Source organism: Hibiscus syriacus, unplaced genomic scaffold (genome assembly GCF_006381635.1).
Source record: "Hibiscus syriacus cultivar Baekdansim isolate YM2019G1 unplaced genomic scaffold, ASM638163v2 tig00112921_pilon, whole genome shotgun sequence".
NCBI lineage: Eukaryota > Viridiplantae > Streptophyta > Magnoliopsida > Malvales > Malvaceae > Hibiscus > Hibiscus syriacus.
Window position 1 is genome coordinate 725,493 of NW_024063419.1, and position 72,089 is coordinate 797,581.

Genomic DNA, 72,089 nt, shown 5'->3' on the forward strand with positions numbered 1-72,089 from the left:
CAAGGGTGTTCACATGATCCATGAAGAAAGACATCTGATGAGTGAAGGAATTTGAGACTGGTTGAAGATTTCCTTTGGAAGCACCAAAGCTAAGATGTTTCCTCAAGAGATAGATGCAGTGAGATTAAGGACGAGAAGACCCTTCATAAATGTATGAAGACCATTTTACAAAATGGATCTTACGATTCAACCATAAAATATTTAAAGACCTAGGCGTTGTCAAATGTGATGAAGTACCCCGACAACTTTGGGTGCAATGCTAGATTCCATGAAGAGTACGACTCAAGAAAATAAAGAAGTAAAGAATCGTAATTTTATTTTGACTACCTGATGTAATGAAATCTTGTTTTCTAAATGAAGTTGTCCTATGGTGGTCGCTTTTGGGAATTAACATCTTGTGTATTTACATTTGCATTTGCGTTGGCATTCTCGTTTTGCTTTAGCTTATTAATTTATTTTGCTATTTTTTCTATAATAATTCTTTTTATTTTGTTATCTTATTTGTGCTAACTTGTTTATGTGTTGCTTTTCTTTTTTCTTGCATCGCATGATCATGACATGATCAAGGTGTTGATTTGTGAATGGTCATCAGAGTTAAAGGTTTTCATTATGGACAAAGGGTTTCATGGTCAAGTAAACTATAAACAACTAAGGAATGACATCTTGAGGAAACTCCAAGGGTAGTAGAGAGATATACGCCCAAGGATCGTATGTCCAACGAAGAGCAAGAGAATATAAGAGAGATGAGAGAGCAAATATTCAAGATGATGGATAAATAGCTACTTTGGCCAAGGAAAAGATACTTCTGAAAAAGAAAAGAAAGAGCTCGATGAGAATGATCCTACGATGTCAAATACACAAAGGACTACTTTAGAACAAGCTAATCCAAGCCAATCTGAAAATCACGCACAGTTACCATTCGTATTAACAAGTTGTCTAGAGACCCAAAGGAAATGGTGACAATTGTATGAGTCCAAAAAGATGAAAAGAAACCATTCAATCAGAACTCGTGGGCATTTGAGAGTATACTTACAACGTTAGGAGAAATAAACATGAAGACTCCAGTTCAATCCAAGCCAAGAGGCGGCTTTCATTTTGATTCTATCCCTATGTCATATAAGGAGTTGTATGATAAACTTTTAGAAGCCCATGAGGTGGCCCCGCATTATATGAAACCTTGGGAGCCTCTCTATCCAAATTGGTATGACGTCAATGTTCGATGTGAGTATCATGCTGGAGCTCAATGTCATTCCATTTAGAATTGCACCACTTTTAAGCATCGAGTCCAACATCTTTTGGATCATGAAGTTTTCAAGTTCGAAATGAAAGATCGACCTGGTTTGGTAAATGATTGTCTGTTAAGGAGGAGCCAAAAGTATTCAAATGAAGATATATCAATGGGGGCATCCAGGAGGAAGATATTTTCTAAAGAACGAAGCTCAAGTTCGTCATTTGAGGAATGAAAATGATAAAACTGAATAGATAGATGGAAGGCGTTATAGTTTTCAAAGGATCAATCTAGCCTTTAAAAATGCTGGTATGGGAAATACCCCAGAAGAGTGGACAACAGGGATCATTAAACTGAAGAAATAACGTTGAACACTGGATAAAGAATTACAAGACACATGAAAGTCGAGCCAAGAAGTTCTCTTATAATTTACATATTGCAGAAAAAGGCACGATATAGTTGTTAATGATTTGGGAAGATGTCAAGCCAAAAATCAGATGTTGAATTTGTCCATAGCCAACATGGAAGCTTCATATCAACGCCACAAGCGTGAGATTGATGCTGATCTATAAGCCACTAGAGCTAGGAACAAGAGATTGATGAGGATTATAGATAATTTTGAAAATATTGCCCAAGGATTTCATAACAACGAAGATTTTCTTACGAGGAAAAATGAACAACTTTGTTTACAGCCTCGATAATTGACATAAGATGGAGGAAAAAGACACCGTAATGAAAGAATCTATGACCAAAGCAAGCTATGTGGCTCACAAGTTGATTGATTTAGCTGGCTTTGCACGAGAATTAAGTAGATTGACAACTGAACACCCGAACATGAGTGAAAATTAACTTGGCTTTTGAGAGAGATGTAGAAGTTAGGAGTTAAAGTTATTCCTTATGTGTAAAGTTGTTTGATGTATCAAAACCTTTGTGTTCAATGAAAGTTATTTTAAGATGGTCGCTCTGGAATGACATCTTTTGAATACCTTCATTTGCATCACATTTGTTTATTTAAGCATTTTACATGCATTGGTTATGAAAACATGAAAATAATTTATGGAGGGTTATGTGACAGTAATACCAAGATCATTCATTCATACTAATTCCTAATCATCATGAACAAACAAATGGAATCAATTGAGAAATCTCATGAGTGATCACAAGATCGGTTACAAGAGCAGTTAGTCGTATTACAATAAGATACGAGGAATCAAGCATCGGGTTCTCTATAATATGTATCAAATCAGATGATCCAGGTGATGGCGACCAAGGTTGTTGATAAAGAGAAGATAGTTGATAAAGGATATAAGTGTTATCATACTAATACGTTGAGAATGATAGCCTACCCTGGATCTTCACGCTTACACCTAGGGAAGAGCCTCATTATTCATGAACAATTTGAAGATGAATTTAAGTAGTTGAAAGAATCAATTAGAGCTATGAAAAATGTTAATGCCTCCCATAAAGAACTAGAAGTGAGATAGCTCAGCTTGGTCTCGGATTTGATCATCCCACATCAATTTAGAATGCCTAATTTTGAGAAATATAATGGCACTAGTTGTCCCCTCATTCATCTGAGAATTCTCTGTAGAAATAGGGAAGGTTACTTAAATTATGATAATCTGTTGATTCATTTCTTCCATGATAGTCTTGTTGGGCCATCCATAGTATGTATAACCATTTAAACAAATAGTAGATCAAGAGATGGGTCGATCTAGCTGACGCTTTTTGGGGCAATATCGGTATGTTAAAGGCTTAGCTCCAAAACTTCAGGATCTTCAGGGAATAAGGATGAAAGCTACTGAAAGTTTTAAAGAATATGCCCTAAGATGGAGAGGAGTGGCAACAAAGTTCAGCCTCCCATGTTAAAAGAAAAAATATCATATATGTTTCATAATTCTCTCCCGGATCCTTTATTCGAGTTGATGCTGGAAAACTCAACAGGGGACTCCAATAATCTTGTGACAGCTTAGGAATTGATTGAAAATTCAATCAAAAAGGAAATTTAAAAGTCTCCAAAAGCCCAATTGATCAAAAAACGAAATTGATGATGCAAATGAATGTCACGTCCAGAGACCCCGCAGCCGCAAAAGAAAAGAAGTGTTAGTCGTTCGAACCGACCAAAGAAGGTCTCACGATCAATAAATACTTTGGAGGTGTTACAAACTCCTATCTAAGATCTATACTCCCATTTGATTAAAGGTCAATACCTCACACCGAGGCCAACAAAAGTGCCACCAAACCCTTCTACCCACAACTATGATCAAGATAGTGTATGTGATTTCCACTTGGGGGCATATGGGAATTCTACGGGGAATTGTAGGCCGATGTTAAAGGAGATTGAGATGCTTGTTGAAAATGGGACGTTGACACAAGAATTGGTGGAACAATGGATGACGAACTTGAGTGGGGCATCGAAACACAATATGTAGAATCTGATCGAGTCAAGTGCCACTGCATTAGATGAGTAATGGGGCATCCTTATTAGAAAGAGATCATTTCATCCATCATGAAGCTTTATTCCGTTTCCATTGTTTTGTTTGAGTTTATTTTTGTTCTTTCTTTACCTAAATATTTTGTAAAAATGTTTGGTGATTGAACTTTGCTACTTTTTAAGGTTATGAGCAATGAATCAAATTTTTAATTTGTTAATTCTCTGAGTATCAAATAAATTAAAGATTCTTTTAATTTTTCAGGAATTATAGATCTTTGCTAAGTAGCGAAATTAGACCTTTCATACCCTGTCCTAAGCCAAAAGCACAATTACTCGATTCTTTACCTTAAATAATTTATGGTCACTACCAAAACCAAATTTGACACTACATCTATCTGAGTCACCAAAATCATACCCTTACCTCTCTTTGAGGCAATAAAGTCACACCCACATCTTCTCAAACACAAAACCCTCATTTTTTATGCCAATAAAACCTGAAAGCCTTAAGTGCAAAACTTTCATTTGATAGTGAATCTTCCTGCAAGAAGAGACGAGATGGGGCATTCGAGATAAACTTTCTGAAGATTAGCTCAATTAAGCGGGGCATATTTGAAGCAAGAAGAAGAAGAAGAAGAAACAATAAAATGATTGAAATAATTTTATCATGCATTAATTATATTATTTTCCTGTAAATAAAAGTTAATCATGAATATTCATCCCCTGAGGATACCTCTTTTTGCAAGGAATCTATGTATGAAATGATGAATGAATTTCTTTCAATATACATTCACAAAAAGAGAAAACTTCTTGTCCCATTTGAGCCAGAATTATTTTTCTTCCGATTCAACCCTAACCATGGATCACCCTCCACATTGGGGGGCAAGATGAAGATATCTACTCGCAGGAGTAAAGATCGTTAATCCAGTTTTATTATATGGAAAGTCTCCATGAAATAAAGAGAAATAACAACGAACCACAAGATAGATCAAATACAAAGTGCTCGGAGATCAAATCCAATTGAGAATAATGAAAGAATTTCCAAATTCTAGAAAGAGGCCAATAAGGTGCTCAAAGCAATTAGAATCTTGTACTTATCCAATAAAGTCATAAAAGAGAGAAAAGATAGAAAAAGAATAAGAAAAAATAAAAAAAATAGAGAGAAAAGATAGAAGAAAAGAAGAAAAGAAGAAAAGGGAAAAATAGAAAAAATGAGAATAAAAAGAAAAAGAAAAAAAAAAGAAGAGAAAAGATAAAGAGAAAAGAGAAAGAAAATAAATCAAGTATTTCAAGATGAGTGACTCATTGAACCTCAGACTACAAGGTTGATCAAGTACAATCGTTTCAAAGATCCATATTCAACAAAAGAGCGAGAAATGTCGGAGATATAGGAAAATAGAGATGAACTCTAGGGTGAAAACCCAAAAAATAGGCAGTCTAGAGGGATCTAAGAAAAGAAAATAAAAGACAAGTTGCAAGCAGATTCAAATCGATTAAGAGAAGATTGTAGGCATCAAAATGAATTTGATCTTTGGTTCGATCACCCTTAAACACTTGTTTGAGCCTATTATCCATTTCTTTCGTAACCATAGCCTACATTACATGCCTAAAAAGTTTCTTCTAATCATAGATAGAGTTCTAAGTAGAAGAGACTATCTTCATATTTCATTCCGCCTCTCATGATTAATTTTTATTTGCAAAAGGTTTTCTAAAATCTTTAATTCATGATAGGAAAATAATAAAGGGGGTTCAAGACGTAAAATTTTGAATAACGTCTTGAAGCCAAAGGAGGATTCGAGTTGAAAATATGAAAAGGGGACTCAAATATGAATATTGTGTAGTTATTACAGAGTATGTGGTCTTATTCATCCCTTGACAAGGCATTGTATCAACTGAAAATCCTCACGAGAGTTTGGAACCCATGAACATCAGAAGATGAGCATAATAAGTACTTCATCAGATCAATGAACACCAAAATCAAGAATGATATACCTTAACTAAAAAGGCCAACCTGAAACACTTTACCTCCCCGTTTTCAATCTTGACACTTGCCAATGGGTTATGATTTTTGAAAAATTAAAATAGTAGTTGACTTGTTTGATACTCAATGAACTCCTGTTTTATAATTTGTTTCAATTGCGAGTCGTTGCATAGGGCACTAGTTTTCAAAAATTCTTCATCAAACATTTTCATATTTTGAAAAATTGAAAGAGGAAGAAAAACATTCTCTAACAGGATAATCTCTCAAAAATGAAGGAGATCCTTGAAAAAGTTGAGATTTGTGGTAAGAAGAATAAAAGGCATAGGAGAAATGAAGACATTATTCGTTTAGAAGACTCAAGAACAAAACTTCTCACACTTTGATGGGCTGGTGATTTTTGATAAATGATGTGAGAGTGATATCAATCAAGGATGAAATTTTGGCACCCAAACAGGGATGAGTTTCAGGAGTACCTATATTGGGGCATGACCAATGACCCAGTTCATTTGAGATAACAAGGTTCAGACTGAAAAGACATTAAGAATGAGCCTCACAACTTGGAGTGTCAGGGGCAGGCCATGAATTTGAGCAGACCTTACCTTGTGGAGCAAATCAATCGAGCATTAATTATATGTAGAGTCCCAGAAAAATATCTCTGATAGCACATTTGATCCAAGGACATAAAAGGTACATCAAGATCATATTACTGACCGCAGAAAGAAATGAAACATTTCTTCTGAGACTTTATTACTAATGAGAGGCAAAGAGGACACAACGACATAAGATGATCAGGTGGCTCTTCAAAGTTGCAAGATTGAAATTATAAGTTGCTACAATGATATACGAGTAAACCCTATAGAAAAGTAATCAAGTGGAAGAATACCTAGTTCCCCACATTGGAGTCAAAGGAAATTTGAATCAGCATTTATGCATGCATGAGAACATCATTTGCATAAAAGAAAATGCATTACATTGCATTCACATTTCACACATAAATGTATGGTTTTTAGAGATCTTTCAATGAAAAGAGAAGATTCATGATATCAAAATTCCAACAAGTGGAAGCTAGAATTCAAACCTCAAATATAGGAAATCATGTTTAAGGAGGCAAACCTGAAGAACGGGGTAGGCCCAATCCATAAAGGAAGCATTAGATTGAAGTGGGGCATGTTACCCGACCCTTAAGTCATTTTATAAGTTAAAAATAAGAAAGGTTTCTCATTTAAATCTAAAATTTGAAATTCTTGAAATGTGAGAAAAGTTTCTTGCCTAGTAAACTATTTCCAAAATTGTAAGTCCTTCGGGCCATCAGTAAGTGTTTCGAGCATGATGCTTAAATCCTTAGGTTCATCTGTAAGTCTTTCAAGCAAGATGATAAGTCCTTCGGGATATCTATAAGACCTTCGGGCATGATGTTTTCACGTGTCTTTCGAAAAATGAGAAAGGTTTATCATTTAAATCTAAAAATTGAAATTTTTTAAAAGTAAAAAAAGTTTCTTACCTAGTAAACTATCCCAAATTTGGTAAGTCCTTTGGGCCATCAGTAAGTCTTTCAAGCAATATAATAAGTCTTTTGGGCCATCCATAAGACCTTCGAGCTGGATGTTTTCACGTGTCTTTCGAAAAATAAGAAAGGTTTCTCATTTAAATATGAAAATTCAAGTTTTTAAAAAGAAAGAAAATTTTCTTACCTAGTAAACCATTCCCAAATTTGGTAAGTCCTTCGGGTCATCAGTAAGTCTTTCAAGCATGATGCTTAAATACTTCAGGTCATCTATAAGCCTTTCGAGCAAGATGATAAGTCATTCGGACCATCCATGAATCCTTCGGGCTGGATGTTTTCACATGATTTTACAAAAAATGAGAAAACAATTTCCAAAATTTCTCATTTATCTTTTCTGAAAAATGAAACTTTTGAAAAAAGTAACAGATTCAAAGTCCCAAAAAAGCAAGAGGTTCAACTAACACTCAAGTCGAGGCAGATTCCTATATTTGGTGGGTACGAGACAAGTGTCCACAAGAAAAAATTGATTTTCAAAGATTATCATGGAATCCCAAGACTTTTAGATTTAATAGTATTGAAGACAAGAGAAACAAATTGAACTCGATTCAATTTTCCCTGAAGAACAGTGTAATGAATCAACATTTCCATATCTGATTTTCCCTCAAGAAGCAGTGGACAAATCCATCTCTTTTAAGATTTGATTTCCCTGAGAAACAGTGGAACAACTCTGCCTCAATTTAATCTTCCATGAAGAAATAATGGAGCAGATCCCTTATTAGATTTCAAAGCGCAGAGTCGATCGGATGAAAACTCATTGTCTCTTCATCTTTGCCTATTATTGACACAAGAATGGGCAGAGAGGGGCAGTTCGACACCTATTTTCGTCCTAACCTTTTATTTAATTTTTATTATTATTAATAATATTATTATTATTTAAATTATATTTATATAATTATTTTTTTCATTTTGTAGGCCAAATTACAAGCCCAATTTAGGAACCCAAACCTTAAACCCCAAAATAATTATAGTTAAAATCATATATTTCCTAGTTTCAGCCGTCGCGTCAGCTACACAGCCATCACCAACCGCCTCCGCTAATCGCACCAATCACTTGTCATCGTTTCTGTTGTCCACTACTGATAACTCCATAAAAGGTCACATTATGGGACCTTTTAACTTAAGTTATTGAATGTCAAAGGCTCGTTTACGAACATATAGATGCATTTAGAAGTATTTAGTTGCATGTGGTGAATTTCGATTTGCCATGGCATTTTATTTTTACAGTGATGTGCTTTATGGGAAAGCTACTTGTCTGATGATGCACAAGTTTTGAAAGCAAGAAAAAGAGGAAAGAAAATGTCGTGACATAAGGAGATTGCTGAGCTAAAAAAAATCCAAGTTCAACTGGCATTTCGAAAGTACTTAAAGTGCGGGAAGATATTTTTGAAGCCAACTGTATCCAACTGTCTGAGAGCTCTGCCCGAGAAATCCACCTCGAAGATCCGCCTGGAGGGACCGGCACTGCAACCGCCGATCCTGCTGACCACGCCGCTTGACCCTACAGATCTTGTCTGTCCTTGGGCACCTACAAAGGGATTATACCGATCACTCATACCAGCTACCCAGGTTGTATCATCACCTGTCTTGCCCGACTCCCAAGCAAGTTAACCATAGTTTGGGAAAGTCAACTCTTAGTTCAAGGGTTAATTTTCCCTATAAATAGATGATGAAGCCACAATGAAGAAAACTTTGGTTCCACCCAGATTTGAGCTTAAAAAGTTAGAGAGAGAAGGTCTCATCTTTCTCTATCAATCTCACTTGCTGTGGCATTACTCCTTGACAAGTCTGAGGGAGTGGCGGTCTGAGCGTCTGAGAGGAGCCAGTCGTGGGAGCAGTTCTTGGTGGCCGAGGGAAGCACTGGGCAGTGCACGTCGAAGGCTTTCTCTCCTCCCCTTAGTTATTTTCTTTCATATTTTTTATTGGGTTGTAAGGAACGAATGAAACTTGCTTTGTGCTTGTTTATTTCAAACCCCACCATAAACTAATCATATTCGGTGGGAATTCGCTTGGATTTTTAAGTTTTTATTGCAATGAATGGTTGATTTTCTATGCTTTATTCTGTTTTGTTTGTGAAACTTAATGCCTTAAGGTTGTAGGAGTTACGAGAGTAGCCTTTCCTTAGGAGAGCTTGAGGGTTCGAGAGAATGCCTTGGCAATTTATCTTTAGTCTTCGAGAGAAGCTAGGGAGGAACTACATAAACAAGGGGTTCTAGGTAGTAACTAGGCCTAATCCACCTTAGAGATAAGGATAGGATTTCATTTGACTAAAAGGAGCTGTACAAAAATGATAGGTTAGATGTTAATGTTGTCGCAAAAAGGTATTACCGAGACATATCCTGTTATCTGAACCAATAGGATCACTGCAGGGGTTTACGCCAATAGGTTTTGCCAGGGCATCTTTAATCTATCGAGTCCCTTACTAGAGATAGCATAGGGCACCTCTGTAGACTCTGTCGGACAGGTTAAGCATATAAGAAATACCATTCAGAGAAATAGACTTAGATTTTCCTAGTGGCTCCTACTTCTCATTCCCATAGCAGTTTGTCGTGTGAGAAAGCTAAAGTCTTATATATATTAAATCTAGTATTTTCATTTTTATTTTGCTTTGACATTTTCATTTGTTTGCATGTGTCAATTTAATTTGCAACATGTCTACTTGCTACCATACCACTATTCCATTTCCACAACATCCATCTTATTTTGCCACAGCATTATCAGTTGTACATACCCTCACTAACTTTACTTAGGTGATAAAGTAAAGTGCCTTCACAAACCTATTTGATTTCTCCAATTCCCTGTGGAGACGATACTCTACTTATTACTTTATTACTTGTTCGATTATGTATACTTGCACACATATTCGTACCCATATTTAGTACTCATACCGAGTGGACAAGTTTTTGGCGCCGTTGCCGGGGAATTAGCAACTGGAAGTTAAATTGATTTGTCATAGCATTTTTATTTTTCTTGTTCATATTTTCTTTTTAGTTAACTTTATTTGCTACTTTCCTTAATTTTTTTCATTTAGTTTTCTAGGTACGTGACCCGACGCAACCCTGAAGAGCCATTAGAACCGATTGATCCTGAAATTGAGAGGCTTTTTAGACAAAGAAGATGTGCTCAACGTGTAAACATGTACCAAATCGGAAATCAAGGTATTGGTCATGAGGAGAATCAGAATGTCGGGGTAAATTTAAATGCTGAAAATGCAGCCAGACCTCGTGCCATTCGTGATCACTTAAACCCGATCTTAGAGGATTTAAATCCTGGAATTATGGCCCCAGATATTCACGCAGCCAACTTCGAACTCAAATCCGTCATGTTCAATATGTTGAACTCCATAGGATAGTTTGGGGGCATGCAAAATGAAGATGTCAGGCAGCATATTCATAACTTCTTGGAGGTGTGCGATTCTTTTCGCCAACAAGGGGTGCACAAAGATGTTCTCAAATTAAAGATATTTTTTACTCCCTACGTGAGCGAGCAAGGGCGTGGTTGAGTGGCGTTCCAGCGGGTTCAATGGAGTCGATGACTGATGTGTAAAAAAAATTGATGAGGTATAATCCTCCAAATATGAACACCCAACTGAGGAACGGCATTGCTTCCTTTCGTCAGGCTGATGACGAGTCGATGTATGAATGCTGGGATCGATACAAGGCATTACTTCGTAAGTGCTCAAACCATGGTTTTCAAGATTGGACGTAAGTGGTGATGTTCTACAATGGAGTAAACGTACCCACGAGAATGATGCTAGATGCCTTGGCAAATGGGATGTTACTTGACAAATCACCAGCAGAGGCATTTAACATTCTGGATAAGATTACCACTAATGATTATCAGTTTCCATCCACAAGGCTTGGAGTTGGGCGAAAATCTCATGGAACTTTTGAGCCATATTCTAAGGATAACGTGTCCGCCCAACTTGCTACTATCACCAACATGCTAAAAATTTTGCAAAGGCCAAGTGAGGTGAGAGAAGTGAAGGCAACCCATTCAGCGTGTCTATTATGCCACGACAATCACAATGAGAGTGACTACCCGACCAATCAAGAATCCATCAACTTTGTAGGCAACTTCAACTGAGGCAACAACAACCCCTATTCCAACACATATAATCCTGGATGGCGTCAACATCCAAACTTTTCATGGGGAAATCAAGGAACCAACAATGCTCATCAACCAGCTCGGCATCAAAATTTCAATGACTCCTAGAGTTATCAATCGAATATGCCATGGCATAATTCTAATAAGGGAGGGCCTTCTTCATCAAATACCAGTTCTTTAGAGGACACAATGCAAGAGTTTATTGCAACAACAAAAACAATGCTGCAAGACCATGTGACCTCCATCAAAAAACAAGGGGCCCTGCTTCAGAGCCATAGTTCGTCGCTGAGGGCGCTGGAGAGTCAAGTTGGTCAAATTGCTGTGACATTACAAGAACGCAAACCATGATAGTTACCGAGTGACACTGAAGTCACCAAACCTCATGGCAAAGAGAGCTGCAGCATGCTAACTCTCGAAGTGGTACATAAATTAATGTTGAAGACAAGTTTGGGGGAAGATCGAAGGATGAGACACCCCCTGTAACCAAGCAAGTTGATCAAGAAGTGTAAGAAGAATCACCATTAGAAAAGGAAAAGGCTGAGGATTCGTTAAGTAAAGAAACTGAAGGGGCAAATAAAAATGCCAAGGCAAATAAAAATGCCAAGGCAACTTCTGTTTGCACCCCGTCAGTACAGAAGCCAGACCCCCACCTCCTTTTCCGCAAAGACTGAAGAAGCATAATGAAGATATCCAGTTTAAGAAGTTCGTTGACATTCTGAGTCAACTTCAAATCAATGTTCCTTTTTTGGAGGCGATGGAACAAATGCCCACCTATGTCAAATTTCTTAAGGAAATTGTTACAAAGAAGAGAAAGGTTGAGCAGTACGAAACAATTACCACCGCAAAAGAATTTTGCTCTTCCTTAAGTAAGCTGCCACCAAAGAGACACGATTCGGGCAGCTTCATCATCCCATGTTCAATAGGAGACAAATTTGTTGAGAAGGCATTATGTGACCTTGGCTCAAGTGTGAATTTGATGCCTAAGTCAATATTCATCAAGCTCGGGATAGGAAATGCGAGACCCACCTCGGTCATCCTGTAATTTGCCGATCGTTCACATGTTCGACCAGATGGGCGAAATGAAGATATCATCGTGCGGGTTGACAAGTTCATTTTTCCTATCAATTTTTTGATTTTGGACTGTGAGGTCGATGCCACTGCACCCATCATATTGGGGAGACCCTTCCTAGCTACCGGTCGTATTCTCATCGACTGTGAGAGGGGAGAGCAGACCATGCGAGTGGCCGATCAACAAGTCACTGTGAATGTCTTCCGCTCACTTAAGTACATGGATGATTCTGAAGAATGCAGAGCATTTTAGAAGTGGATACAGTAATAACAAAAGAAGCAAAGAAATTTTGCCAGGATAATTTCATTCAGCTGGGATCTGATAAAGGGCTGCTGGAAGACTTAAAGGCCGGAGAGCCTAATGATTTTTCATCCGAGGAACAGCAAGCTAACTTCTTTAAAGCTAGCCCAGGTAAGCTTTTTGAACCTTTGAACTTTGAAGAGTTTGTTCCTCCCAAGCCCTCACTACAGTATGCTCCTACCCTAGAACTTAAGAATTTGCCACAGCATCTTAAATATGCTTATCTGGGTAGTGATGAAACTTTGCCTGTGATTATTTCCTCTGCCCTTACTCCTAACCAAGAAACGAGTTTGTTAAGTGTTTTGTCACAGCATAAGAAAGCGTTAGGGTTGACGATGGTAGATCTGAAGGGAATAAGTCCAATAATCTGCATGCACAAAATCCTACTGGAAGAATGCCACGACAAATCCATAGAGCACAGCGAAGATTGAACCCAATCATGAAGCAAGTTGTGATAAAAGAGATTCTTAAATGGCTTGATGCTGGAGTAATTTACCCCATTTTGGATAGTTCGCGGGTGAGTCCCATTCAATGCGTGCCCAAGAAGGAAGGCATGACCGTGGTGACGAGTGAAGACAACGAATTGATACATATTCACACGGTCACTGGGTGGCGAATTTGCATGGACTAATGTAAGCTTAACAAGGCCACCAAGAAGGATCACTTCCCTTTGCCGTTCATCGATCAAATGCTGGATCGACTTACTGGCAAGGCATTTTATTGCTTCTTGGACGGTTACTCTGGGTACAACCATATTGCCATCGCACCAGAGGACCAAGAGAATACCATGTTTACGTGCCCCCATGCCACTTATGTTTTTTCAGAATGCCTTTTGGACTCTGTAATGCCCCGGTAACTTTTCAGCGCTGCATGCAATCCATATTCTCTGACATTGATGAGGATTATCTTGAAATTTTCATGGATGATTTTTCTGTTTCTGGGGATGACTTTCAAAAATGCCTCGGTAATTTGGCAAAGGTATTGAAGCGATGTGAGGAGGCTGATCTCGTACTGAATTGGGAAAAATGCCACTTCATGGTAACAGAAGGCATTGTTCTAGGCCACAATATTTCTGCAAAGGGAATTGAGGTTGATAAGGCTAAGATCGAGGTGATCGAGAAACTTCCCCCACCAAACTCTGTCAAGGGAATTCGGAGTTTCCTTGGACATGCTGGATTTTATTGAAGATTCATCAAGGACTTCTCTGTAATATCCAAGCCCTTGTGTACCCTGCTGCAACAGAACCAACTGTTCGTATTCGATCAAAAATGCCATGGCATATCCAAAGAGCTGAAGCAAAGACTTATCTCTGCACCGATCGTAGTTCCCCCAGACTGGACGGCACCGTTCGAATTAATGTGCGACGCAAGTGATTTTACCGTGGGAGCTGTGCTTGGAGAACGTAGAGGTAAACTTTTTTCATGTAATTTACTATGCTAGTTGTACCTTAAATGATGCACAATTGAATTACACTACCACTGAGAAGGAATTACTTGTTGTGGTATTTGCATTTGACAAGTTTAGGACATACTTGATAGGCACAAAAGTTATAGTTCACACTGATCATTCAGCTATAAAATACTTAGTGAACAAGAAAGATGCCAAGCCCAGACTAATTAGATTGATATTACTCTTGCAAGAATTCTACTTAGAGGTGGTTGATAGGAAAGGTATTAAAATCAGGTTGCAGACCACTTATCTAGGCTAGAGAACATTTCATAATGCCATGACATTTTTGATATTAAAGAAGAATTCCCTGACGAGAAAATTTTATATGCCACGGTAATTCCGTGGTACGTTGACCTTGTTAATTTTCATGTTAGTGGTGTTTTTCCTTATGAACTAAATAGCCAGGGCAAAAAGAGGTTTATGCATGATGCCAAGTTCTATTTTTGGGACGAGCTGTACTTGTTCAAGCAATGTGCCGATCAAATGATTCGACAGTGCATCCCCGAAGAAGAGCAAAGTGATATTTTACACCATTGCAACAAAGCAACCTGTGGAGGTCATTTTGGAGGTTCGAGGACTGCTGCAAAGGTCCTCTAATCGGGCTTTTATTGGCCATCTCTATTTAAAGATGCCCACGAATTTTGCAAGGCATGCGACCGATGCCAGCGCACTGGAAACATTTCCAGACGACATGAAATGTCGCTGCAAAATATTCTGGAGATAGAACTTTTTGATGTTTGGAGCATTGATTTCATGGGACCATTCACATCTTTCTTCAGAGACTTATACATTTTGCTTGCGGTGGACTATGTTTAAAGTGGGTTGAAGCAATTGCTACGCCAAGGAACGACTCTAAGACGGTGCTCAAGTTCCTTCACAAGAACATATTCACTCAATTTGGAGTACTGAGAGCCATCATCAGTGATGAAGGCACCCACTTCAATAACAGATTAATTGCCAAGGCATTATAGAAATATAGAGTGCGATATAAGATTGCCACGGCATATCACCCGCAGACAAATGGGCAAGCTGAAGTGTCTAATCGAGAAGTCAAGCAAATCCTTGAGAATGTGGTGAACCCTCGAAGGAAAGACTGGTCCCCCAAGCTCGATGAAGCATTATGGACCTATAGGACGGCATTCAAAACGCCTCTGGGAATGTTGCCTTTTAAGATAGTATATGGAAAAGCCTGCCACCTCCCAGTTGAGTTAGAACACAAGCATACTGGGCAATCAATAAATTAAACTTCGACGAACAACTTGCTGGGGAGAAACGATTGCTCGACTTGAATGAAATGGAGGAGTTTCGAGCACAAGCATATGAAAATTCCAAGCTCTACAAGGAAAGAACCAAGAAGTGGCATGACAAAAATCTTTTGCCACGGCCTTTTCATGTGGGCTAGAAAGTGCTGTTTTTCAACTCAAGGCTCAAACTCTTCCCTGGCAAACTAAAGTCACGTTGGTCGGGACCGTTTAAAGTTCATCATGTTTACCCATTTGGCGCTGTTGATATCAAGAACATGGACGATGGATCCATTTTTAAAGTCAATGGCCAGTGCCTGAAGGCTTACCAAGGAATCCCACCTGCACGTGACAAGTCGGCATTGCTCTTGCACAATGTCGACACTGGTCTAAGGGTGCCTTGACATTCTAAATTTACTCCTGTGCATAAATAATTTTTATATTACTATTATTTTAGTCTTTACTATTTTTAATTAATTTTGTTTATTTTATTTTTGTTGCATGGGACTTCCACGCACAATGCACGTGAGGAGTGTAGAGGAAGTTGGGAAAAATTGGGGCGGCAAATGAAAACAGGAAAAGGAGGGAAGTTTTTGACTTATTGACTTTTGACTTGGCGGTTAATTTTTATTTACTTTCATTTTGTTTCATTCCCGCCTAGACCCCACCTTTTATTTAACCTTTCCCCCACAAAAATCTTCATTTTGTTTGTATCTTCATTTCACTTTTTACTTTAACTTTCTTTCATCTTCTTCCTCTCTTTCTTTTAACCGAACCTACACAGCCGTCCAACCCAATTTTTTCTTCTTAGTTCCTTTGTGTGTTCTCATCATGGTATGTTCCCGTCCCCCTGCGCCATCTTCGCCACCACAGTTTATGGATGATTCCGCCCGTGAAAGGTTCCAAACAATCAAGAACCGCCGCGTCTTCTTCGAGTTGGGATTTGTCTTCTCTGAGGAGGAAGATGTTGCCTAAGGGAGTGAGGTCCTCGATATTGTCACCAAGCATAAGTGGCAGAAATTTGCCAAGCATCATGCTGTTGTCAATGCCACTTTAGTGAAGGAGTTTAACTCCAACATCACCAAGCTAAACCAGCATGTCGTAACGGTTCGCGGCATTTCTATTCGTTTTACTCCTTCTGCCATTAATCATTATTTTAAAATGCAGGTTGTTGAAGACCACCATGCTCGTTTCGCTCAAGAAGCTGACAACGAAATTACCAAGGCATCCTGGAAGACCTATGTTTTCCGACACACAATGGAATGGTCAACAAATCAGTCGCAAGACAGTGGACCGGGAGAGGCTATTCCCGCAAGTGAAGTTGTGGAATCATTTCATGAAGCAAAAACTTTTACCCACATCCCACAATACAACAGTGTCCTACCAGTGAATACTCTTGCTGCATTCAATCATATTCGAAGGAGTCATCGATGTAGGGAAAATTATCGTGGAGCATGTTCATTTGTGCCTAAAGCGACCTGCAAGTGCCCTGGTATTTCCAAATCTCATCACCACCTTATGCCGTAAAAAGAATATCCCTGAAGAAATGTTTGATGAGATTTTATCGGGTATTGCTGGAATCACCAAAGCGAGAATCCCTCTGTTGTTGGGTCACAAGGAAGCCAAAGGGAAGGAAAAAGAGGCAACTACATCTCGCGCTACATCATTTCCACATGCCAGGGCAACTTCAAACTCCCTGGAGTAGGCAGTCCAGCGCACTCAAGAGCATATCGGGCAGCTGTCTGACAAACTGATGACATATTTCACCTATGCCAAACGACGAGATGAATTTCTCACCAGAGCCTTGATGGAATTCCTCCCACACACAAACTTCACCATTCCTGTCTTCCCTGACATACTCGTGCCACCAAATGAGGATGCCAAGGTATCTGCACAAATACCTCATCCTGTCCATACTGATGCCCCTCAATCGCATGGTGCAGAGAGTCCCCAGTCTGCTGAGGCCGAAGAGCCCGAGGACCGTGATCCCGTCTATGTTGTGCCGCCCGATGCTGATCAAGAAGTCAATCTCCAACTCGCTCATTGTCCAGAATCTCCCCATCATGTTGAACCCTTGGCGAAAGAACACCTTGAGGTTCCACAGCCCAAGGAGGCAACCGATGAGTCACAATTCGAGATTCCACGACAAGCTCCTTTGCGTAGGAGCTGACGTCACCTTAGAAGGTATCTCAGCATCAGGATCCCCCGCTCCCAGCCATTCTAGAAGGACCTAGCACTCCTCCAGCTGCACCTGCGTCTGACTCTGAGCACTCTAGCCCTGTTTAAAGCCAAGGTACCTTGCATTTGCATTGCATTCATAGCATGTAGTTTTATTTTCCTTAGTTTTTAGTAAGCATTGAGGACAATGTTTCTCTCAAGTTTGGGGGAAGTAGGGTTCTCGCATCATTGAATGATAGTACTAGTTAAATAAATATGCCATGACATTAGTAAGTGTCTGAATAGTTTTCTGGAATTAGTTTAGGATGCCCGATGATGATGAATTCTTGATTGCTAGGATATAATGTACATGACTGGTTGAGGATGATAGAACCAACTCTAGGACTTGCTTCTTTGAAACCCTTGATTACATGATTGTATGTTTTCCATGCTTGAGAAACTTGGAAATTTTTTATAAGAGAATTCTTAAAATGTCGTGGCATAAAACTTTGACTGTTGAACACCCCGCCACTATGTTAAAAAAAGAGTTCGAAGTTATGAATAAATGCCTTGGCATATCTGTAGAGGGACACTCCGTTATGCTATGGCATATGAGTGAATGAAAGATGTCACGGGATGACTCTACCTGACTAGCTCGGGGGTGGAAGGTATACTTCCTTTCACCAAGAGTGTGGGATGGTAAAGTGATGGGCTAACTCCCCTCGTAGCAGAATTAAAGAAAAGAAAGCAAGTGGGAGTAAATTTTGTGAATGCCATGGCAAATTAAGAAAGTATCCTTAGAAAATTTTTAAATTTGTTATGCATGGACTGGATACAAAAACGCACACACCCACACAAAGAATCTTTCCATAGGGGACAGTACTAGATTTCTCGACCCAGTCTAGCATGTTGAAGCTATATGTACTGAGGGCTGAAATTTTATCCCATAAGACTATTCTGCTTCTGAACTTTTCATGGAATTTTTGTTTTACTTATCACTATCCATTGCTTGAGGATAAGCAATAGCTTAAGTTTGGGGTGTGATAACTCCGTAAAAGGTCACATTTTGGGACCTTTTAACTTAAGTTATTGAATGTCTAAAGGCTCATTTAGGAACATATAGATGCATTTAGAAGCATTTAGTTGCATGTGGTGAATTTTGATTTGCAATGGCATTTTATTTTTAGCGGTGCTGCTTTATGGGAAATGTACTTGTCTAATGATGCACAGGTTTTGAAAAAAGGAAAAGAGGAAAGAAAATGTCGTGACATAAGGAGATTGTTGAGCTAAAGAAAATTGCCAAGTTCGACTGGCATTTCGAAAGTGTTAAAGTGCAGGAATATATTTTTGAAGCCAGCTGTATCCAACTGTCTGAGAGCTCTACCCGCGAAATCCACCTTGAAGATCTACCTTGAGGGACCGGCACTGCAACTGTCGATCCTTCTGACCACGCCGCCTGACCCTGCAGATCTTGTCTGTCCTTGGGCACCTGCAAAGGGATTATGTCGGTCACTTATACCAGCTACCCAGACTGTATCATCACCTGTCTTGCCCGACTCCCAATCAAGTTAACCATAGTTTGGGAAAGTCACTCTTAGTTCAAGGGTTAATCTTCCCCTATAAATAGAGGATGAAGCCACAATGAAGAAGACTTTGGTTCTACCCAGATTTGAGCTTAAAAAGTTAGAGAGAGAATGTCTCATCTTTCTCCGTCAATCTCACTTAACGTGGTATTTCTCCTTGACAAGTCTGAGGGAGTGGCGGTCTGAGCGTCCGAGAGGAGCCAGTCCGTTGGGAGCAGTTCTTGGTGGCCGAGGGAAGCACTGGGCAATGCACGTCGAAGGCTTTCTCTCCTCCCCTTAGTTCTTTGCTTTCATATTTTGTTATTGGGTTGTAAGGAACGAATGAAACTTGCTTTGTGCTTGTTTATTTCGAACCCCACCATGAACTAATCCTATTTGGTGGGAGTTCACTTGGATGTTTAAGTTTTTATTGCAATGAATGGTTGATTTTCTATGCTTTATTCTGTTTTGTTTGTGAAACTTAATGCCTTAAGGTTGTAGGAGCTACGAAAGTAGCCTTTCCTTAGGAGAGCTTGAGGGTTTGAGAGAATGCCTTGGCAATTTATCTTTAGTCTTAGAGAGAAGCTAGGGAGGAACTACATAAACAAGGGATTCTAGGTAGTAACTAGGCCTAATCCACCTTAGAGATAAGGCTAGGATTTTATTCGAATAAAAGGAGTTGTACAAAAACGATAAGTTAGATGTTAATGCTGCCGTAAAAAGGTATTACCGAGACATATCCTGTTATCTGAACCAATAAGATCACTGCAGGGGTTTACGCCAATCAATTTTGCCAGGGCATCTTTAATCTGTCGAGTCCCTTACTAGATATAGCATAGGGCACCTCTGTACACTCTGTCGGGCAGGTTAAGCATAGAGGAAATACCATTCAGAGAAATAGACTTAGATTTTCCTAGTGACTCCTACCTCTAATTCCTATAGCAGTTTGTCGTGTGAGAAAGCTAAAGTCTTATATATATTAAATCTAGTATTTGCATTTTTATTTTGCCTTGACATTTCCATTTGTTTGCATGATTTGCCGTAACATTTCCACTTGCTACCATACCACTATTCCATTTCCACAACATCCATCTCATTTTTCCACAGCATTATCATTTGTACATACCATCACTAAATTTACTTAGGTGACAAAGTAAAGTGCCTTGACAAACTTATTTGATCTCTCAAATTCCCTGTGGAGACGATACTCTACTTATCACTTTATTACTTGTTCGATTGTGTATACTTGCACACATATCTGCACCCATATTTAGTACTCATACCGAGCGGACAACTGCCAGTACTCCATGTCACTACCAACCAGTAGCCCCACGCCCGATCTCCACCAACTGAGTCACCATCTCTCTACCAAACTTCACTAAAACACGCAATAAGGAAAATAAGAGCATGCAGCAAATCGGACAGAAAAGAAATCATTGTACCTATGGTTCTAGACCTGCCAAATATGCAAAAGGGGGTTAAAGGCACGAAAGTATGAGATCTAAAGGGGAGAGCTTTTTGGGGGTTCGAAAAAACATAGAGAATGAGGGGGGATCTGAAAAGGAGCATTTGAGTTTTGAAGAAAAAAAAGAGAAAAGCATAAAAAAAAACATAATCGAAAAAGAAAGAAAAAGAAAAAGGAAAAAAGTTGGGGCTCGGGTTTTGTAAAAAAGATAAAGGAGAAAATCGAAAGGAAAATGAGAGTAAAGGGGCTTACCATCTAAAAAAGAGGTTTGCCAGAGTGAGAAAGCTGAGACTTCAACCCCAGATCTGCGTCGATCTAGCCCTTTTCAAGGTATTTGGACCCTAGATTCGTATAGAGGGAGTTGGGATAGTTTGTTTGGAGCATTTTTCTCTCGCCACTAACGTGACGGAAGATCACTGGATATGGGAATTTGGGAGAGATAAGAGGATTTTCTCTCATCATCTCTCTCTCATTTTGGTTGGTTGGTAAGAATGAGGCTAGGTTAGCCAAAAAGGTTTAAAATGATATATATATATATATAGGATTCGTGAAACTACGTCGTTTTGGGACTAGGGTTTCCCTGAATTTGGCGTATGGTCTATTCGCGCGGGGAGGGCTCTAGAGTTTGTTTCGTTTGATTTTAGTCATTGGAATTTTGGGTTTTAATGCTTCAAGGTTTAAATTAGTACAATTTAGTCCTCGATTTGAGACTTCTTATTATTTTGAATTTTGTCTTTATACTTTACGCATCTTACATTTTAGTCAGTGTGCATGAATTTCTTTAGGTAGAATTATTCTGTGTCCTTTCAAGTTTCTAAATTATTTTTTTTTACTTATGAACATTTTTTATGGTTTATTTTAATTTAGTTTTTAATATTGTTTGGTATTTTTTATTGTTACCTTTATTGTCGTTGATGTTGTAGTTTACTCTTTCAAGTTTTTGTTTTTATGATTTAATCTTTATTTAACAAGCATGATTAATTTATTTAAATTGTATCTTAGACTTTCATGTTTGTAGGCTTGCATTTTAGTCCTTGCTTAGATTTAGTTTAGTTTATTTGCATGTTTAGACCCTATTATCTTAATTTGGTTTATTTTAGACTACTTTTAAAGATTGTATGTATGCATGTATGCGTATGTGCGTGTGTGCGTGTGTGCGTGTGTGTTGTATATTTATTTGTTATGTTTTTTTATATATGAATATTGGAATTTTTAGAATTAATACCTTCATTTTATTAACTATTAACACTATAGTATATTACTATATATGTATTTAGTTTTTGTTTTGTCATAAAATATGCATATATACATATAAGATATTTGTGTGATTTATTGCATAAGTTTAGGTTGTGTGCGTGTGTGCGTGTGTGTTGTATATTTATTTGTTATGTTTTTTTATATATGAATATTGGAATTTTTAGAATTAATACCTTCATTTTCTTAACTATTAACACTATAGTATATTACTATATATGTATTTAGTTTTTGTTTTATGTCATAAAATATGCATATATACATATAAGATATTTGTGTGATTTATTGCATAAGTTTAGGTTGTTAGTTTTAAATAATTTGTATAACAGCCTCACAAACATCTCTTGACTCGAATCGAAATAAATTGACTAAGGGTAATATTCGTTCATCTTAATATTGTCATAAAGTGATTGTCTTAATGTATAAGAAAATTACTTTCGATAATTTTAAAACGAAAGTATATCCCATTTAGTGACGCGAAATAAATCGAATCAATTTTAAAATTCGGGAATTGGGAAAAATCATGTTCTTTTAATTAAATTCACCGAGAAAAGATTGTTAGATCAAATCTAAGGTTTTGTCCGAGTGTATTTAAATAATTTAACATCCTTATTCTCATTAAATATTGGTAAAATAATTAATTAATTATACTTTCTTGATATATGCTTTTAATTTGTTTTATTTTTGCATGGGTTTTCCAATGGATTTTCAAAATAATTACTTTCGAATCGATATTGAGAATATTATTATCTTTTCATTTCGGTTAATGCAATAAATGAATGCTTTAAGGCATGAGAGGTCATCTATTCTCGATTGGAAATAATTTGATATTATTGTTTTCTCTCGAATCATTATTTAAGAGGGAATAGTGATATCTCTTCATTTTGATTGGAGCAATAAATGACTGCTTTAAGGTATAAGAGGTCATTTATTATCGATTGAAAACTATTAGATATTATCGTTTTCACTCGGATCGATATTGAATTTTAAGACAGAATAATGATATCTTTTCATTTTGGTTGGTGTAATAATTATTGTTTTAAGGAATGAGAGGTAGTTTATTCTCAATTGGAAATAATTAGATATTATTATTTTCTCTCTTAAATTTATTTTGGGTGTTGTTATTTTGAACTAATAATGAGCTTTAAAATGGAATTTTAATATTTCTTTATTTCGATTGGAGTAAGAATATATTGCTTAAAGGTATGAAAGATTGGTTTTTCTCGATAGGAAATAATTAAATAGTATCATGTCTCATCCAAAAATTCAAAGAATATTATTTTTGAAGGGATCTTAAATCAAATTAGACTCGAAATCGTAAATTTCATTGCAAAGACAATTAATTAATCGACTGGGTACCGATTTAGGACGTTGTGGGGGTGATAATCCTTCTCCACACGTAACCGACTCCCAAACTCGAATTTTGGTAACGCATACCACAAGTTTGTTGTTTTAATTAAAATTAATATTTTATTAAAATGGAAAATACGTTTTTGGGTGCCCATTCACACCCTAATCAAAGATTGGTGACGACTCCTAGAACCACGTTTTATTGTTAATTCAGTCATCAAAATTTATTTCGAAACGAGACTCCCTCCCTTTTTTCCTTTCCGAAAAAAACCGTTTCGACAGAAAGAATGTACTCACATTTAATCTCAATTTAACCCAATACTAACATTTCATAAGTACAGGAAGGCAATCGAGGACATAAGCAAACTATTAAATTCATATAGGTGGAATTGATACTTAAGTACGAGTATCGGTACCTAGCCTATAGTATTGATACTCATCCGAAGTATCAGTACCAATATGAGGTTCTAAATGTATTTTAATTCCTAAGATATCAATATTCACATATAAGTATTGGTATTATCCCAAGTATCGGTACTCACCTAAAATATTGGTATCAAAATAAGTCTCGATGTTTGATATATTTACTAGGTATTGGTACTCCCACCCAAATATTGATACTATCCATATGTTATTGATACTCACCTTGAGTAATGATATTAAAATTGATTTCGAATTTGGAATAATTAACCCGATATCGATACCAAAAGGGTGGGTACCGATACTGGAGAAACAATATTGATACCTCAAAAACATAATAACGGTACCCTTCTCTAGGAAAACCCATATTTTCTCTAATTTCATACGATATCGATATTGAAAGAACAATATTCATACCAAAAAGATAAAAATGACCTACTTAAGCTTAAAATGCACTCTCACGTCACCCTTAAAGCATCCTAACTCGTCTGGAGTCACCTAGACATCCTTTTAGGACCTAGTCACATCTATTCTACCCTTAGTAATTTCTTAATCATTCTACGGCGCTAAGGATCAACATGCAATTTAAGTCTCTTGGAATTTGAAGTCAAACATCCCTGCCTACCTAAACTAATTGCAACACATAGCATACCAAAATATTAACTCAACATGAAATGAATAAATGAATGAGTAGCATGACACTTAGATTACAAAATGAGCGATTTAGATAAAAAGTTTTGGTCACTCATAAAAGTAAACTAAGCATGCCAATAAGAATTCTATCTAACCATCAAATCAACAAAAAAAAACCCTTACAGACCATACATGTAACACTCAAATCCGATCAGACCCAAAATTTTGTGGATTTGTATATTACATGGGCCACCAAAGTGACTAAGCCTTTTTTTTAAATCGTTGCTGTAACACCCCAAACCGATGCGGGTAGCCCGATCCGATTCGGGAAGTCACATTAGGGCCACCGGAGCGACCCACCGTAAAAATAGCGGAAATTTTAAAACTTTTTATCAGAACATGTAAACTTATAAAATCATTTATCACTATTTAAAAATAAAACAGATTTCCAAACTCGTATATAAATCAAAATACAATTACATGCCCCCTAATCACAAGTACCATACTCTGCAACCACGCCGGAAGAACTCCCTTACTGAAGTCGATAGATGCACTGGTACAATTGTTTTAACCTGAAAATGTGAGTAATAGAGTGAGCTTTGGAAAGCTCAGTAATTCAGAACTACCAGATGATACTACATGACATGTAGATAAATGGAAAGCCATATAATTTCCTTATTGAATCATACGTATACCAGCTTGCAGAATAATTTGGGGTTCCCTTAGAAGTTCATAGAGTAGAAGCCATGAATCTCAGTTCATAAGAAACCTTTCAAAGTATGAAATTTTCAGGAGATCGAATAGGATGTCTAGTGTGTTCCAACAGTGTAATAAAATCATAATAGGTACAAATCATAGTCCAGTAAATCTCACAATTTCGTAAAAGAGTTTAACTTTTGAAAATCATAGTTTAAACCCTTTTCTGGTACACCATCAGTAGTTCCCAAAAATTATTTTCCATATAGCTTACTTTATGCACATAGCAAAAAGAAAGCCTACTTAAGGATAGGCTATGAAGCTTGTATCCTTAAGCCCAAGTCAATAAGTCCATATAGCTTACCCTAAGCACACAGCAAGGAAAGCCGACCTAATGAAACATCTTGGGGCCCTCAAGAGTCACATTAGGCCCATTTAGCTTGATCAGAGCTATTCCATCGAAATTCAATTCCAAAATTGAATTGCACCGTGACATAAATTCCATAATTACAAAAAAAACATGGTAATCATATACCATTTCAAAACAAAAATTAGATAGCAGCAATATTCCATAAATTGTCACATTAAATTGGTGTATCCATAAAACAATAACCAATGAATTTTGGTGTACCACATATTAAAACCAATAAAATAGTTCAGTAATAAGTAGGGAACACACTAGAGAATCCAAGTATTTTCAGAGGCCATTGTAGTTATCATTTTGGATAACATGAAACTTATGAAATTTGATCGAATTCCAGGAATAAGGTCCTATTGAGGAGAATCGATTACTAACCGATCTAGCCAGACATTTAAGGTTGATACATTAGAATCCCACTATATTTTCGTGTGCTTTAGGAAAACGTTCAGGAACCTTTATACATAATAATTCTAAATTCATATTTACTGCGAGTGATTCTATTACCCAAACAATCAGGGGTATTCAGGAATATACTTTGAATTCATAGGATTTCAGCCCAATTGAACCAAATGAGATATTCAGAATATTTTCCATCTGCGTTACTTGTTTTTTTTTCAAACATGACCGAAGTGATTTTAGATGAAATATAGAATCGAAGATTCAAGTCATTTACAATCTACGACTATCGATCATATTATCAAACAACTCGAGTTACACAACTCTCAAACTGATGCATGTCAACAAGTCAATTCATTATCCTTCCAATGTATTCACTCTTTAATACCATAATGCAGATCCATAGATCATCCCCATAATCATCACTGAATAAATCTTCCAACGGTCTTTATTTCATTTCCACGTTTCAACAATGTCAGGAAATACTGACGTACTTGATCCATGGCTCATAACCCATAATGACAATTCATAATATAAGTTCAACAGTATTTCCAAACTCATCAAATCACCTATTTAATCCTTAGTCATTGATGTTACTTAGTTCATTTGGTAAGCAAGTTTATCCCGATTACTTTAAAGTTTTCCAAAATAATTCAGACGTTTCTGAATTTCAAATACACGTTGTACTTCATTTCATTTCAATTTATTCATATAATAAAGTCATTCTGGTATTCGTGGTTGATTTGACTAACGATTACCCACTTATTAGTATTGTATGCGCTCTAGAGTTGAGCTGTGCCAAGTACTTCCAGAATTATCATCGATCCAAATTTGAGAAGATGAACAAACATTCAAGTGATACTTATAATCCAAGACTAGGTCATAAGGGCATTTTGGTCATTTTGGTGCTTAACATTTTTTTTCTATTCATTTCAAAGCTTGAGTATATCCATTCATTCATGAGCTTGGTGACATTCTTGAGTCATTTCCATTTCAGGGGTAATTTGGTCATTTTATAATTCTAGAATATTTCAATCATTTCCTTACATCCGGTCTTATTATTTAATTCAATCTTATCATTTACTTCACTCCTTTCGAACAATTATGTCTGCAGAATACCTCCGATAAATTACTCTTCAAGTATTTACTCCTTATTCGAATATTTTCGGGTCAAGTGTCTTCTCAGATTTTACAAACGGAATATTATAAATTTTTCTGTACAAAGACAGGATCTTAACAATTAAATTCGTACTTAATCGAGTTAAGTACAAATCCTCAAAGTACTCTCTCATTCAGGGTCAATTCAGACTATTTTATCTCTCAAGGGAATTTTCGTAATTTCTTAACCAGATAATTTCAATATTAGATCTTAACGAAAATAATTATAATTTAGAGATCATATGATCAATTGCTTTCCCGAACATTCTTTGATTTTGAAATGATTCCTTCATAAACTCTCATAGGATTAAAACCGGTTATCCATAATTTCCAAATAAAACTAACATTTCTTATGCACATCAGTAGTTATATCGGATCAATATGTCTTTTCAGAGTTATTAACCAACTTCCAGTGGCAATTCTTATCATTTTCCAACATAAGGGTAATTTCGTAATTTTACCATATCGGAGTATTCTCATAATTTTTCATCCAAGTATCTTTAACATTTAACCCTTGATGATATAAAATATAAGTTACAAATCCAGAGTTGATTTCTTTATCACCAATCACAAACTTGTAATTTAATTCTAACAATTATCAATCTCTTATCTTAGTCATTTGATCCGTATTCAGTTACAGAATTTCTACCACATTCATATCGAGTGAATAAATTATTCAACTCCACAAAAGTGACCAACATTATCTTATTCATGCATTTACCAATATCAACATGTTCCATAAAGCATAAAGAGGTAGTAAAGTATTACCTCAATTTCCGTGCAATACCGATCGACCATAAAAATTCCATTCGAATGCCTTTGATCTTCAATTCAACTTCAAATAATTCCTCAGATACATATCAACATAAAGTATATCAAAAACGGAGCTTAATTGCGATAAACGGATCAAATCGGGTGATAAATCAGTGAAAGGCGGCTTACCGGGTTCGAATTTGGCGAAACGGACTTCGGATTCGGATTCAGGACGTCGAAAGCATAAAATGTGACTTTTCGAAAAATTGAAATTTTCGGTCAAAATCAAAGTCAACGGGTTTGACCGGCAATTTCGAGGCTTTCGGGTTCGAATTTCGAAAAACGGACAGCGGAATCAGATTTGGAACGTCGAAAAATGTCAGGATAGGTATACTCGGTCGAAGTCAAAGATCGTTTTCCCGAGTATCAAACAAGGTATAATTCTTATGAAGTCTTACTTTTATTGATCTTACTTTATCACAAAATGTTATTGTTTCCACTTGCAAGCTTTTAATAAGGTTTCATCACTAGTTTCAACCTAATCCGAGACCCCTTGGTCTGAAATGGTTTTATAACCCTTACTGTCTTTGTAGTACCGATACTCATCCGTACAACATCATTATTGGTCTCACTACGGTATCAATACTACCCCGAGTATCGATACCATTTTGAATCTCTGGAATTTGAGACAATTCTCTGATATCGATACTCTCACTTGGAGTATCAGTATCAGTTGGCCTTCGTTGTTGATAAAACACTATGGTATCTATACCTTTATCTAGAGTATTGATACTAGCCCTGCGGTATATATATTATCCTTGGTATCGGTACCATTTTAGCTCTATGAAATTTGTAAGGGTCTCCCAGTATAGATATTGAACCTCGAGTATTGATAACCCAAGAATAAGGTACCGATATTTCTATATAAAACTCTCTAGTTTTGGCTTATTGGACGAACAACATCACTATTATTCATACAATACCGATACTCTAAAGCCAAAAAGCCATGTTTTGCATGAGTAAAACCTTTCAAATCACTCCTAATTCATGTTATGCATGTATATCAAATATCCAAATTCATGTTATAACCCAAATATATCCAAATGCTTCATAGAACACATACAAGCAAGCAAATTACATCTATTGATCTACAGTAGTATAGGTGCGTTACGAGTGTGTTACCTTACTGCTAGTTGATGGAAAACATCCACAAGATCATCCAAGCACAAGCTTCTCCTTGTTATTGCCCTTGAAGCTTTCTCCCACTTCTCTCGCTAGACAAAAGTAAGAAGAAGAATTACTAACTCGTTTTAGAACTCAAGGGGAGTGGAAATATGTTTCCAACTCTTTCGAAACAGATTAGAAACAACCTAGTACCCTAAATCCAAAACCCCCCACTTAAACCCCCACCATGGCTACCTTAGTCAAAGCTTAAAGTGGTGGGCTTGAAATGAAGCTCTAAAGGAAAAGATGAAGAATTTCACATTCACAAATTGGCCTAGCCTTGTTAGACAACAAAGTTTCCACCTTTAGGATCCTTCCAAAGGTAAGGAGAAGAGTGAAAAAAGAAGAGGAAGAAGAAAAATTGAGTACTCTTCTTCCCAACGTGACTTCATCAAGTTTTAATGGAAATTCAGCATTATTTCAAATAGTGGGTAAATTACTTCCTTAGTCTTTCCTAGTTGATTATAATTCAAAAATATTATTTTTATCATCTTTTGGGTTTAATTCAAGCCCAACCCAAACCACACTTAACCCAATTGTTTCCCAAAGGCCTAGTATAACACTCTTAGCCCAAAAATTTACCCAAAACTACTATCCCAATTTTAGGTGTTACAATACAATTCACAAATGACTAGCTATACCAAATATCTGCGCTATCACTTGTATACATGTTACTAATGTACTCAAAATACACAAAAAAAAATATTTTATTGTGAATAGTTTACAATGACCCTCGAATTGTGCTACAACTTCTCAGACTAAACGCATCCCTTCGGAATACTTACGTGCGAAGAAACACACTAAGCTTCACTTAACGAGATAATAATTCAATGTTTAATAACATAAAACAAATAGATAACCAATGCATAGGTATGCTTAGAACTCATATCATGGTACTATAATCATTTGTTATTGTCATTAGCATTCAATAGTGGCAAGGGCATACAAAAACTTTGTTCTCAATTGAAACAAACCAACATCTCACATGTCTTTAGAGAATGGAGTAAGGCCGCCGACATGTAGGCTAAAATTGCCAATGGTTCCTATTAAAATTGTCAAGGGCACCTACTGATCAGGTGCTATACAGGAATGACGTTCTTAGAGCTAAAGTTCGAGCGACATTTCTCCGTTTTCTTTTATGTACCCAAAAGAAGAAGAGGGAAAAAAGGTATTTTAAAGCTCACCAAATTTGCCATTCGGTCATCATACTGTTATTAGGGTCAAATCTGGGCATCACATCCTCCATGTATATTAACGACGACCCTTTTACATTGATGCGGCTCTAAAGCTTTTCCCTTCAATGGTGCTAAGCCACTCCTGCTGCATTACCAAATTTGAAGGATTGATGGAATCTTTGCTTAAGTTGCACAAATATCTTGCTGACCCACCACCAATGCTTTTTTCCTTTTGCTGGTTATAGTGGAACCAGAAGAACCAAAATATTTGCAAACGAGTTGATTTTATTTTAGTAGTTCCAGCTCAATTGATTTTATTTTTAAAAGTCTGTCACAACCTGCACCTTAGTGAAACTCACTTTAAGGTGTTAATGATACAACCATCAAGACAGGGAGGGCCATTTCAATACACTGTACAACTAATTCACTTACAACAGATTCAGATCAGCATTAATATGGAGTTTGATCAAAAACCCATAGAACTTCTTCATATGCTAACCTCCCAGGGTCACCCCTATCTTATCCAAGGGCAGCGAAAACTAACTATTGAGTTCACTCCGTATCCAATCTTGTGCACACATGAGGGCTTGAATAGTAGTTGGAGGCAATGAGCTCCAGTTATGATCCAGCACTCTTCCCCCAATGTCGAATCTTGATTCTGATGCAACTTTGGATATGGGAATCCCTAGAATGTTACGTGCCATCATGGATAGGATAGGATACCTTGGAGTGTGAACCTTCCACCAATTCAATACGTTGAAATCGACATTACGAGGAAACAGTGGTTCCTCTAGGTACTTGTCTAGATCAGAATTAGAGCCCTCAGCTTGAGAAGTTTCATGGAGGAACTTATCGAACCCCATTAACCTATCCCTCGTATCTTTTGCAGAACTGGGAGTACCACTTGCTTGCCAATCCAATCCCTGATCAAAGGAAGATGCTAATGGGGAGACAATAGAATGTTCGTTGTAAAGCGATTTAATACACTCAAAAACTTCATCAATAAGCACCGAAGCACTATCGCCATATAATTGTGGGTAGTAATACTCCAAGAGCTTCATTTTGAATCGAGGATCTAACATAGCTGCAACAGCTAATCCAACATTGCCCTTATCCCAGTACTCTTCAAACTTCTTTCTCATCTTTAGAGCCAAGGAACAGATAAATTCATCGGGATTTTTGCACCATTGAATCAACTGCAAGTGAATATCACAGATCTCAGGGAAAAATAAATTTGCAGTTGGATACTTGCTTCTTGTAAAAACATTAGTAACTTCAACAAACAGCTTCAAGAAGCTAGTAATGGTACTCAGTCTATCCCATTCTAAATCAGATAGGAGAAACTTCAAGTTGACAGGGTCACGATCTCGTAGGCAAGAGAAAACTTTCCTGTATTCTAAGGCAACTTCGAGCATAAAAAATGTTGAGTTCCATTTCATTGGGTTATCAATACATAAGCATTTTTTAGTTTCAACCTGAACTTCTTCAGCCAGCTCATTGAATGTGGCATGTGTTGCTTCTGAGCCTTTAACATAACGAATGCTTTCCCTTATTTTCTGGGTAACTTCACAGAGGGCTTCCAAGGCATCATCAGCCATGCAGTTGAGAAGATCTACAGCACATCGAACATCAAATAATTGACCATTACAATAAAGGAACCTATTTTGCGACAGCCAATCTCTGATTCTACCAACAATGTTATCACTAGTAAAACTATCAAATATCATAGAAAGCAACTTCCGATCTATATCCCAATCCATCAGACAATTTATTATAACTTCCGAATGCATGTCTTCTGTATAAGAGGGATCAATGGTAACAAAATTCAAAATCTTCTTTTTTAACTGCCAATCCTCATCAATATAGTGTGCTGCCAAACTCAGGTATGCAGCAGCACCATCTGAAGCAGTCCACATATCAGCAGATACACTGATTTTTCCAGGCAACTTATCAAAAATTTCATAAACCTTTTGCTTCTCCTTCACATAGATTTCCATGCAATCAGCTTCAACTTTATTACATGTCACAAGTTCAAACAAGGGCTGTAGATTCCGGACAAATATCTTGAACCCGGCATGCTCCACCATAGCCAATGGATAGTTATGCAATATGATCATGCGGGCAAGATCAAATTGGCTCCGCCTTTGATCCAAGCTATTACTACCAATGCCACCATGATCATTTTTAATCTGTTCTTGTTCATATCTATTATTCACAATACTAAGGACTTCATCCTTCTTCTGCTCATGATCAATTTTTACAGGGGCAAGAGATCCTTCCTTTTTCTTCTCTTTAGCAGAAAAGTATTGAGATATGCCATGATTAGATCTTCTTTGACACCTAATTAAATGGTTCCTCAGATGTGAGGTTCCACTAGTACTTGATCCACTAAGTTTCTTCTTACAATGCCTACAAATGGCCACAACTGTGTCACCCTTTTTCACTCTATCGAAAATCTGCTCGAATTTACTATGACAGCATCAGACATATCCATGACATGAACCTAGTAATGGGCAAATATGTGCATATTAGAAACATAATTAGAACCCTATTTAATTAATGCAACTACCAAGAAAGGAGAAAAAGATTGCATTCATGAAGACCCAAGAAAAAGCCACATTTGTTACAGAAACAAATAATAGAACATATATACAGGCTGTCATAAAATTCCAAGATCCAGAAATATTCAAAACTGTTGAAATGTTCATAACCTTTACAGAGCACATGTCAGCAAAACATAAATACATCTATAAAAAGAACATAATTATAATTGTGTGCTCGCATTTTCCTAACTCCCATTGAATTCATAACAAAGTTTTCACACTGGAGGCAATGGCAATTCCTAGGGTTCTTTTACATGCTATTAAAAAAAAGTCAATCATCAATAAATGATGATAATCTAATTCTAAGGTAACAGAGACAATATGATGACAAGTAGGAAGATTGACCTCAGACCTGAAATGCAAGAACCAAGTAACAGAGTTTATAAGTGCTTGCCATACGGAAAAGAAAGTTTAAACTTACAAAATATTTGCTAGAGAACAAGTATATTTGGTTATCACACAAGACGTAACAAAGGGTGTAATAACTGTCCTTTTCTTTTCCGGGTTTTGATAATGCATATATTATATAAAGAAGTTAAAAAAAAAACCGAACAGAACTGGCATAGAACATAAGCTACTCAATGTACTGATTTAGTCAAAGAACAACTTAACAAAACTACCAAAAATATTCAACAAAGATCAGTGAAAAACAAAACAAATTAATATTTCCTTGAGGCTTACATGAATTATGATTATCCATTGCAAACAAACCTTAAAAATCAGATAAAATACAAGCTGGTTTTGGTTTCTAACTTTCTATTTGTCAATTACAATCAACTAAAGGCCTTGGGACTTTGCCTATATGGATAAAGTACTTGACAACAGATAAATTGAGAAGAACAATATTCCAAGGGTAATTTACATTATGGCCCATTAAACTTGACATTAACTTTCATATAGTTGACATATCATGCATACGAACATGGTATTTTTTACATGTCATCAGGATAATGCCTCACTAGCATTTTAGTAAAATATTTTCTCATGTCAGCATTACGGAATCCAATTTAGATAGGAAAACAGACGCTCATGGAAAAAAGTTCATATATGCAAGTTGAATAAATTATTCAAGATGACATGTAAAGATAAGTTCAGCATGCATAATGAGTTAGCTTTTCCATTAAATTTACTTGCAGAAGATTAATTTATTTATTTTTTTGATAAGAATATTAGGCCTCGTTAAAAAACCACTTCATGATTAATGGAGCTTGAAAACAGTTCCTTAATCAGCAGAAGGAGGAAAATAGTGCCCTAGGATTTCATCAACATTATAATAAGTACATAGGAATACAAGACCTGACTCCTTTAAGGAGATAGAAAACCAAAAAAAGCATCCCTTAAAAACAACATAAGGATCAACCAATACCAGCCTTAGCTAGGGCATCTGCCTCTAGATTAGTTATCCTATTAACCCATCTAAAAATACCTTCACAATCTCTAAGCTTTTGAATAATGTCTTTAACAATGTGAGCATAAACATCAGGACATAAAACAACATCCTTAACCCAGTCAACTACCACCATGCTGTCGCTCTCAATAATCAAGCGATCCTTAAATCTCTGTCGAATAGAGTCAAAAAAAGATAAGCCCTTTAGGATAGCTTTCAATTCCATCAAGGTAGGAGGCCCCAGACCAGCAGACTCTTTGAAAGAGCCTAGGATCGAACCAGACACATCTTTTAGAATACCACCTAACCCACTTCTTTTCCAATCACTAGTAGTAGCAGCATCCACATTAAGTTTGATGAAACCCTTGGGAGGAGGGGACCAAGGAAACTTAGATAAAATCATATTAGAGTGGGGCAAGCAAGAATCCCCTAAGGAATGATCAGCAATAAGAGAGTCCTTGGAGATAGAAACCTGATTATTTTTTGCTAAAAACCATGAAGCAAGCCTAAACCTTGCTAAAAAGAAGAGTTCAACTCGATCTAGCTTCCCTTCTTCAAACACAATAGAATTCCTAGTTTTCCATATTGTCTATAGGACCACTCCTGGAATAAATGACCATATGATAGATTTGATCCTCAAATCAGCCCAGGCTAGGAGAAAGCTTTTTGCATCTTTGTGAAAGACAGACTGAATATTCCAGAAACTCATGAATTTATTCCATATTGACCAAACCACCGAACAAGAAAAAAATAAATGAGAGGGGGACTCTATATATAGAAAATCAGTGATGTTATTTGATAAAATTAAAGTTCAGTCAGTGTTTTAAAAAGCGCGCCTGAGGCACTTTGAGGTGCTAGGCGAGGCGAGGCGTTTAGAAGAAAGCCTCCGACCACCAAGGCGACGGCGAGTACATGAGGCAGCGAGAGGCGACGAGGCGATGCTTTTAGCGATTCACGTACAATGACCCATTTTCAGATTGGGCTTTAGATTTCCTGAACATGTTTGGCTCGAACGTAAGGGCTATTCCCAGGAGGAAGCTTGTGAAGGATGTGGTAAGGAGGCTCTTCCATTTGTTTTTTCTCTTTCATTTCTTCTGAGGAAACAGAGAAATGGAAGATTTCGGTGATGTTTAAAGGATTTTTTAGTTTTTTCTCTCTTCTTTCAATGGCAGAAGTGGAGAGAGACGAATGAGATTTTAAATAAATGAGATGGTATGGGGCAGAAGAGATGAACCTGGACGCATTATTCGCCAGATTCATTTTGTTTTAGGACTTGATTTGGGTTAGTCCATGCTGCGGGCTTTCTTTTAATATTTTATTGAATTTCAAAGATTTTGCTAAATGTCATAGTTATACAATAACTTTTAGGGTAAACTCATATTTAGTCACTCATATATTTCTGCAATTCCTTTTTAGTCACTCAACTATTTTTTTTCTTTCAAAATCATATCTAACATTAGGGTGAGCAAAAACTTGACTCGAGTCAAAAAAATTATTTTTTGAATCTACTTGAATTGACTTCGAGTTGTAATTTCAAAAACACGACTTAAAAAAATTTAAAGTTCAAATGGAATTATAAAATACAACTTGAAAACCTAGAATGGTAGTTCAAAATTTTTAATAATTAGTATATTGATTTTCAAGTATGAGTCGAGTCCCTCGGCTCTGTATGATATATGTATATCACATATAAAAAATATGAAGAAATATATATGTATTGTAAATGAGTATAAAAAAACCATTTAAATTGGAATCATATAATATCATATTATTATGAATATTTACAATTAAATTTAAATAGAAACTCAAAAACTCGATTCGACTCGATAAAAATTTGAGTCAAGTTCGAGTTATAAAATAGGACTCATCTACTCAAATAACTTAATTTTTTTTTCTTAACTCGACTCGATCGAACGTGTAGCCCTATCTAATGATACTTTTGACTTTTTGACAGAGGATTCTTCAACCAAAGCACCCACCACTCCAAACATCACCAAAACATAGCTAACCAGTAGCCATCAAAACCACCTCTGCAATATGTCTCATAAAAGTAGCAGCCAATAGCGGAATCATCACACCAACGATGTGATACAATATGACATTTTAGGCATTTTGATTATTGATGATGTTTTTTATTTGTCTTTTTGAGATACAATATTTTTTTTTTTGATAGAAAGAGGCCTCATTAAAATCCTCCTTCAATCCCTCCATGTTACTTGGTGTTTTTGCTTATTAAGTTAATTATTATGTTGTTTTGTGTTTGAAGTATGGTTATAAAATATTTACAAATGTTTTGTAAAATTAAGCGCCTCGCGTACGTGAATCTCTCGACTCAAAGCGCCTCAAAAATTAAGGCTCTCGGGTAGGTAATCGCCTTGGAGCGCCTCGCGCCTTTTAAAACACTGAGTTCAGTGAAATACATGAAAATTGATACTAAGCAATGAATTATAATGTAAACTACCCCAATTGTGACATCTATTATATATACAGCATAACAAGTTCAATAGTACTGCCAACGAGGATTTCATCATAAAACTGCAGTTTAAAGGAACAATCAGAAAACATAGTACCTATTCATTAACTTTTCTTTCCATAATCACTTTTTATTGATTCCCTTAAAGTTTTAAAACAAATCCCATTCTATAAGAATCATAGCTCTAGAATTTCAATAATGAATAAAATTACATTCAGTTTAATTTGAAGTTTTTGCTGCTTCTAAAATTAAAGAAAAAAAATCAACACACGCACAAACACACATGGGATTTAGAACTGAATAGAGAAAGCAGAAATTTATATATATATATATTTGCAATTTAGAGCAGGAATGCAGCCAACTATGTTCCCATTTAAAACTGAAATGGAAAGAACCGCAAAAATACCGTTCATTTTCAACAGGATAGCATGCATGAGAAAGGAAAAACAGTAAAACTAATAAACAAAATCACACAGCAAGAACATTTCTTTAATAACAAAATCACACAGCAAGAACATTTCTTTAGTAACAATATCATAGAAGAAGTTCAAAAGAAATTATTCGTGAAATGAAAAGAAAATAGTGTAGGATGTAGTACCGGTACGGGCAGTGGATTGTATTGGGTTATATTTGCGGGTATCGGATCGGGTCGAGCTGCGGGTTCTGAGATGAGGAGGAAACAGAGAGACAAAGAGAGAGAATTAGCGGCCGCGAAGAAACCTGGTTTTATTTATCCAACACTATTTCTACACCTCTTTCAATCCAACGGCCAATGTTCTCTTCTATTTATCGACGGTGCAAAATGGTTAGCAACTAAGATAATTAATTAACCGTCTCAATTTTTTTATTATGCATAATTAAAATTGTAAATACACTTGATATAATAATTACTATTAATTTTAACAATTATAATGTATAATAAAATTGATAAATAAAATATATTAAAACAAAAATAAAAAATGTATTGACACTTTACCTATAATATTTCAGAATTTCATCTTAGAATTTCGTTACAATGTACTTGGAACTCATATGTGAAAATGAAGAGTTTCATAAAATATAATAAATAATTAGAATTTGTCATTTTCACAAAACTATTTCAATACAATTTTCATTCAACCCACACAATGAGTTTTAGTTTTTTTAATATATTTTATGAAACTCATCGTGTGGACATAATAAGTTTTATATGTACTGTAAAAAATAGTTAGGTGACTAAAATAAAATTACATAAATAATTGAGTGATTAAATACATAATTTATAATATTTATATTTAATTCAAATTCAGATTATAATATTTAAATAATTTATAAATAAGAACCGATTCAAATTTTATATAAATTTACATATTTAAATAATTTAAAATTTAGAAATAAAAAATTTAGCTCTTCTTATCCACAAATAATTTATTTATAGTTAAACTCAAACTTTAACTATAACGCTCGTCGAGTGTAGATGAGCACGGTTAACGATGAACACCATTAAATTAATTTATAAAACGTTAAATTATAAAGTACTAAATGTATAATTATAAATTAGCTAAAAATCTAAATGTAATTTAATTAAAATACAATATTTATAACACATTAGTTTTTATAATCTTATTTTAATTATAATTAGATCAAATATTAATTTGAGAAATTTATATACCTTAATTTATTTTCATAGCTTTGAAGCCACCGTTACTATTTATTGAGTTAATCGATTGACGAAATTGGCCAAGAGGGGGTGAATTGGCAATTAAAATTTTGGTGGAAGCTTTTGCAGAAAATTGAAAGTAATTGCACAGCGATTTAGAGTGGTTCGACTTTATCAACCAAAGTCTACGTCCACTACCTTAGCTATCCACACTAAGGATTTTCCAACAAATTCACTAATTTGTTCTTTCTTTTGAGGACAAAGAGTAACCTTACAGCTCCCTCAAGAATTATACCCCAAATTCTTGAGCACACTCTTTTTTCAAAGAGAATACACAAATTTGTAAACTTACAAGGAAAACCTCACAAGGTAAGATGTTTGCACAATTCTAGAACAAGAAAAGAACACTCAAAGATAATTACAAATGAGCACAAATGGTGTTCTTGAAAGCAAAATGAATATTGAAAGGAAAATTGGCTTGATTTGCACAAACTTGGTGTTTGATGCTTTCTCTCTTGTTTCTCTATGATTTCTTATCTTTCAAAGGCTTCAGAACTTGTTTAAATACACCTTGAATCACTTCTGAACGTTGGGGATGATTAGTGAAGATCATATAGCCGTTTTAGTGTGAAAACAATTAATAAAACAGCTTGGAGCGTGGGGGGAATCGGTACCCCCTATGGGGAATCGATTCCCCCTATAGGGAATCGATTCCCTAAGTGTAAAATTCAAATATTTCGACCGTTATACAAGGGGGGAATCGGTACCCCCTGGGGGGGAATCGGTTCCCTCCGAGCATACTAGAATTCTCGGAGCCAAACCATTCAGGGGGAATCAGTACCCCCTTGGGGGGGAATCGGTTCCCTCTGAGCAATCTGGAATTTTTGGCTTTGAAATGGTTCGAAATACTTTGTAAAATTATTTTGAAATTGTTTTAAGATTAAAACTTAATTTTACACTTGAGTAAGGATTAAAAATGTTTTTTGAAAGATTTAGAGTAATGTTTTGATATTCGAATAATTATATCGAATATACTTAGAAAATCATTTGGAAAATCTTAAAATTCATTTAACTTAATTTGTTATATCGAAATATCAAAATGTTTTCAACAATCTTCCCCTTTTTGATATAACAAAACATTTTAGTAATTTTAAGATTTTGAAATCAAGTTTTGAAATTACTCCCCCTTACTTTAACACTTCTCCTATTTATCATTTAAAAACACATTTAACACTTCTCCCCCTTTTTGTTAAATCAAAAAGACATTTTAAAGAATCTAAACAAGTTTTGAAATCATTTAGCCAATTGATTATATTTTAAGCTGCTAAGATCACAAGCAAGAGAAACGTTAGCCATTAGTTTCATAATCAATATTCATAAACAATGTGAAATGACAAAAATTGGTCATAATGCAGCTAATATGTAAATGATGCAAAAGTAAACATTAAGCTCAAAATGAAAGTGAAAATCAAACCAAGCATATAAGTTCAAATATCCAATTATCCAACAAATTCAAACACCCAAAATAAAACAATCCATGAACATCAAAATGTTTCACAATTAAAAGTTCTAAGTTCGGGACGATAAACCCATTGACCCAAAGACCGAGTTTGATAAACAAATTACTAAGGAGACAACCATAAACCAAGGTTTCTATATTCTTGGAAGGAACAATGTTTATGGAAACTCATTAAAAATGATTTGTGGTAGATAAATCTTCTTTTTATGTTGGATACAATATATCCACCATATATCTATGTTCCTAAGGGAGGAGTACCTACCTCCGGATGGTCTAAACCACCAAGAGATCAAATAATGAAGGAATCTATCACAATGAGTTCTTAGGGTACTCTTACTATACTTAGACTTATAGGGTGAATCCACAGTCTCTTTTTCCTTAAACCTGAGTTATTTAGTCCAAAATGGGTAGTGATTGTGCCGGAGTCAATAAATGAATTATCCTAAAAGATAGGATCAAATTCCTATAGTTTCAGATCGGAGCTCGTTTTGGACACATACCACATTGGAATAGAAAAATGTGGACTAATTGATGATAAACCAAAGGTTTGAGATTAAAGAGTTTATCAAACTTCTAGGATTTAAGAGTAGGAAGATATTGGAAGTCCATATCTTCTATAGCTTGGATCGAAGGGATACACTCTTCCCAGATTTTATATGACTCAAAACAAGTATGGTACATATGGTATAGATCTTGTCCATAACCAGGTACGTTGAAACAAGAGTTCATAATGGTCATATTTGGGTTATTTGGATTGGGTGGAGGAATAAGAGGTCAGTTTTGACTTGAGCGACTAGACAATGTCCTAGGTCGTTTAGGATTTGACATGGTTTAAGAATCGGAATAGAATATGTAACCTGCAAATTTAAAAAACACATGTATGCAATTCAATCAATCCCAAAACTCAATTGAGTCCTCAATATTTCAAGGTTCTCTAAATCAATCCTAATGGGCAAAGTTTTTGAAAACTTTTGAAAAAAATACGGTTTTGAGAAACAATATAGTTTTCATAACAACAACATAATTCAATCAGAACATAATTAATGCCCGATCTAAAGTTCATCCTATAACTAATTAAAACTAGTTCTATGTTCATAAATTGATGAAATAGAAGTTTTGGAAAAATACCTTGAAGGATTTTGGATTTGAGTGAGATTAGATGAAGTTTGCACGTTTTTTATGATTCCAACAGGTTTAGAAGATGATATTTGAAGTGAATTCCGATTAAGAACGTTGATTTGAGGTAAGAATGGAGATAGGGAGAGAGTTTAGAGGAAACGGCGGCAAGGAATATAAGGGTTTTGAACAAAAGTAAGGGTTCTGCCCGTGTATAACCAGAACCCCAGGGGGGTATCGATTCCCCTGTGGGGGGAATCGGCTCCCCTTCAAAGGGGGAATCGGTTCCCTCATGAGGGGATCGATTCACTCTGCACCAAAATGCTAAAATCCGATTTTAAACACCCAAAATGCTAAATTAATTTCCTCTAGTGGTATTGGCAACTCATATATTGAAAATTAATCATGTTCAAACAATTAAATTAATTTTTAAACGATATTTGAACATAAAATTAATTTTTCATTAAGAATCATAAACTCTCCCTAACTAATAGCAATGACTGCAATCAAAAATTATTATAAGCATTTTTCATATATTCTTAAAAGTTCTAAAATTATTTTAAACACTAAGTGAAGATAGGTTGGTCAAACCTAATTCTCTCCTAAGTGTCCAAAATCTTTCTTTGTCTAAAGGTTTTGTAAAGATATCCACTAATTGGTGCAAAGTATCAACAAATTCTAGAACTACATCTTCCTTAGTGACATGGTCTCTAATGAAGTGATGTCTTATTTCAATGTGCTTAGTTTTAGAGTGTTGGATGGGATTTTTAGGGAGACAAATAACACTAGTATTGTCACACTTGATAGGAATGATACCAACTTCAATTCCATAATCAAAAAGTTGTTGTTTTATCCATAAAACTTGTGCACAGCAACTATCAGCTGAAATGTATTCGGCTTCAGTGGTAGATAATGCGACACAATTTTGTTTCTTTGAAAACCAAGAAATTAGCATATTTCCAAGGAATTGGCAAGTACCGGAGGTGTTTTTCCTATCTAATTTGCATCCTCCATAATCCGTATAAGAAAAAGCATGCAAGCTAAAGCTAGATTCTCTAGGATACCAAAGTCCTAAACTATGAGTGTCCTTAAGGTATCTAAAGATTCTCTTAACAGTTAGTAAATGTGATTCCTTAGGGCATAATTGAAATCTAGCACATAAGCAAACACTAAACATAATGTTTGGTCTACTTGCAGTTAGATAAAGTAGAGATCCAATCATTGACCTATATAATTTAATATCTACACATTTATCTCCTTCATCTAAGTCAAGCTTTGTTGAAGAGCTCATTGGAGTGTTATGAGGTTTCCCATTTTCTAGTCCAAACTTCTTGAGTATATCTTTGACGTACTTAGCTTGATTGATGAAGATGTCATCTTTTCTTTGCTTAATTTGGAGTCCCAAGAAAAATGAGAGCTCCCCCATCATGCTCATCTCAAACTCACTTTGCATTAGCTTAGAAAATTCTTGGCAAAGAACATCATTAGTAGAACCAAATATTATATCATCAACATAAATTTGAACTACTAATAAATCTTTACCTTTATGTTTCAAAAACAATGTAGTGTCAACCTTCCCTTTTGAAAAACCTTTTTCAATTAAAAAATTTGACAATCTTTCATACCAAGCTCTAGGAGCTAGCTTTAAACCATAAAGAGCTTTTGTCAATTTTAAAACATGATCCGAAAAATTTGAATCTTCAAAACCTGGAGGTTGTTCCACATACACTTCTTCTTTTATAACACCATTTAAAAATGCACTTTTAACATCCATTTGATATAATTTAAATTCATTGAAACATGCAAATGCTAATAACATTCTAATTGCTTCCATCCTAGCTACGGGAGCGTATGTTTCATCATAGTCTATGCCTTCTTCTTGAGTATAGCCTTGAGCAACAAGTCTAGCCTTGTTCCTCACTATATTACCACTTTCATCAAGCTTATTTCTAAATACCCATATAGTACCTACAGTAGATTTATTACTAGGCCTTTCAACTAATGTCCATACTTTACTTCTCTCAAATTGATTTAATTCTTCTTGCATAGCCATAATCCAATGTTCATCTTTTAATGCTTCTTTGATGTTCTTAGGCTCTATGCATGAAATAAATGCAACATAATTACAAATATTTCTAAGAGAAGATCGAGTAGTTACCCCTTTAGATGGATCACCTATAATTTTACAATCCTTGACATAGTTGTACTCTCTTGGATAAGATACTTCCCTTTCTTCAATGGTTGGATTCTCGAGGGGATCATGAGTTTCCTCATCCTTTGTTTCTTCCTTTGATGATGATTTTCCAACATCATGTCTAACGTCATTTGTATTTACAATGCCTACATCATCATTAACACAAGAATCCTTCATCGGAAGGAAATTATCATCGAAAACAACATGTATAGACTCTTCTACAACTAAAGTTCTTTTATTAAATACACGATAAGCTTTAGAATTTAAGGAATAACCCAGAAAAAATTCCTTCATCACTTTTAGCATCAAATTTGCCAAGGTTCTCTTTACCGTTGTTTAAAACAAAACATTTACATCCAAAAGGATGAAAATAACTAATGTTAGGCTTTTTATTTTTGAAAATTTCATATGGAGCTTTCTTTAAAATTGACCTAATCATTACTCGATTTACAACATAACAAGCGGTATTTGTGGCTTCCGCCTAAAAATATTTTGGCAAATTATTTTCACAAAGCATGGTTCTATCCATTTCTTCTAAAGTTCGATTTTTCCTCTCAACAACTCCATTTTGTTGAGGGGGTTCTAGGTGCTGAAAAATTATGGCTAATACCATTATAATTACAAAATTCAATAAATCCAAGATTTTCAAATTCAGTTCCATGATCACTTCTAACACTAGTGATAGAGTAACCTTTTTCGTTTTGGATAATTTTTGAAAATGTGATGAAATGTTCAAATGCTTCATCTTTTGTACTTAAGAATAGAACCCAAGTATATCTAGAATAGTCATCTACCAAGACAAATGCATATTGTTTTCCACCCAAGCTAGTAGTTCTAGTTGGCCCAAAAAGATCTAAATGGATCAATTGTAAAACTCTACTAGTTGATACATCATTAATGGATTTAAAAGAAACTCGCTTTTGTTTTCCTTTAGCACAAGCATCACATATTTTATCATTATCAAATTTAAGCTTAGGCAACCCTCTTACTAGGTCTCCTTGAATTAACCATTGCAAAACACTCATACTAGCATGTCCTAGTCTCCTATGCCATAACCAACTATCATGCTCATCCCTAGCAACTAGGCACAAAATAATCATATCAATAAAATCTAAATGCATCATGTATATATTCATATTTTATGACCAACAAGCATAATCGAAAATAGATGCAATGTCAATCAATTTTGCAATCATTTAAAATAAAACATTGTATCTTTTATCAAATTTATTTTTCAAAAGATTATGCTTTTAACTCATTCACATATAAAACATTATGCAATGTTGATTATAGAGATTAAGAGCACATGCATAAAGTTTTTGAAAATGTTATGCATTAAAACTTTATAATATTTAAACAAAAATCTATGCATAAACATTAAGAAAAATTTCAGGTCAAAATTTTGCAAAACCAAAGTTTTTGAAAAATCAATATCAATTGTTAAAGAGATATCAATTACATTTAAAAACAATTTTGACCAAAAAAATAATATGATGAACTAGAGTTTATAAATCATTACCAAAAAAAATTACCATGTTCATCATACAATATTTTTTTTTAACATACATGAGATAAAACATAATTCAACATTTTAAAAACTCATGCATGCATAAACTAAAATGAGCAACCAAATAATAAAAACATTAAGTTTAGAGGTTACCCATTCCCTTTTTATGTGTGGCTAGAGCATCTTGAATATCATCATCTTTATCACCATTACTCTCACACACCTACAAGAGCATTTAAATAGATTTTGGTATCCAATTTGCTTTGGATCCTTGAACATTAGTTTCAATGCCTCTTGTTCCTTTTGGAACCCATACTTGTCTAATTTTAAATCATTTTCCTTTCTTTAAAGGACAAGTATGTTCCTTATGACCATGATAATGACAATGTGAACATATTATCATTATTGAGCTAGATGAATTATTTAGAATGATCTCTTTTTCTCTTGTTAAACATTCAAGCTTATCTTTCAAATTGAAATTTTCTTTTTCAATACTTTCAAATTTCATTTTTTAGAGTTCTAAATCCTTCTTCAAGATTTCATTTTGATTTTCAAAATCCATTTTCATTTCTAGAAGAAGTTTGTTTAATTTGAAAATTTCTTTTTCAAAGTTTTCAAATTTTATTTTTGAAAGCTCTAACTCCTTTCTCAACATTTCATTTTGATTTTCCAAGTCTGTTTTAGCTTTTAAAAGAAGATCATTTTTAGCAATAAATTTAGAAATCAATTTATTGTATTTGGAGTTCATGGTCTCAAACTCCGAAAATAATTTATCATAAGCATCTTGTAACTCATTAAAAGATTTTGAATTTGATATATTTGAGTTAGAAGATACCTTTGGCTCTGTGAGAACTAATAGAGACATCACTTTTATTGGTTCTTCATCTTCCTTGTCTCTATAGATCTCCTCAAGCTTATCCCACATTTCCTTGGCACTTGAACAAGAAAAGACTCCTTTATATATATTAGGATCAATTGCACAACACAACATGTGCATAGCCTTTGAGTTTTGTTGAGCTTCATTCCGTTCTTGAACACTCCATTTCTTTGCCTTCTTAGTAGGAGAGGAATATCCTTTCTTGATTATCATCCAAGCTTCCATATCAAATGCTTTGATGAATTTCCTCATACACCTCTTCCAATGATGATAATTTGTTCCATTGAAGTGTGGAGGCACGTCAATAGGTCTGGATTCTTCCATAGAGAATGAACCGGAAGTAGACGCCATTTTTATCGATTTAACTCTTCTCGGATCGACTCAAGAGGCGATTAAACCTTCAAATGAGTGAGGCTCTGATACCAATTGTTGAGTTAATCGATTGATGGAATTAGCCAAGAGGGGGGTGACTTGGCAATTAAAATTTTGGTGGAAGCTTTTGCAGAAAATTGAAAGTAATTGCACAGCGATTTATAGTGGTTCGACTTTATCAACCAAAGCCTACGTCCACTACCTTAGCTATCCACACTAAGGATTTTCCAACAAATTCACTAATTTGTTCTTTCTTTTGAGGACAAAGAGTAACCTTACAGCTCCCTCAAGAATTATACCCCAAATTCTTGAGCACACTCTTTTTCAAAGAGAAATACACAAATTTGTAAACTTACAAGGAAAACCTCACAAGGTAAGATGTTTGCACAATTCTAGAACAAGAAAAGAACACTCAAAGATAATTACAAATGAGCACAAATGGTGTTCTTGAAAGCAAAATGAATATTGAAAGGAAAATTGGCTTGATTTGCACAAACTTGGTGTTTGATGCTTTCTCTCTTGTTTCTCTATGATTTCTTATCTTTCAAAGGCTTCAGAACTTGTTTAAATACACCTTGAATCACTTCTGAACGTTGAGGATGATTAGTGAAGATCATATAGCCGTTTTAGTATGAAAACAATTAATAAAACAGCTTGGAGCGTGGGGGGAATCGGTACCCCCTATGGAGAATCGGTTCCCTAAGTGTAAAATTCAAATATTTCGACCGTTATACAAGGGGGGAATCGGTACCCCCTGGGGGGAATCGGTTCCCTCCGAGCATACTGGAATTCTCGGAGCCAAACCATTCAGGGGGAATCGGTACCCCCTTGGGGGGAATCGGTTCCCTCTGAGCAATCTGGAATTTTTGGCTTTGAAATGGTTCAAAATACTTAGTAAAATTATTTTGAAATTGTTTTAAGATTAAAACTTAATTTTACACTTGAGTAAGGATTAAAAATGATTTTTGAAAGATTTGGAGTAATGTTTTGATATTCGAATAGTTATATCGAATATACTTAGAAAATCATTTGGAAAATCTTAAAATTCATTTAACTTATTTTGTTATATCGAAATATCAAAATGTTTTCAACATTATTGTCACCATCGTTGTCGCCACCGACGTTATCGCTGTCACCGTTGTCGTCTCCATCACCATTGCCATCGGTATCATCTTTCGCCGTCGATTTTGTCGTTCGTCGTTGGTGAAAGATAATATGGCAGTGGCAGTGGCAACGGGAGATTCACATCTATAAAAATAAATTAGGGTTTATAAATTTCACATGTTAATATGTGATCTAATTTTAATTAAAAAAGATTATAAAAACTAATGTTTTATAAATATTATATTTGAATTAAATTACATTTAGATTTTTAACTAATTTATAATTATATGTTTAGTATTTTATAATTTAACATTTTATAAATTAATTTAATGGTGTTCATCATTAACCGTGCTCATTCTTGCTTGTCGATCTAATTTAACGGCGGTCTATGAAAATTAATATTATTATAAAATTTAATAAATTTTTAATTTTAATATTTTTTAAAATTAATTAGTGGTTTTCGGTAGGGATATAAAATCGGGTAATCGTTCAAGTTTCAGTTGGATCCTTTCAGGTCGGATAAAATCAGATACATGTCAAGTCAGGTAAATTTGATACTTCGACTCAGATCAGGTCAGGTCCAGGTCAAATCAAGTCGGGTCATTCTCAGGTTGATTTGACACCAGATACAGATCGGGTTCAGGTCAGGTTACTTTCAGTTCGGATCGATGTCAGTTTAGGTTAGAACAGTTCGGGTCTAGAGAATATAAAGACCAGGTTAATTCAGGTTCGGATGGACTTCAGGCAGATCTCGTTCAGATCGGGTGACATCATTGACAAATAAAATTCAGGTCGGATCTTTATCATATAGGGATTGAGTTCAAATCGGGTCAATTTTTATTTTTGGATTAATTATTTTCGTCTTTCGCGAACGTTGAATTATTATTTGTAATTGTATATGATTTAGAGTAAATTACTAAGAATATAAATAATCATGGATCAATTTTATAAAAATATAAAATTAAGGACTAAATTGAACAAATATGAAATTACAAGTACAAATTTTAAAAAAAAATTAAACAACACGCATTTATGAGGGATCAAATCAAAATAATTTTAAAATGTGAGGTTGAAATTAATATAAAAAGTATTAAATTATACCTATTTATAAAGTTATGGGCCAATTAAAAAATATAAATAAGTAATAAGTATGGGTTAATTTCAAATGCAAATATAATTTTAAGGACTAAATTAAACAAATATGAAATTACAAATAAAAATTTAAATAAATTAAACAACACAAAGGGATCAAATTGAAATAATTTTAAAATGTGAAAAAAATCTGTAAAATATACTAAATTGCATTCATTTCAAAAGTTGAAAATATTATAATATATATATATATATATAAACTATATAGTTTATGTATAAACTATATATATAAATTATATAGTTTATATTTTGTTGAGTTAATCGATCGACGGAATCGGCCAAGAGGGGGGTGAATTGGTAATTAAAATTTCGATTGAAGCTTTTGCAGAAAATTGAAAAGATTTGCACAGCGATTTAGAGTGGTTCGACTTTCTCAATCAAAGTCTACGTCCACTACCTTAGCTGTCCACACTAAGGATTTTCCACAAATTCACTAATTTGTCTTTCTTTTGAGGACAAAGAGTAACCTTACAAACCCTCAAGAATTATACCCCAAATTCTTGAGAAAACTCTCTCCCAAAGAGAACAATACAAATTTGCAAACTTACAAGGAAATCCTCACAAGGTAGATTGTTTGCACAATTCTAGAACAAAGAAAAGAACACTCAAAGATGAATACAATTGAGCATAGTATGTGTTCTTGAAAGCAAAAATGAATATTGAATGAAAATAGGCTTGAAATGCTCAAACTTGAGGTTTGATGCTTTCTCTTTGATTCTCTCTTGATTCTAGTTGCTTGATGTTTTTTATTTTTGATCAATGGCTTCTAAGCTTGCTTAAATACACCTGGAATCACTTCTGAACGTTAGGGATGATTAATGAAGATAATATAGCCGTTTAAGTGTGAAAACATTTATTAAAAATGCTTGGAGCGTGGGGGGAATCGGTACCCTCTCATAGGGAATCGGTTCCCTAAGTGTAAAATTCAAATATTTCGACCGTTGAATAGGATGGAATCGGTACCCCCTATGGGGGAATCGGTTCCCTCCGAGCATTCTGGAAATCTCAGAGCCAAACCATTCAGGGGGAATCGGTACCCCCTTGGAGGGGAATCGGTTCCCTCTGAGCAATCTGGAATTTTTGGCTTTGAAATGGTTCGAAATACTTTGAAAGATTATTTTGAAATTATTTTAAGATTAAAACTTAATTTTACACTTAAGTAAGGATTAAAATGATTTTTTAAATATTTGGAGTAATGTTTTGATATTCGAATAATTATATCGAATATACTTAGAAAATCACTTGGAAAATCTTAAAATTCATTTAACTTAATTTGTTATATCGAAATATCAAAATGTTTTCAACAATCTCCCCCTTTTTGATATAACAAAACATTTTAGTAATTTTAAGATTTTGAAATCAAGTTTTGAAATTACTCCCCCTTACTTTAACACTTCTCTCATTTATCATTTTAAAACACACTTATTTTAAAACACACTTAAAACATACACTTCTCCCCCTTTTTTGTTAAATCAAAAAGATTCAAAAAAACGTGAAAAACATTTAGCCAATTGATTAGGTATATGTATGCATAAGCTGCTAAGATCACAATCAAGAGAAACGTTAGCCATTAGCTTCATAATCAATATTCATATTTAATGTGATATGGCAAAATTGGTCATATATCTAACATGAAGTAAATGATGCAATAATGAATAAATCACACAAAACATATAAGTTCATACCATCCATAAATCCAAACAAATTCACAATCAATCAATTCACAAATTCAAACATTCCAAAATATTCAAAATGTTAAAACAATAAGTTTAGAGTTCAAAGTAAAACATTTAATCACATATCTGGATCAGGAGGAGGAAAACGAGCTCGCATAGCGGCCATTTCGTTAGTGAGGTCATTAATACGTTTATTCATTGAAGAGTTGTTTGTGCGCATCTCTCGGAGAATCTCTAATTGTTGAGCTCCCATTGTGGATAAATGGGACTCTATAGAAGTAAAGCGCAAATCCATGGTCGCATATCAGAAATCAAATATATCCATAAATGATTGAAAATATGGAGGCATTTGAGTCGATTGTTGTGCGTGCTCCTCGGGTTGCTCAGGCTCATCTTCGGCTTCATCGATATCCCTCATTAACTGTTCAAACTCTGGATCTTCGTCAGCATCGAGTGGAGCTTATGAAGAACTAGCTCCCGGAGTAGTTGCAGAAGATCGAACCCATTCACCGGTTTCTTTATCTTTGACCCATCCCCGCTCTTGTTAAAGAAAGAAGATTGATTTGTTTCTTAAGAGGAAATGAGGCATCTAGACCAACTCGAAGCTCGGCTTTAGAAAAGAGATTACTAAGGATACAACCGTAAACTAGTGAAGAACATAGTTTCTTATTTGGCACTAGGTTAACGGTTTCAACAATCTCAGCAAAGATAATCTCGGAAAGGTTTATTTTTATATTGTGTTCAAAACAATGCAACCACCAAAGATCTAAAACTCTGAGAGTAGAAAAACGACCCTCGGATGGTCGAAACCACCAAGTGATCATGAGATGAAGAAAACGCTCATGAAGATCTAGAACACTTGCACTATCATTTCGTTTATATCGAGAGCCTAAAACTTGTTTTTCATTTGATAAACCTTCATTATCCAAGCCTAAGGCATTGGCTATATAAGCCGGATCAAGATGGAAATATTGACCTAGGAGGTAGGAATGTACTCCTATGGTTTTGGTTTTATCACGATTTTTGATACAAACGGCATTACAATAGAAGATACGAACAAGTTGATGATAGATAACGGGTTCAAGTTCGAAAAGTTTATCAAATTTCCATTCGTGCAAAATATGGAGATATTTAAAGTTAATAGCAATCATAGCTTGAAGAGATGGGATACGTTCTTCCCTAATCTTATACGAGTCAAAATATTGGTAAAACCAAAAACGATAATCTTTAGGACCCGGTTGATTGAAACAAGAATTTTGGATAGTCAAGTTAGGATCAAGATTTGGAATAGGATTTTGAGGAATAGGAGGAGGATTTGGAGGTGGATTTGGTTGACGACTAGAATGACTAGATGAAGACCTAGCACGTTTAGGATTGGACATGGTGAAGGAAATCGGAATAGATTGGATAACCTGCAATTTTAAAAACAAATGTATGCAATTCAATTAATCCCAAAACTCAATTGAGTCCTCAATATTTCAAGGTTTGTTAAATCAATCCTATTGGGCAAAGTTTTTGAAAAACTTTTGACAAATATGGTTTTGAGAAACAATATATATATAGTTTTCATAACAACATAATTTTATCAAAACACATTAACTTTGAGAATCAATTTTTTTTATTTCGAAAATTTTAAAATTTTGTAAAATTCTTGTGTTTTTGATGAAATTAGTTGTAACATCTAGTTTCTAATCATTAAACAATCAATGCCCGATCACTATTTCAACCTAGAACTAATTAAAACTAATCCTATGTTCAAAATCAATGAAATAGAGAGTTTAGAAAAATTTACCTTGAAAGATGAAGATTGAGGGGATTTTGATGTTGTTTGCACGATTTTAATGATTCCAACAGGTTTAGAAGATGATATTTGAATCGAATTCCGATTAATATCGTTGATTTGAGGCAAAAATGGAGATTTGAGAAAAGTTGAGAGAGAACGGCGGAAGAGAAGAGGGTTTGAGTATTTTGGGGTTTTGGGTGTTCTGCCCGATTTAACAGAACCCCAGGGGGTATCGGTTCCCTCTGCACCAAAATGCTAAAATCCAATTTTAAACACCCAAAATGCTAAATTAATTTCCTCTAGTGGTATTGGCAACTCATATATTGAAAATTAATCATGTTCAAACAATTCAATTAATCTTTAAACGATATTTGAACATAAAATTAATTTTTTTTTATCAAGAATCATAAACTCCCCCTAACTAATAGCAATGAATGAAATCAAAATTTACTATTATAAGCATTTTTCATTTATTATTAAAAGTGCTAAAATTATTTTAAACACTCAGTGAAGATAGATTGGTCAAACCTAATTCTCTCCTAAGTGTCCAAAATCTTTCTTTGTCTAAAGGTTTTGTAAAGATATCCACTAATTGGTGCAAAGTATCAACAAATTCTAGAACTACATCTTCCTTAGTGACATGGTCTCTAATGAAGTGATGTCTTATTTCAATGTGCTTAGTTTTAGAGTGTTGGATGGGATTTTTAGGGAGACAAATAGCACTAGTATTGTCACACTTGATAGGAATGGTACCTACTTCAATTCCATAATCAAATAGTTGTTGTTTCATCCATTAAACTTGTGCACATCAACTACCAGCTGAAATGTATTCGGCTTCAGTGGTAGATAATGCAACACAATTTTGTTTATTTGAAAACCAAGAAATTAGCATATTTCCAAGGAATTGGCAAGTACCGGAGGTGCTTTTCCTATCTAATTTGCATCCTCCATAATCCGCATCAGAAAAAGCATGCAAGCTAAAGCTAGAGTCTCTAGGATAACAAAGTCCTAAACTAGGAGTGTCCTTAAGGTATCTAAAGATTCTCTTAACAGCTAGTAAATGTGATTCCTTAGGGCATGATTGAAATCTAGCACATAAGCAAACACTAAACATAGTGTCCAGTCTACTTGCAGTTAGATAAAGTAAAGATCCAATCATTGACCTATATAATTTAACATCTACACATTTACCTCCTTCATCTAAGTCAAGCTTTGTTGAAGAGCTCATTGGAGTGTCATGAGGTTTCCCATTTTCCAGTCCAAACTTCTTGAGCATATCTTTGACGTACTTAGCTTGATTGATGAAGATGCCATCTTTTCTTTGCTTGATTTGGAGTCCCAAGAAAAATGAGAGCTCCCCATCATGCTCATCTCAAACTCACTTTGCATTAGCTTAGAGAATTCTTGGAAAAGAACATCATTAGTAGAACCAAATATTATATCATCAACATAAATTTGAACTACTAATAAATCTTTACCTTTATGCTTCAAAAACAATGTAGTGTCAACCTTCCCTTTTGAAAAACCTTTTTCAATTAAAAAATTTAACAATCTTTCATACCAAGCTCTAGGAGCTTTCTTTAAACCATAAAGTGCTTTTGTCAATTTTAAAACATGATCCGAAAAATTTGAATCTTTAAAACCTGGAGGTTGTTCCACATACACTTCTTCTTTTATAAAATCATTTAAAAATGCACTTTTAACATCCATTTGATATAATTTAAATTCATTGAAACATGCAAATGCTAATAACATTCTAATTGCTTCCATCCTAGCTACGGGATCGTATGTTTCATCATAGTCTATGCCCTTTTCTTGAGTATACCCTTGAGCAACAAATCTAGCCTTGTTTCTCACTATATTATCACTCTCATCAAGCTTATTCCTAAATACCCATCTAGTACCTACAGTAGATTTATTACTAGGCCTTTCAACTAATGTCCATACTTTACTTCTCTCAAATTGATTTAACTCTTCTTGCATAGCCATAATCCAATGTTCATCATTTAATGCTTCTTTAAAATTCTTAGGCTCTATGCATGAGATAAATGCAACATAATTACAAATATTTCTAAGAAAAGATCGAGTTGTTACCCCTTTTGATGGATCACCTATAATTTCACCATCCTTGACATAGTTGTATTCTCTTGGATAAGATACTTCCCTTTCTTCAATGGTTGGATTCTCAAGAGGATCATGAGTTTCCTCATTTTTCGTTTCTTCCTTTGACTCCAACGTCATGTCTAACGTCATTTGTATTTATAACACCTACATCATCATTCACACAAGAATCCTTCCTCGGAAGGGGATTATCATCGAAAACAACATGTATAGACTCTTCTACAACTAAAGTTCTTTTATTAAATACACGATAGGCTTTAGAATTTAAGGAATAACCCAGAAAAATTCCTTCATCACTTTTAGCATCAAATTTGACAAGGTTTTCTTTACCGTTGTTTAAAACAAAACATTTACATCCAAAAGGATGAAAATGACTAATGTTAGGCTTTTTATTTTTGAAAATTTCATATGGAGTTTTCTTTAAAATTGGCCTAATCATTACTCGATTTACAATATAACAAGCGGTATTTGTGGCTTTCGCCCAAAAATATTTTGGCAAATTATTTTCACAAAGCATGGTTCTAGCCATTTCTTTTAAAGTTCGATTTTTCCTCTCAACAACTCCATTTTGTTGAGGGGTTCTAGGTGCTGAAAAATTATGGCTAATACCGTTAAAGTTACAAAATTTAGTAAATCCAAGATTTTCAAATTCAGTTCCATGATCACTCCTAACACTAGTTATAGAGTAACCTTTTTTATTTTGGATTACTTTTGAAAATGTGATGAATTGTTCTAATGCTTCATCTTTAGTATTTAAAAATAGAACCCAAGTATATCTAGAATAGTCATCTACCAAGACAAATGCATATTGTTTTCCACCCAAGCTAGTAGTTCTAGTTGGCCCAAAAAGATCTAAATGGATCAATTGTAAAACTCTACTAGTTGATACATCATTAATGGATTTGAAAGAAACTCGCTTTTGTTTTCCTTTAGCACAAGCATCACAGATTTTATCATTATCAAATTTAAGCTTAGGCAACCCTCTTACTAGGTCTCCTTGAATTAACCATTGCAAAACACTCATACTAGCATGTCCTAGTCTCCTATGCCATAACCAACTATCATGTTCATCCTTAGCAACTAGGCATAAATTAGTCATATCAAAAGAATCTAAATGCACCATGTATATGTTCCTTATTTTATGACCAACAAGCATAATCCGATTAGATGCAATGTCAATGACTTTACAACCATTAATTTCAAATAAGACATTGAATCCTTTATCGCATAATTGACTAATACTCAATAGATTATGCTTTAATCCATTCACATATAAAACATTTTTAATTTGTATGGAAGAGGTATTACCTATTGTACCAATACCTTCAATGTGACCTTTTGAATTGTCTCCAAAAGTCACTTCTGCTCCATTTTTTGCGTTAAGCTCAATGAACCGGCTTTTGTCTCCGATCATGTGTCTTGAGCATCCACTATCAAGGTACCATGAATTTGAATTTGTTTCCCGTGCCTTGTAGCAATGCTCCTTTCCCTACAAACATAGATTAATTTTTTATTTTTCGTACCCAAATTCTTTTGGGTCCATATTCATTAGTTTCCAAAATCCTAGTCCCCTTAGGTATCCATTTGTATAGGATATTTTTATCTTTAGTAGTAATGAGTTCTTTAGGAACCCACATACTTCTAACGATTTTTCTATTTGAGGTTCTTTGGGGACCTCTATGTTTGTAGTTTCTTAAACTTTTTCTAACAAAGTTGGATTTTGAATTTCCACCTTTTTCAAAATGTTTTGTTCCAACTTTATCAAAAGAAGTTTTAAGATCATCAATTTTCTTTTGATGATCATCATTGATCTTTGAAAGTAAATTTTGCAAATCTAAATTTTTCTTTTCAAACTCTTCTAGTTTGATTTGCAAATCTTTGATTTTACTTTCAAGATCGTTGTTGGTTTTGGATATGAGTTTGTTTTCATTTTTCAACTTTGAAACATCATTTTTATATTTTAAAAATAATTTCTCATAATCCGAAGCCAACCCATTATATTCATCTAATAACTCATCATAGGATAAATCATCAAAATTGGATGAGTTAGAGGTTACCTTATAATCTTCCCCAAATGCCATCAAGCACAAGTTAGCTACTTCTTGTTCCTCTTCATCGGAACGTTCTTCATCTCTCCATGTAGCCACATGAGCCTTGTGCTTATTCTTTGATTGGCCCTTTTTTCTTCAATTATGGGCAATCATATTTAACATGCCCTGGCTTTTTGCATTCGTAGCAAATGATTGAGTCCTTCTCTTTCGGTTCATTTTTGAGGCCTTCATTTCGTTTGAATTTTCTTCCTCGATAAGGTCTCATCATTTTTCTGAACCGTTTGGCAAACAATGCCATTTCCTCGTCGTCGTCATCGTTATTCGAATCACTCTCATCTTTTGTGGATTTAAGAGCAACTCCAATGTTTTTCTTCTTCTCCTTCTCCTTTGGTGTCTCGTCAATCTTGTTGAAGTCCACCTCATCTTTGAGCATCATTTCATGAGTGAGGAGTGACCCAATTAGCTCTTCAAGAGTTAAGGACGTTAAGTCCTTAGACTCGATGATTGTCGTCTTCTTTGATTGCCACGATTTTGGGAGGGAGTAGTCTAACTTCCTCACAAGCTTTTCATTTGAAATGATCTCTCCATATGATTTGAGACCATTGATAATCGTTGAAAATCAATTCGTCATAGCTTTGATATCTTCATTTGGTTTCATCCTGAAATTTTCATAGCTATGCGTTAGAATACTAATTTTAGATTTCTTTACCTCATCGGTACCTTCATGAGTGACTTGAAGTTTGTCCCATATTTCTTTGGCGGTTGTCCACGATGAAACTCTTCCGTATTCATCTGGTCCAAGAGCACAAAAAATGATATGGATGGCTTTGGAGTTGAGCTGGAACATTCTTATCTCTCCTTCACTCCATAACCTTGGATGAGTGAGAGCTTTGATGTATCCTTCTTCTACAGCATTCCATGCTCCCATGTCACTTGCTTGAATGAAGTACATCATTCTATTCTTCCAATAGGCATAGTTAGCTCCATTGAAGAAAGGATGCTTGTTGACGGGCATCGAGTTGAGACCGGAGTCGAAGTTTGAAGCGGATGCCATTGATGACTTTGATTATCCATATAACTCTTCTCGAATCGACTCAAGAGGCGATTAAACCTTCAAATGAGTTAGGCTCTGATGCCAATTGTTGAGTTAATCGATCGACAGAATCGGCCAAGAGGGGGGTGAATTGGCAATTAAAATTTCGGTGGAAGCTTTTGCAGAAAATTGAAAAGATTTGCACAGCGATTTAGAGTGGTTCGACTTTCTCAATCAAAGTCTACGTCCACTACCTTAGCTATCCACACTAAGGATTTTCCACAAATTCACTAATTTGTCTTTCTTTTGAGGACAAAGAGTAACCTTACAAACCCTCAAGAATTATACCCCAAATTCTTGAGAAAACTCTCTCCCAAAGAGAACAATACAAATTTGCAAACTTACAAGGAAATCCTCACAAGGTAGATTGTTTGCACAATTCTAGAACAAAGAAAAGAACACTCAAAGATGAATACAATTGAGCACAATATGTGTTCTTGAAAGCAAAATGAATATTGAATGAAAATAGGCTTGAAATGCTCAAACTTGAGGTTTGATGCTTTCTCTTTGATTCTCTCTTGATTCTAGTTGCTTGATGTTTCTTATTTTTGATCAATGGCTTCTAAGCTTGCTTAAATACACCTTGAATCACTTCTGAACGTTAGGGATGATTAATGAAGATAATATAGCCGTTTAAGTGTGAAAACATTTATTAAAAATTCTTGGAGCGTGGGGGGAATCGGTACCCTCTCATAGGGAATCGGTTCCCTAAGTGTAAAATTCAAATATTTCGACCGTTGAATAGGGGGGAATCGGTACCCCCTATGGGGGAATCGGTTCCCTCCGAGCATTCTGGAAATCTCGGAGCCAAACCATTGGGGGGGAATCGGTACCCCCTTGGGGGGGAATCGGTTCCCTCTGAGCAATTTGGAATTTTTGGCTTTGAAATGGTTCGAAATACTTTGAAAGATTATTTTGAAATTGTTTTAAGATTAAAACTTAATTTTACACTTAAGTAAGGATTAAAAATGATTTTTTAAATATTTGGAGTAATGTTTTGATATTCGAATAATTATATCGAATATACTTAGAAAATCATTTGGAAAATCTTAAAATTCATTTAACTTAATTTGTTATATCGAAATATCAAAATGTTTTCAACATATTTATATTATTATATACTATATACAAACTATGTATATTATGTATAAACTATATATACCATGTATAAACTATAGAGTTTATATATGAACTGTTGAACTATATATAAACTATATAGTTTATTAATATAAATTATATAGTTTATATATGAATTATATTTAAATATATACAGCTTATATTTATATATTATGTATAATTATAAATTATATATACTATGTATAAATTATATAGTTTTTATAGTTTAAATATAAAGTATTTAAGTATATATATAAACTATAAATTATATATATATACATATATAATAATATAAAGTAGAAGTATATTATATATATATAATATAATTACAAAGAATAAAATATATAAAGTATATATAATAATATAAAGTATAAGTATATATTATATATATAAAGTATAATTATAAAGACTAGAGTAAATAAACATATAATATAAAGTATATAAGTATATAATATAAAATATATAAGTATTAAATATAAAGTATATATATATATGTATGTATGTATGTATGTATATAATAATATAAAGTATATAAGTATATAGTATAAAGTATATAAAGTATAATTATAAAGACTAAATTATATAAGTATATAAAGTATAATTATAAAGACTAAAGTATATAAGCATATAATATAAAGTATATAAGTATATAATATATATAATATAAAATATATAAGTATTAAATATAAAGTATATATACGTGTAATAAATAAATATATATGTAATATAAAGTATATAATATAAAGTATTTAAGTATTAAATATAAGTATATAAATATTAAATATAAAGTATATATATAACTATAAAGTATATATAAAGTATAAGTATAAATATATACTTTATATTATATACTTATATACTTTAGTCTATATAATTATACTCTCTCTATATATAATATACTTTATATTATATATCTATATATACTTTATACTAAAACATTATATATATATATATATATATATATATATATATATATATATATATATATATATATATATATATATATATATATATATATTATAGTTTATATATACTTATATACTTTATATTATTATATACGTGTATATCTATACTTATACTTTATAATATTATATGTATATATACTTATAAGAAAACTTTATATATATATATATATATATATATATATATATATATATATATACTTTATAGTTTATATATACTTATATACTTTATATTTAATACTTATATACTTACATACTTTATATTATATACTTAAATATTTTATATTATTATATATAGTTTATACTAAAACTTTATATATATACTTATACTTTATATATATATATAGGTTATATACTTTATATTATATACTTTAGTCTTTATAATTATATTATATATATATATATATAATATACTTATAGTTTATATTATTATATATGTATATATACTTTATGTAACACCCGCAGACCGATGCAGGTGACTCGATCCGATCTGAGGTGTCATATTAGGGCTACCGGAGAGACCCACCGTAAAAACCTCGGACAAATTAGCGTTTTTATTAAAACATGTAAAATCATAAAATCATTTACAAATATAAAAGTAAAATTTTTCAATATTCAGAAATAAAATAAATTTCCAGACTCAGATAAAAACAAAATACAACCTACATGCCCCCTAATCACATGTACCATACTCTACATACAACGCCGAAAGAACTCCCTTATTGATGTCGATAGATGTACTGATTCAAACCTTTTAACCTGAAAAGGATGAGTAACAGAGTGAGCTTTGGAAAGCTTAGTAATACAAAACTACCAAATGATGCAGAGGAACATGCAGAAAACATATAGGTATAATTTTCTTATTGGTTCAGACATCTACAGATCTTTAGGCTGAGCTGAGGTCCCACTAATATCTCAGATAGTAACAGACATTAAGTTTTTCGTTCAGAGAGAAATATTTCGGATGACTGGGATCCAGGAGATCACAATAGAACTTTAAAACGTATTTTTCAAAAAACCATAGCAAGTTCCTCCAACTGAACGCCAATATGTAGTTCCCAGAACTGCATCCATAAGGACTTACCCTAGGCCCCAAAAGGGCGTAGGTACCAACCTAAGGGAGCACATTGGGTCCATAAGGTCTTACCCTAGCCAAAGCGTAGGTGCCCATCTGAGGGGAGTTCCCTCAGGCCCATAAGGACTTACCCAATGCACACAGCAGAGGAGCCACCCTAAGGGATTGCCTTAGGGTCCATAAGGTCTTGCAACTAGGCCCAGGATATAACACCCATAACCCGTATATTTATACCTATACAAATTCTTTAATCCACTACTGGCATTTTTCCTACGCGTGAAAATCATCACACGCTAAGTATATACTTAGTGAGGCAATTAAAACATTTAACAGTGAAATACAATTCAGGCATGATTTTCAATATCAAAAATAAAATTTCCATAAAATCATTTTTACTAACATATCCAATATTTTACCATGATCAAAATAATATAAAATCTCTTACCATTTATCCCATAAGCTCGTAAGCTTATTTTACCAAAATACTTACCATTTAAATTCCATAAGCTTGTAAGCTTATTTTTCCAATATACTTTTCATTATTCCGTAAGCTCATAAGCTTATTTGCATGGTTACCATTTATTAACCAATAAAACATAATCCATAGCCAATAGCCCAATATTAAACCTTGAGGACCCTGGGTATTCGAGTAATATTTGCACCGTAGTGCTACACATAAGGTCGTGCCCACCATATACACCGAAGTGTTTTACACATAAGGTCGTGCCCATCATATACACCGAAGTGTATTACACATAAGGTCGTGCCCACCATATACACCGAAGTGTATTATAAACCTGCAGCTGCTATACTCTATGGCATGCCAACTATACCCTGTCCCTCAATGACTTACTTGGGCATATAGTCTATTTTATTCGATCCATCCATGGCAAAGTATTATCAAATTTAACATTGGGCAGTTCATACCCGAAAACATTCATGGTAAAATATCACATTTTTTTCATGATCAATGCATTTTAATTTCATACTCTGACATATCAATGTCAATTTATAAAAATGATATAAAATCATGCCGATATAAACAAAGTCGACTTATCACAAGTCTTCCTTATGATGTATAAAACATCCATGTATAATTTCATGCATGTATTGCACTCACCTTGACACTTTATAATTTTCCAAATTTGTGCCTCACTATTGTCCACAATAACTCTTTTCTTTTATACTCGAAACCTTTTGAACACCGAGTAAATCACGATCTGAATAAATCACAAATTCATACGATACATATGTTAGTATTATACTAAAATGAACATATCCCATAACAACTTCATGATATACTTGAAACTTATTTTCCACCAAATATTTAAACACTTATTAATTCTTTTGAGTCTTGGAACCAACTTTTTCAATTTACTCAAAATGGTCCTTCACCATTTTACCACCTAGATTTTTAATACCAATAATTCCATCATTGAAATTATTACCTTTCAAATGCTTTTACAAAAGCATAATTATTTAAGTACCCCAACTATACAAATGTTGTACTTAAATCACAAACCTTTCCAAACTTCCAAAATAGTCATTTTCACATCTTACACTCATTTAAATTCCCAAACAACAATTTCCAACATAGTACATCAATTATACAATACTTATACAATAACCCATCAATTTTCCAGAATTCAGACAACTCGCACTACCTTTAAAAAATCAATATTATGTATTAATATACACACTGGAATTTAATTCTGTTTATTCTATTTAAAACTAGACTCGAATAAAAATCTATCCATATAAAGAACTACTTCTAATTCATTCAGTACAATTTATGGTGAATTTTCAAAGTTGACCAACAAAATCTGTTTTGCAGAATCTGCTGTCCGATTTTTCTGACCATTCCTTGGTTAAAAATTCATATCTTTTAGTATACAACTTGAAATTGATCCCCGTTTGTTTTAAACAAAACTAGATCGATATATGAACATAATATATAAAAATAACCTCGAAATTATTTTTATATAATTTCTAGTGAATTTTCGAACCTACTGCCAGATTCAAAATCCAAAATGTTTTCTTTAACTTCATTCTTAGGTTCTTCATCAATTCATATGACCAATTCTTTAAAATTTCTTAACTCTTCAAAACCCATAAAACACAAGAATCAACATCCCCTTTCATCAACTCAAGATGAACTTGAACACTAACAATAGCATGCAATATTGGTACCAAAAGATAGCGTTTTTCCCATATAACAATTTTCTATTTTCAGTATACTCAAAATCCTAAGGAAATTACTTGAAAATGAAATTAAAATTTTCTCCCACCTTTGAAGAAGCTCACGTCTGGTTGGAGAAGAAGATGAGAAAATTTTGTTGAAATGTAGTGAACATTTCATCTTAATTTATCTTATATTCCACTTAAATGAATAAAATATTCATTTAATTGGGATAAGACCAAATCACCCTTAATGAATCTTCTTATTTACCATAAAACCAAGACAACTCATCCTTATCATATATCAAAGTCAAAGCTGAAATATTTTGACTTTTAATTCCCCTTGAATTTTCAAAATTTGCATTTTGGTCACTAAATTCCACTATTTCGATTAAATCTGAAAAATTGCACAATTCCAAACCAAATTTATCTGATCCAAAATATTAAAATAATATTTCCAACTATTTTATAACATCCTTCAAATTTTTGTAAAATTCCAACTCGATCCGAATTTCCGATTCCTTATCAGCTTTAACCCTTTCTAATTTTTTTTACTAAAATTCCAAATCCAAAAATATGATTTCTATAAAACTACACTCTCAAGAGTAAACCATATATTTATGGAATAAAATTCTTTTTAGAAAATTATCACTTAATTCCCTAAACTTTTCCATAATTTTATACTTTGACCATCAAACTTTCCAAATTTTCATTTTGGTCATTATCTAAATTTTCGGGGTATTACACAAGAACCCACCCAAGAGTCGCCTTAGGTCCATAAGGAATTACCAGTCGGTAGATAACCTATAAAAGGAATTAACCGCAGCGACTGAACTTCCCAGTGTCTTCAATCATACTAGAGTCCCAGAGTATCCCGTATAAAAACAATTTCAGTCTGTAAATAGAGATCAGAAATCAAAGATCAGAACAAATATCAAAGTTCATAACAGAAATCAGAGGTCAGCTTGTATTTCAGATAACAAAGACATGCTTTTAAAATAAGAGAAAACATTCGTATGATCAGGGAACACACTAGAGATTCTAGATATTATTCTGAGTACTTGATAATCTTATCAGGAAGAGAAACACGAATCTTTAGTATACCGATTGAATGTCAGAAATTATAATCAATAGTTGATGGAATCATCAGTTATTCAGAACGTGATTTATCATGATCAGATAGTATTCGAACATTTTTCAGAAGCACTATGAAATCATAAAGGTATTCAGAATCCTTTGCATCTGAGTTACTTATGTTTTCAGATATGGCCAGAGTGATTTGAGCTGATAAGGGAGAACGAAGATTTGAGGCATTTACTATTTGTGTCGACATATCGAAATATCTAGTCAACCCGAATTGTACAAGTTCCATCAATGATACATATCAATCGGTCAAAACGTTGCACTTCCAGAGTATTCATTTTTTAATACAAAAAATTCTTGTCAAATTGTTCATCTTTAGAATCATCGCTGAATGTAACTTAAGAAGACGAACAGATATTCCAATGGTCTTTATTTCATTTCTACGTTTCAACGATATCAAGAAATGCCGATATACTTGATTTATGGTTCATAACCCATAGGTATATATATATATATATATAAACTATAAGGTATATATACTTTAAAGTAAAAAGTATATATTTATATATATAAACTATAAAGTATAAATATATTATATACATATATATAAAGTATAAAGTATAAGATATTCTTATACTTTATACTTTATATATATGTATATAATATATTTATACTTTATAGTTTATATATAAAATATACTTTTTACTTTAAAGTATATATACCTTATAGTTTATATATATATTATATATACTTTATAGTTTACACTTTATATATATACTTATACTTTTTTATATATGTATATTTAAATAAGTGTATATATACTTATATGTATATACTTTATATTAATATATATACTTATATATATATATATATATATACTTTTATATTAATATATATACTTATATATATACTTTATATTATACTTTATATTATTATATACTTTTATATATACTTATACTTTATAATATTATATATGTTTATATACTTTATACTAAAATTTCATATATATATATATACACACACTTTATAGTTTATATATATACTTATATACTTTATTTTTAATACTTATATTCAATACTTATATACTTTATATTATATACTTATATACTTATATTTAATATATACTTTATATTCTATACTTATATACTTTATATATATATATATATATATATATATATATAGTTTATATACTTATATACTTTATAATTATACTTTGTATACATATAATATACTTATACTTTATATTATTATATATGTATATATACTTTATACTAAAACTTTTTATGTATATAAGTATATAATATAAAGTATATAATATATATAAAGATTTAATATAAAGTATATATACTTTATAGTTTATATATATACTTATAATATATTTATACTTTATTGTTTATATATATATATATATACACACACACACTTTTTACTTTAAAGTATATATACCTTATAGTTTATATATATATATATATACACTTACTTTATACTTTATAGTTTATATATACTTATACTTATTTTATATATGTATATTTAAATAAGTATATATATATATATATTTATAATGTATTAATCTATGCATAAGCATAATGTACATTATATATACATGCATCATATTATCATAATATTCATTATATATATATATATATATATATATTATAATTGTTTTTAATTTCTCCAACTTTTGAAATTAATGCAATTCAATCAATTTTACAATTTTACAATTTTTCCTCACGTTTTACATTTTTTATTTGATCCTTTTATGTTGTTTATTGTATTTAAATTTTAATTTGTAATTTCATATTTGTTTAATTTAATCATTCAAATTATATTTGTATATGAAATTGACTCATACTTATTTATATTTTTGTAATTTACTTAAAACCCTATAAAATGTAAATCACATATTAAATTTATTTTCAAATTATGTTCACTAACTTTTTAAATGTATGCAATTTAGTCCATTTTTTATATTAATATCAGCTTCACATTTTATAATTAATTCAATTTCATCCCTCGTCAATGTGTGTTGTTTATTTTATTCAATTTTTTATTTCCAATTTCATGTTTGTTCAATTTGGTACTTTATATACATATATAAACTATATAATATAAGTATATATATGTATATATAAAGTATAATGTACATTATACATACATACATACATACATACATACATACATATGTATTATAATTATTTTAATTTTCCCAACTTTTGAAATTAATGAATTCAGTCTATTTTACAATTTTTCCTCATATTTTACAATTTTTTTGATTTGATCCTTTTATGTTGTTTATTGTATTTCAATTTCAATTTGTAATTTCATATTTTTTCAATTTAGTCTTTCAAATTATATTTGTATATGAAATTGACCCATACTTATTTATATTTTTGCAATTTACTTAAAATCCTATAAAATGTAAATCACATAATAAATTTCTTTTCAAATTATGTTCACCAAATTTTTAAATGTATGCAATCTAGTCCATTTTTTATATTAATATCAGCTTCGCATTTTATAATTAATTCAATTTCATCCCTCATCAATGCGTGTTGTTTAATTTATTCAATTTTTTATTTTCAATTTCATGCTTGTTCAGTTTGGTACTTTATATACATATATAAATTATAAAGTATAAGTATTAGGGGTGTGCAAATCCGGGGACCCGGAACATCCGGGTCGGTGATTTCTCAGCCCCTGTCCCGACCAGAATGTTCTAGGTACCCAGATTTTGCGGGTACCTGTAAGTCGGGTACCCGGATTTTTTTCAATTTTTTTTATTAATAAATAATTTATACTTGTACATTTACAGAAAATACATGAGAATCACAACATTTATATAGCATCATCATAAAACAATACATAATCGAACAGAAAGTGAATAGAAAATACATGAGATTCTCAACATTTAGATAGCATCTATCATAAAATAATTGAGCAAGTAGGAACAAAGAGGTTTTAATCTGTATATATCTTCAAAGCTGCAAACCGAATGCCTATTTTTTACTATCAGAAATGAAGTGTATTAAGCATATCAAACGAAACAGTGAAAAAAGTTTTACCAAATGTCAAGAGTTTCCAAACAAACATAACTGGAAACATCAATGTACGTGTTGTGACTGATACACCACAAAGCTATTTTATTTCATTTTCAGTTCAGATGACTGTGCAAGAGTTTCAACCATCATCTATAAGGAAAATCATTCTCGCACATCTAATTAAACCCTAAAACCATTTCCATTTTTTTATGTCCTCAAGGAACAAACATTTACAAAGTTTTGTTGCTTACGATGTGTTTGCATCAGTAGTAGGGGTGTTCAGATCCAATCTGATCAAAAAAAATCGATAATCGATAATCGAAAAAAATCGAAATCGATTTAGTGTGTTTGGTTTTTTTTTTTAAATGATCGGTTCGATTCGATTTCGATTTGAAAATCCGGAACCGATCTAAACCGAATCAAACCGATAGTCTCTTACAATAAATGTAAGATGAAAAATCTTAGCAATCTAACACCACCGGCATATAAAGTCCTTGCAGTATTTCGTAAATGCAGCCTTTTCCGGGTTAATATTGTTCCTATCTGCCCAGTTTGAACAATTACACTCTTTAAACAACTGTTGCATACCATCTAAACTGTTGTCCTACTTATGGCTTTCTAGAACCAGATCCTCAAAACCTCGCACAATGATGCATACCAAAATCATTAAACATGTATAAAATCAACAAGATTTTTTAACTTCGAAATCGAAATATAAAAATATAACTATTCATCACAGTAAATAATTCTTAAACGGTCATTAAATAAAAGAATAACGCAATTAACTCCAGTAATTCACATAGACTAAATAAATCACTCGCAACAAAATTGAATCAGTACACGTTCAAGTCGAATATTTTGGTAGTATAACGTTTTTAATCAACATCTTTTAATATTCATAAGAAGAAAAATCTAGCAAGATTAAGCTGAGATTTTTAATTACGGAAGTAAGTTTAACCAGCCTAATAAGTTCATCTACAAATTGCTGCCAAACTATTAATGTGAGCAAACTTCACAAGCTTACATTTGTTAAAATATATATTATCTTTGTAAGCTTGCATTTGTTAAAATATATATTCTCTTTACTTTTGTTATACATATGATGTTTTTTTATGAAAAAATTCAAGAATTATTTTGAAAAATTAGAATCCAAGAACCGCATAACTCCAAACTGAATTAAGTCAAACTTAATTGAATCGGATCGAATCAAAGTTTTTTAAAAACATCCAAATTGATCCAAACCGACCGTGAACACCCCTAATCAGTAGCATGCATCCCTTGCATAGCATGAAAGATATACCCATTTTCCCTAGAAAAGTAGAAATCCAAGGATTCATTCATGCATTTTGATTTTCGATTTTCGATTTTGGATTTTAGTTACTATATTAAAAAAAAAAACTTAATCGGGTACCCGAAAAAATCAATTTTTGTGACCCTGGCCTAATCCGGAAAGTGTCGGGTCGGGTACCCGACCTGGCCGGGTAATTTTTTTTAGAAAATTACTTGGTTTTTTTGTCCGGATCGACGGATAAACGTGTCGGGTCAACCGGGTCGGGTAATTTTGTACACCCCTAATAAGTGTATATATATATATATATATATATATATATATATATATATAAAGTATAAAATATATAATATAAAGTATTAAACTAGATAATATAAGTTTTAAATATAAAGTATTAAAATATATAAATATAAGTATTACATATAAAATATATTAATTATCATAATTAATATATTAAATATATTTATTAATTTAATTATCATAATTAATATTTTATTATAACATTTAAAAAACAATCATATTAATTAGTATGATTTATTATAAACTCAAAATCTCACAATTTTATTAATGGTAATATATAAGTCGGATCATTTACATGTCATGTCAAATTCATAACAGGTCATGTTAATAACAAGTCGGATCATTTACAAGTCAAATTCATAACAGGTCAAGTTGAAAACAGGTCGGGTAATACCAATTATTTACCAGGTCAATCTTTGGTTCGGGTTCGGGTTCATATCATTCGGATACATGTCGGGTTCGAGTATCATATTTTCTGTTCAATTTGGGTTCATGTCATTCTCAGGTCGAGTGCAGGTCGGGTTCAGATCCACAATTTTCAGTCTAACTCGGGTTCTGGTCAACACCATTTCCGACTCGAATCAGTTTCGAATTATTATAGCACAGGTCAAAAATAGTTTTAACTCAAATCAATTTCAATTAATTTTACATGTCGTGTCAGTTTTTACACCGCTAATTTTCGGACAAAAGGCCAAGCGAGAAGATGGATCACGGACCTAATTGACTGTCCATCTTCCTCTATAAGTTTTGAACAGATATCGAAATCAAAATCGACATAAAAAAAAAAAGTTAATTCGCACAGCGAAATTCATTTTTCGATCTTTTAACGCCGGTGGCGGAACTCCACTCTGTTTAGCGGTTTCGACGTATTCAGGTTTTCTTTCTGCCTCGATTTCTAATTTCTCCTTTAATTTCATTCAATCCCTGTTTGGATCTCTACTTCGTTTATACGTAATTGATGTTTGATTTGTAAATTAAATGGAACATGTTCATTTTCTGATTAGAAAATTCTCGAATCTGGTTGCAGTTTTCATTATTAAGGTTTTTATTTCATGATCAAATTAAATTCCAAGTAAGAAGATTTGGTCATTCAAGTACAAAAATAAAAATAAAAGAATTAGCTTAAATTGAGGCCTGACCTGAATTGAATTCGATCAGTTCAATTCTTCACTTGAGACCTTTCTCTGTCTGTACGCTGCCAGGGCAAAAACGAAAAGAAACAAAGATTTTTTCTTCTTTTTGCCCGCGAATTACTTTTTAGGGCAAATTATTCTAGCTTTTTACTTTTTTCATTGATTTGTTTCTAAATTTTACATGGACGGTATCATTAAGATTGGCGATCCTTTGAGTGTTACAGTCTGATCATGAATCTTACATACTCACTTTGAGTTCTAGTTTCTTTTATGTATCTTAAATACTCACTTTTGAGTCAGTTTCAATCATAAATTTTAGGTTCTCATGGTCGCTTGGCTTTCTAGTCGTGCTTGCCATTGGGATTGGCCTAGTTTCTTTTCTTCTCATGATGGGCTTCTAATGTTCCATGTGATGCTAGATTTTCAATGGAATTTTGCTCATATAGACAAACATATATCTTTTAATTGCGTCTCCAATCTATGTTGTTTGTGTTGGAGAAGATCTGGTAAAGATATCAAATGACTTTTAGACTTTAAATTTGGGAAAATAAACAGAATAACAATAGACAAAATGTGGCCGATATGTGAAATGGTTATTTTACAGGCATGTCAGCTATTGGCTGCCAACTACTTCCTGCTATATAAGAAAAGAAAAAAAATATGGGAAAATTAGCTATGCTGGATATGAATATCGTACTAAATCTACCCTTTTGGATCCTTTTAGATATGATACCATAACCTTTTTTGTCTAATTTACACATTTGTTTGCTATTTTTATATTGTGAACTTGCTCATCTTCTATTTAGTTTCATGGAAAAGTAATGTTACTCTTGTTGAAAAGATGTGTGCATCCAACAATTCATTCATAGAATTTGACATTATTTTGTGCTCCATGGTTCTCTGCAGTACTTAGATCTTCTTCAGCAATTTAATTGCTCTAATAAAAATGTTGACTAAAGTTAAAGGGATGATGAATTAAGCTAAAGTTGATAACGTTCGAAAGCTTATTTCCTTCATTTTGAAGTTAGGTTAACCAACTTTCTTTTCTGTTTCTTGCTTTTATTAATTTATAATTTATCCGACCTACAGATACCTGAAAAATGTCTGGTCAATCCCAGCGCTTAAATGTGGTTCCAACTGTTACAATGCTTGGAATCATGAAAGCTCGGCTTGTGGGTGCTACAAGAGGCCATGCACTCCTTAAGAAGAAGAGTGATGCCCTAACTGTAAAATTTCGTCTGATTCTTAAGCAAATAGTCTCTACAAAAGAATCAATGGGAGAGATTATGAAAACCTCTTCATTTTCCTTAACTGAGGCTAAGTACGTTGCTGGTGAGAACATCAAACACGTTGTCCTTGAGAATGTTCAAACTGCTAATCTTAAAGTTCGTTCCCGACAAGAGAACGTTGCAGGAGTGAAGCTTCCCAAGTTTGAGTATTTCACAGAAGGTGAGACCAAGAATGATCTGACTGGTTTGGCCAGAGGTGGGCAACAGGTCCAACAGTGTCGTGCTGCTTATGTGAAAGCAATTGAGGTTCTAGTTGAGCTTGCTTCTCTCCAGACATCATTCTTAACCCTTGATGAGGCAATCAAGACTACAAATCGTAGGGTTAATGCTTTGGAGAATGTTGTGAAACCAAAGCTCGAGAATACCATAAGCTACATCAAGGGAGAGTTGGATGAGCTTGAAAGGGAGGATTTCTTTAGGCTAAAGAAGATACAAGGTTTTAAGAAGAGGGAGATAGAGAGAAAGCTTGCAGAGGCCAAGCTGTTGGCTGAGGATCAGTTTTCGCTGAAAAAAGGGGTCTCAATGAATTCAGCTCGCAATTTGCTATCTGCAGGCAGGGAGAAGGATGAAGATATTATTTTCTAATCAATGGGTTAGTCCATGTGTTCTTTCCTAGGATGTATGGGTTTCTATCTGGTGCCTATTTGATGGTTGGATATTCCTTTAACTATTTAGTGTTTTTTTTGAATAAATGTTACGAGTATGTCATGATTTATCGTGTGGTATTGTTAATGAGCTGGTGGTATTTATGACTATAGACTTGAAACTATAGACTTGAAACATTTCAAGGCTTTGAAGTATATTGCCTGAATGATCTTTTTGTTTTGTTTTGTGGAAGCTCATGCATATTTGATATCATTGCTGTCCTGGTTGTATGAAAAAAGTTTATTGCTGGAAAAGCAGTTTTTGCTAAAGCTAGTGCAGCTTGGTATATTATTTGTTCATTAATATCAGACAATAATCCTCATGGCTAAAGAACAAAGCCGAAGGGATTTCTAAATTTTAAGGCAAAACAAGTGCACCTTTCTTTCAAAGACAATTGCTGCACTTTTGAAAGCCAGTCAGGTGCATATAATGTAAAATAAAATTTGTTTCAACACACTTTGGAATAATTTTCTATTATGCAACATTCTCTCTTTTATATATTACATGTTTTTATTTCAGTATTGCATTTTGAGTGAATTGGAAATATATGTTTATTTCAAATAAAAAACTTTCAACTGTCAAATATGTAAAAAGACAGATTGATGTGTGTCATCATTGTTTTTCGCCCGGATGGTGAAAAAAACAAGTACGACTTAGAGTTTTTCTTTGAAAGGATTTTGAAATGTTGGGAGTTGTCACAAATCATTTTAAGGTGTGATCGGGACACCATAAACATCGGGTAATTTTAATAAAACATTTTATTTTATTAAAATATCAAGTTTAGGGTCTACGAAAAAAACTAGAAAACGGGTTTGAGAGTCAGTTACGTGTGGGGAAGGATTAGTACCTCGCAGCGTTTAAAAATCAGCACCTAGTTGATTACTTTAAATTTAAAATTGAAAATTCTGAGTTTGAACTTTACTTAATCGAAAATTCATTATAGATGCACAGATGAAAAGGATGTTCGTTTATTTAAGCCAATAGTGTTAGCCCCCTAGCATGAATGCGGGAGATCAACTATCATGCCCAATAACCGGACATTGCCTTGATTTTAAGAAATCATGATACGGTCTTGAAAATGATGTCGACTTACTTCGGGTATCACTAGTAGTCACTCCCTGAGCATATTTGTGAGAGATATACCATTAATTCTTTGGTAAATCAGCATTGCCTTAGTTGTGAATTCGAAATGCAATCAAATAATCAATTATGTCAACCTAATTATACTAAGTAATTATTTAAGGCTTCCCCTAACTTAAAGTGCCAAATTATGAAGCTTAGAGA

The 72,089-nt window shown here is 33.7% G+C and overlaps 2 protein-coding genes and 1 long non-coding RNA gene across 3 annotated transcripts; 1 reads left to right on the forward strand and 2 right to left on the reverse strand.

Annotated features, from left to right (window-relative positions):
- Window positions 1-9,462: 9,462 nt before the first annotated feature.
- On the reverse strand, window positions 9,463-37,186 carry LOC120184553 (zinc finger BED domain-containing protein RICESLEEPER 2-like). The gene is made up of 3 exons (XM_039188987.1): window positions 37,093-37,186; window positions 30,525-32,534; window positions 9,463-9,493 (listed from the first exon to the last, which is right to left on the reverse strand). The coding sequence occupies exon 2, from the start codon at window positions 32,146-32,148 to the stop codon at window positions 30,571-30,573; it is 1,578 nt and encodes a 525-aa protein (XP_039044918.1). The 5' UTR covers window positions 32,149-32,534; window positions 37,093-37,186; the 3' UTR covers window positions 9,463-9,493; window positions 30,525-30,570.
- A 31,318-nt stretch (window positions 37,187-68,504) lies between these two features.
- On the forward strand, window positions 68,505-71,015 carry LOC120184558 (V-type proton ATPase subunit D-like). Its single transcript, XM_039188991.1, has 2 exons — window positions 68,505-68,612; window positions 69,961-71,015. The coding sequence occupies exon 2, from the start codon at window positions 69,972-69,974 to the stop codon at window positions 70,743-70,745; it is 774 nt and encodes a 257-aa protein (XP_039044922.1). The 5' UTR covers window positions 68,505-68,612; window positions 69,961-69,971; the 3' UTR covers window positions 70,746-71,015.
- On the reverse strand, window positions 69,023-69,293 carry LOC120184559. Its single transcript, XR_005522037.1, has 2 exons — window positions 69,161-69,293; window positions 69,023-69,120 (listed from the first exon to the last, which is right to left on the reverse strand). It is a non-coding gene; the product is annotated as an uncharacterized LOC120184559 (long non-coding RNA).
- Window positions 71,016-72,089: the final 1,074 nt, after the last annotated feature.

Bases quoted from the DNA above. Each gene is read 5' to 3' on its own strand.
- LOC120184553 (XM_039188987.1), bottom strand. From the start codon at position 32,148: ATGATCATATTGCATAACTATCCATTGGCTATGGTGGAGCATGCCGGG.
- LOC120184558 (XM_039188991.1), top strand. From the start codon at position 69,972: ATGTCTGGTCAATCCCAGCGCTTAAATGTGGTTCCAACTGTTACAATG.